Below are 72,089 nucleotides of genomic sequence, written 5' to 3' on the forward strand. Positions count from 1 at the left end.
TTAGTACTGTTTGGTAGAAAAATATTTCTAGCTAGCTAATATTAACTGCAGTACACCTTGTGAAGTTAGTGGTCAAAACATGTTCCAGCATGATGATGCCTCTGTGCACAAAGTGAGCGCCATGAAGACATGATTTGCCAAAGAAGTGGAAGAAACTGAGTTATCTGACCTCAATTGCACTGAACATTTTCGAATGAACTGGCTGAAAGAGCAGAAGGGGTAAGTCAAGTCATATTAAGTCAAACTTGTACTGTCATTTCAACCATATAAAGCTGACGCAGTACAGAGTGAGATAAAACATCATTTCTCCTGGACCCTAGTGCTACATAAAACAACATAGAGCTACATAAAAAGACACAGAGCTAAGGACTTAAAGTAAGTTGCCTTAGCCATATTAAGCGCATCATGTGCAGCCTAGTGCAAACAGTGCAAGGGCACACTCCAATGATCTTCTCAGTTGTAATGGTGCTATTCCCAAGCCAGGCTGTGATGCAGCTGCTCAGGATGCTCTCGATGGTCCCTCTGTAGAACACAGTCAGGATGGGGGGAGGGAGATGGGCTCTGCTCAGCCTTTGTCGGAAGTAGAGACGCTGCTAGACTTTTTTGCTGATTGAGCCGGTGTTGAGTGACCAGGTGAAGTTTTCTGCCAGATTAACACCAAGGAATTTAGAGCTCTTGACAATCTCCATGGAGGATCTGTCAGTGTTCAGTGGAGAATGGTGGCTCTGAGGGGCTTTAGTGCTCAGTGTGGTGGCGTTGGAGATGCTGTTTTCAATCCGGACTGACTGATGTTTCCCAGGCAGGAAGTCTAGAACACAGTTGCAGAGGGAGGTGTTTAGGCCCAGCAGGCTCAGATTCTCAGTCAGGTGCTAAACTGAGGTCTATGAACAGCATTTATACTTATTCGTCTTTATTGTCTAAGTGGGTGAGGGCCAGATGGAGGGTCATGGCAATTGTATTGTCCATGAAGTGGTTTGGACAATACACAAACTGCAGGGGCTCCAGTGAGGGTGGTAGCACTTCATCACGATGGGTGTGAGTGTGATGGGACGATAGTCATTGAGGAAGGACACTGTAGGCTTCTTTGGCACAGGGAAAACAGTGGTGGGCTTGAGGCACTTTAGAACAATGGTGCTACTCAAGGAAATGTTGAAGATGTCAGTGATGACATTTGCTAGCTGTTCTGCACATTCCCTGAGCACTCTGCCAGGAATGTTGTCTGGTCCAGCAGACTTCTGTAGGTTAACTCTGCATGGAGTTCTCTTCACATCAGCTGTGGTTAGAGCACCTGGTCGTTGGGAGGAGGGATGGACTTCCTTGCTGCTACATTGTTCTGCACCTCAAACCGAGTGTAGGATTTTTTCAGCGCATCTGGGAAGGAGTCATCTTTGTCACAGGCAGGTGAAGTTGTCATGTAATTTGTGATCAGCTGGATCTCCTGCCACATGGGCTGAGTGTCTCCGCTGTCCTGGAAGTGGCTGTGGATTCTCTGGGCGTGTGTGCGCTTTGCCTCTCTGATGGCTCGGGACAGTTTGGCCCTTGCTGTACTTAAGTCTTGTCCCCTGCTCTGAAGGCAGAGTCTCTATACTTCAGCAGTGCACGCACTGTTGCAGTCACCTTTGCGGTCTTGGAGACAGTCACATCATCGATGCACTTGCCAGTACCTGGTCACTGAAGCACTGATGTACTCCTCCAAGTTTAAGGAATCGCCGTTGGTTGCAGCTTACCTGAACATCTGCCAGTCAGCACATTCAAAACCAGGGCCGGTTCACCCAAATGTCTGTCTTGCCCACCCAATCAAAATTTGGAAAAGACAGCGGTATACAAATATGCTTTTATTTTCTTTTGTACGATTTGTGATTTGATAAAAGCAGTCTGAGGTGGGCTTTGTGTTGAGAAGTTTGAAGAAGGAGTGTAGAAAGCCCCGATCAATCACAACACAAAACCAAACAGTTTCCCGTTTTTGATTGGCTGTAGGTAACGGCGCGGTCTATACTCGCATGGTGAGGCGGCTTGCCGATCTTCACGCAATTCACAAAGTGTGGAAATATTTGCTTCCAAATGCAATGCGTCGATTTTTGGTGCCTTTAAAAAAGCCTGTTAGTGGCTCCAGCAACAGTGACCGTAATGTAGCCGCTGTTGCTTCAAAAAATCCATCATCCCCAGCTCTCGTGTCAGAAACAATTCAGACTCCCTCCACCTGAGTCCACCAAAATCATGCTGCTGGTGGAAGCGAAACAATGGACCTTAACTTGCACACACCATCCCAGCCATTATTAAGCAGCTACCCTAAACAAGCATTTGGGTCCATATCGCGGTCATTTAATGCTGGATGGTACCTCTCGCGACCATGGCTGGAATACAGTGTATTGTGGGACGCATGCTTTTGTTTCCCCTGTCGCAAATTCGGTGTCGCTAATGAAAGAGATGTGGTTTTTACCTCGCGTGGTTACACAAATTGGAAAGCAGCACTGGAACATGACAGGGGTTTGCAAAAGCATGCATCCAGTCAATGTCATGTACAGTCATGAATGTAAGTCATGTATGGCAACATGGTCAGAATTTAAATGTAGGGAGGCATCTGGGGAAACTATAGACTGCATGCTAGTGGGCAAAACACAGCTGGAAAAGAACAGGTATTACGTCAAAAGCACTGGAGATGTGGTTGAATTTCTCTGAGTTAATGAGCAAGCACTGCATGGAACAACAGAAACCACTTCAAACAATGATATATCTTTTTCTTAATTTGTTTGAATACACTTACAGAACACACATACTACAGAAAAGGATGCATTTCTGGCTGATATAGTGAAGGGTATACCAAAACATGCAAAATATACTTCTAAGGACATTCAGAATGAAATCATTGAAACACTGGTGGAAATGGTTCTTTTAGAGATTAAGCGAGGATACACTGATGCTAACTCAGCAGGGTTTTGCCTCAAAGGTGATGGGACAGGTGACAAATGTAACATGGAAAATTTGTCAGTAATGATAAGGTTTGTGTGCAATTCCTTGCCTGAGGAGCATTTGATTGGGTTGCTTGACTTGCACCAACTAGATGCTGAATACATTTCCACACAGTTACTGAGCCACCTTTCAGCTGCTGGTTACTGTGCTGACAGCATAGTTAGTCAGTGCTATGATCGTGCCTCAGTGATGAGTGGGGTATGAGGCGGTGTGCAAACCCTGCTGCAGAACAAGCTTGCTCGGTATATTCCTTACAATCATTGTTATTACCGCCAGCTATATTTAGCAGTTGTGCATTCCATCCAGTGTGATCCATGTGGGAAAAAGTTTTTTGACTTCACCAATTCCCTATTTAACTTTTCCATTACCACTATGTGGCTGAGAGGTATGATGCTCCTTGTCTTAAACGATTGCTTGAAATTCGATGAAAAAGCCATTGTGAGGTCACAACAAGTGCATTACTGAAAATGAAGATTCTCAGTATTCTATCAAACATTGCAGAGGATGATTTTGCCACCACTGACCTGAGCACTGAACCAGCAGGCCTTTTAATCCAAATCAAAAGACACCATTTTTTTTAAATTGGTAAATTTGTAGTCCGGGTGCTTGGAGTCCTGAAAGATGCTAATGCTATTCTCCAGTCTCAAACAGTGGATTTGTGTAAAGCTGGTGAGGTTGTCAGTGCGTCCTTGGAGCCCCTAAACGCCATTCGTAGAGATGAGTTTCAGACTTTTTTTATGACGATGATGTACACCCTATTAAGAGAAGAAGAACACTGAATAAAAAACTAGATGACAGTGTTGTGTTGTCCACAGTGGGTCATACTGATTGTAAAAATTCTGCAATACTGCTGAGTCAGTCTCTGAAGAGTGCCTTGCTTTCCATTCTCGACAGGGCCATCACTGAAATGGAAAACAGATTTTCCACAAAAAATGTTGACTTAATGAAAGCAGCATCTTGTCTTCTGCCTATATCTAGTGCATTTCTAGATGCCACATTGTTGAGCCCTCTGTATTTGCTTGCTGGTACTGCAGATAGTGTAAGTCTGGAAAATGAAATCCTTGTTGCCAAGCCTATGCTTGCCAAAACATTTCCTTGTGAAACAGACCTGTCAACTTTAGATATGGATGAATTTGTTAAGGCATTTGCTAGAAAAAACAGGAGACTGATGCTGTAGATGAGTAGATGATGTATGTATACTGTATGCTGAATCAGTATTCCTTCAAAATGAACAAAACACTTTAAACACATACACTAAGTAGTAATAGTTATATATGTACAATAGTTTGTGGTGCTAACATACCACTGAAAAAAAAACAACAACAAAAAAAGAAAAACTAAAAAACTAAAACTAAAAAAATATCTATCTATCTATCTATCTATCTATCTATCTATCTATCTATCTATCTATCTATCTATCTATCTATCTATCTATCTATCTATCTATCTATCTATCTTTATAATATTGCCTGAATTTGTGCCCGTTAGTCCAGTCATTAGCCATTCTGAACGATGAAAATAGTTTAACATTTTAAAAACATATTGGTGCTTATATTGACTTAATATAATATGTCTTCTTAACCAAGCCCAAGCAAAAATATTAGTGCAACAATATTTTTGCTATTCCATCATTTAATTAGTTGAATTTTACAGATGGGATATGCGAAGAAAGAATTTCACTGTGCTGTAATGTATATGTGACAAATAAAGGCTGTTTCATTTCATTTCATTTCATTTTCAGAGTATCTCCTCAACCCCACCCCCAAAAATCGCCCACCTGGGATATCTGTCTGCCCACACTTCTGTGGTTAGCAAGAGCCGGGCCTGCTCAAAACAGTCCTGAAGAGCAGAGGTGGCCCTTCTGGCTTTACCTGCTTCAGAACCGGTTTAGAGCGTCTGACAAGCAGTGTGCTAGAATTAGCTTAACAGGTAGGGCTAAATCTATCTAGAAGCACATATGGGCATAATGGCAAGGTTCCCACAAACATTTGCCCATATAGACTATGTTAGATGTTAACCTACCAGATGTGTTTTGAATGTCTCTCAACACAAAGTCTGGAGGTGCAGCATCTCATGTGAGTTTATTTATAATACACCGTATTATTATGATGTCACTGTTTAAACATCCCTCCACACAGTAGGTAAAACTTCCAAAACTACTGGATTTTGGTGGCCTTATAGCTAGTTTGTGTATTTTGGCATACACAGAATAAGCTCTAGTGAACCACAGTGCTGTTTGTTTTGAGCTGAGTTGTTGACGATATGGAGAAATGTTTAGAGAATATTTTAAGTGGGTGGGTGAGGTGAGGAAGACGTGTCTTTATATCCTGATAGGGACCAAATGTCCCCAGAGGGATAGGAATACAGTTTTGGTCTTGTGTGGGCCTTTGATTCATCCCTAAATAAAAACTGTTTTTTTTTTTAAATCTGTTTTTCCTTTATTAATCATCGTAAACTGTTTCCCTTGTTCACCTAGGTTAAAGTTAGTGTTAGGTTTAGGGGTAGACATTGTATTTGTTAACTGTATTAATAATTATATCAATGACGGATCCTCAAAAGGCGAGTAGTGCTGTCCTCGCGCTTTACAAGCAGCGCGCGCTTGGCTTGTCGCCTAGCAACCGGTTCGCTTTACCCTGGCTGCCAGCAGCAGGTGTATGAGAGAAGTAATGGCGGACCGAGGACTGGAGAAAGCTGACATCGGGGCATTAAGCCCTGAACAGCAGGAAAAATTGCGCCAGTTTAAGGTACTCTAGATTCTGTAATCGGGAAATGATAAAAGGAGGGTAAGCTGCCCGGTATTTTCGGCGTTTTAGAAAACAATGCGTTACTTCTGAAAGTGATGGAAGTGTGTGTTTTTCCAGTGCTATAGTTTAAATAGCTGATTCAGGGTGAGTAAGTTACTTTTGTGGGTTTATGAGCAATGTCTAGATACTTACATGTATAAAAGTGAACGAGTCTAACACACTGAGTCTTTCAATCAGTAATATCCAGCCAGCAGAGGTCATTTGGTCAGAGACGGACACAATAAAGAGCTAGAGCTAAATAAGCTGTAGCTCTGTAGCTACATGTGTAATAAAATATCTATTCACTGTAAACAGTTTCTGTGTTACAGATGAGCTGTTTTTAAGAAGATAATAAGACTATTAGAAAATCTTAAATATTAGATCAATTTAAGCAAGTAAAATGATGGTTTAAGACAGTAATAACAATTTCAATTTCATACCTCTCACATCCCATGCTCACAATGGTCCACCAGGCCATCAGTGGTGGTCCTCTTAGCAACATACTGGTATCAGTCTATAAATCTATATAAATGTTTGTTGTACCTGAAAAACAGACGTAAATGTACACTGTGAGCTTGTTTGACAGTCTTCATTCAAAGCTTTCTACAGAGTGTGTCAGCTGGAAAGTGCCCTTTGTGTAAAAAGTGAGGTCAAGCACTGATGACACATGAAAACGTCTGGCTCACAATCAACGTTCCATGTCATCCCAAGGTGTACAGTGGGGCTGATCTCAGGGCTTCTCACAGCCCACTGGAGTTTCTTTTCACCAAACTCATTAAACCATGTCCTTATATACCTTGCTTTATGCAGAGGGACATAGTGTCTTCTTTAAACTGTTTGGAAGCATGCAGTTGTCTAAAATATCTGTGCATGTTGCAGCATCAATTTTGCTGTTCACTGGAACTAGGGAACCACTTCAGACCATTAAAGTTCTTGCACCATACATTACTGTACTCCATACAATACACTTGGTACTACGCTTTCTGGTAGGTAGTGCTCTCCTGGTATCCACCAAAACCAAGATTCATCCATCAGACTGCCAGATGGAGATGTTTGATTCATCACTACTCAGATACAGGGTGAATTGCATCACTCCAGCTGCTTGGCCATAAAAAAACATTTCATGAAGTTCCAAACAAATTCTTTGGAATTCGTTGTTTCCAGAGAAAAGGGTGGAACTCTGTAGCGAGTGTCACTATTGATTTTTACCAAATTCAGTTTCTAACACTGGGTCGCTGAGCTGTTGCTGCTCCTAGATCCTTCTAATTCCCAATAATAGCACTTACATTTGATGAGTGCAGATTGCACAGGACTCGTGGCTAATATGCTGTTTTATGATCATTTAACGTCACTGAGCTCTTCACTATGACCCATTCTATTGCCAGTGTTTGTCTTTGGAGATTACATGACTTTGATTTTATGTCCCTGTTAGTAGTGGCAGAAGCATCTGTGTTCCAAAATTTTGACTTCAATACGAAAAATAAAATAAAATGAATATATAAATAAAAAATAAAGGATTGGCACCTAATAGCTCTATTCAATCTTTTCACATCTTTTGAGTCTTTATCATATTTCCAGTGTACTTTTAACACAGTGGGAAAGGAAGGCTGCCTTATCTGCCTGGTTGCTGATTCTGCTGGCATTTGTTTGCCTATGGGGGAGGGGGAAATTGATAAAAATATATGTATATTTACATATATATGTTTCATAAATTATATATAAAAAAATTATAAAATATATTAATATATATATGATTGTTTTCAAATTTAATCTACCTGAAAAACAGACCTTGAGCACACACCTTTACTAGTACGAAGATGTAGTGAGTCAAGCTGCGGGCTAATAATTATGTATTTGAGATCATTCCCTTAAAGTTTAAGTTTTACAGTTAATATCATTTATGTTTATTATTCATCCTTAATAAAACTGTAGTAAATTACTGTTAAGTTTTTTATTGTTTGTTTTTCATTCATACAGCATGTGTATTTGACAAGTATGTAGTTAGCACATTATGAACTGGATTATTGTAAATAATTAGATCAAAGTTTTTGATTGAAGTCTTTTTAATTAATGTAACTATATTTGAAACCACATATCACTTATTAAGCAGTCTTAGACTCAATACACATCTTTGCAGTTTATCTCACTCATTTAAATTACATTTGATAGCATAAGCAGAATACTGGTATCATATTCACTAACCTGTCACTCTTTAAAGTCTGTGAACAAGTCAGGATGTCTGTAGGCAGGATGCTTTGCCAAGTTGGACATGTTGGCTCCCTTCACTTGCATTATTTTGTAACATATCTTACAGACAGATTTTGTGATGTCCGTGGGCTTGCCCTGACTGTCAGCAACATAAGCAAAATAATGCCATATTTCACTTCACGTGTCTACTTTGCTCAAACTGCTCAAGATCACCTGTATTTGCAGCCATGCCTCCAGGTTCATCACCATGAAACCGTGAGGGGAAAAAAAAATTTGTAAAAGCAGCGTGCTGCCCACACACTGCCCCCTATTATCGAACACTCTGAACTACAGCTGTCACTCTTAAAGTACCGGTACTATTTGTATCGGTTTTAAAAGCAGGGTATTACAATACTTTTCTAATACCGGTATATCATGCAACACTAATCTGAACTCAATCATAAAGAGGGGTGTCTACATACTTTTGGCCATATAGTGTACACCGATCAGATATAACATTATGACCACCTTATTGTGTTGGTCCCCCTTTTGCTGCCAAAACAGCCCTGATCTATCATGCACTGTGTATTCTGACATCTTTCTATCAGAACCAGCATTAACTTCTTATAGTAGCTAATCTGTTATAATAGTATATTAAGTGTGTATGAGTAATAGTAGCTAATCTGTTAGATCGGATCACACGGACCAGCCTTTGCTCCCCACGTGCTTCAGTGAGCCTTGACCGTCCATGACCCTGTCACTGGTTCTCCACTGTTCCTTCCATGGACCACTTTTGATAAATACTGACCACTGCAGACCAGGAACACCCCACAAGAGCTGCAGTTTTGGAGATGCTCTGATCCAGTGGTCTAGCCATCACAATTTGGCCCTTGTCAAACTCGCTCAAATCCTTACGCTTGTCCATTTTTCCTGCTTCTAACACATCAACCACTTGCTGCCTAATATATCCCACCCACTAACAGGTGCCATGATGAAGAGATAATCAGTGTTATTCACTTCACCTCTCACTGCTCATAATGTTATGCCTGATCAGTGTAGATGTCTTCACATTTTTACCCAGAGTGAATTTGCTAATAAATGTCATTTTTATATTTTCAGTGAACAATGAACTCTTTCCACCAGTAATGATTCAGTGTTCTCTTAAGGATGGAATTGCATATAACAGCCTTTAGAAACACATGATGCGCTGACCATTTGGTTAGGCTTACTCACCACAAGATCTTGTGGCACAAATTAAGTATTGCTGGGAAAGCAAAACTGAAATTTGTCAAATGTTTTTGACTGCAGAGTGTTGATTCCGCTTTGACTTTTTCCCTTAGATCAAGACAAGAATAGCGAATGAAATGTATCTGAGAGCTCATCCAGAAGTAGAAATGCTGCTGAGTGATTTTCTGAGGTAAACACCCCTATAATTAGGTTTATGGTAAGATTAGGCACAAGAAACATCCACTTGATGTGAGTTTAATCCTGGAATGGTTGTTAATGTCAGATGAGCTGGTTTGGGTATTTCCCAAACAGTCTCAGTTTGGGGATTTCGGAAACATTTTATAAAGAATGGTAAGAGAAAAACATTGAGAGAGCGGTAGTTCTGCCTTCTTGGCCAGATTGGTTCAAGCTGCCAGGAAGAATCTTATACCACATATGATCATATAATCTTTACAACCTTGATGAGCAGAAAAGCATCTCACCATGCACAAAACCTTGTGGTATAAGAGCTACAACAGCAGAAAACCACAACAGGTTCCATTCTTGTCAGTCAAAAATAGGAATCTGAGGCTATAGTGTGCACACACTCCTAGAAACTGAACAGTTGAAAATGATAGCCTCCTCAAGGTCTGATCTTTTATGTTCTGAGATGCTTTTCAGTCTATCACAGTTGCAAAGATTAATTATTTGAGTATAGACTTCCTGTCAGCTTAGACCAGTCTGGTCATTCTCCTGTCATCTCTGTTTCATCCTGCAGACCCTCTGCTTACAGGATGTTTATGTCTCGTTCTGTGTAAACTCTAGAGAGTGTAGTATGTGAAAATCTCTGGAAATCAGCAGTTTCTGAAACACTTAAACCAGTCCATCTGATACCAACAACTACGCCATGGTTAACGTTTAAGGGATCAGACTTTTTCTTCATACTGATGTTTGATGTGAACATAAACTGAATCTTTTGACATGTATCTGCATGATTTTATGCATTGTGCTGCTGCTGCATTCATGAGTCTTTCAATTTAAGGACTGCAAATTAAATGTTGCAAATTAATTAATCCTTATTCCCCCAAAATGAATCAATTCCTACATCTAAATCAAATTCAGTAATTATTAAAAACATGAGATATGTATTTCTACTGAAATATATTTACCATTTTCTTTCTCTCTCCTTCTTTTACTCCTCAGAGATGTGTTTGTTAAAAGACCTACAGACATCTGTGAATTTGCTGTAGGTAATATGTTTGCTTTAATATTTCAAATAAATTATTTGAATGTACTGCATATAGATTTAGATGATGATTACTAATGTGAAAACAGTCGTAAATGGAACAGAACGATGGATTTTTTCCTCATGAGGTCTCATTATCTGTTCGGTAAAAGTCAGATAGTTAATTAAATTAAATTGGTTGATTTTTCTTTCTTGAAAAATAGATTTCTGTGGAAAGTTTAGAGAAAGAATGCTACTCATTCTAAAAATATATTTAAGAATATAAATCTTTATTGTCATCGTATAAGTACTTCCCAGCAGAGTCCTGAGATACAAAACACTAGGAAAACAATATAGGGCTGTATAGACCTTATTCATATAGGTTTGTAGAGATAATGGTACAGCTGCTTATTAGACGTATTCATGGACAGTGAAAAGTGCTGTAGTGCCATGCATTTAAGTAAATAACGGCAGCACAGTAATATTTGAGTTTAAGGTCGAGTTTCATCCTCCATATACTACCTGGTTGTATGTTGTATACAGCAAGATCAATGATATACATAATATGTATTACCAGGGGAATATGAAATTATATATAAGGATATGGGTGTGATTTCTGAGTTATTACTGTAATAATGGATATAGGAAAATTAGATGGAGCGCATGGACCTTTCATATTGTCTTCATGATGTGGTATTAAATTCAGAGTATCCACAAATGCTTCATAGCATTTTGAGGAAAGAATCAACAACAAAATGGACGTGCTTTTTAAAAGGAAAAATAGGGGCACAGCAATGGCAGTGGCAACAAGCTTTTATTGTCATTTCAAGCATATAAAGCTGATGCAGTACACAGTGAAATGAAACAACATTATTCTAGGTCCCTGGTGCTACATAAAACAACATAGAGCTACGTAACAAAACACAGAGCTAAAGATGTAAAGTAAGTTGTCCTAGCCACATAAAGTGCATTGTATGCAACCTAGTGCAAAGAGTGTAAGACAAAAGACAGGACAGATACACGAAATAGTGCCAACAAGTGTACAGTTCTGTTCTATTCAGTTCTGTATATATTATTAAAAATATTGAAAACACTAAAACATTGTAGTCTTTTCCATCCCATTTGCATCGCATCCGACATGTCACAACTTGTAGTCAGATTAACATTGCCTCCTCCTCCTCCTCCTGAATATATTTACACTTAGTCTACGGGATTCCCACACCCTCCTATGAATAATTTTCAACGGTTAAAAGTATCACAAATTCCCCTTCACAATCTTGCTGTAAATTTCCAACTGACTCATTAGTCTGGTTTCAGTTAATCCCGTGTGTATCTAGGGGGGTTATGTCTGTGTTCCTTTGATTTTGGCTCTGTCCTGCCCACTGGCCTAGTCCTATTCCTCCCTCCTATGCCTTCTCCAAGTGTGCCATGAGTCTCCTTCATGTGCATTTGTGTCATTTAGTCCAAGCCTTGTCTTCTTATTGTTTGTGGTTCATGGTTTTGACCTTACCCATTTTTCTCATTTCTTGATAATGGGTGTTCTGTGAAATCCTGTTCTAAAAGAACAAAAGAACAGGATTGCGAAAGTAAGATGTCCATCTTGTACTGGTATGATGTCATGGTGCAGTAATTTATGGAAAATACACCACATGAGAGCTATGAAGCACTAAAGCAGACACATAAGCAAGTTCATTATTAGAATCAGCTTTATTTCCAAGTACTGTGGGTTTTACATGTACAAGGAATTTCCCTGGTGTATTGGTGTGCAACAATAAAAATATAAACATTTTATTGTTTTGTTGCATGAAGTTATCACTATGGAAACAAGATCCTTGAAGTGACTTGCCACAACAAATGGCTGTGGTTTCAACAGTAAGACACAAATACACTACTTAATAGGTATCTCAATATCTTTAACATTTGTGCTCTGGATTTTGTTGGAAATATACTTTCTTGCTCCATTAACTACGTTGAACAAACTACGTCATATTTTCCATATTAAAGGGCTTAGCTAATCATACTTGCATTGACAAGCAGTAGGAAAAAGTCAATTGGCTGTTCTTTGCGAGTTACGACAATCATCATTCTGACATCACTGTCTGATGGTTTTGGTGATTCATTCAGGAACAGGTGGTTTGAACTCTGAATGCCTGCTTTGTAAGAGCTTTGTTAATGCTGTAATTCTAAACGTTTTTAGGTTCTCATTTAGTTAAGCCACCATGCATTGACTGAAGGACCTACAACAATATTAGCAAACACTAATTCTAGAAGGCATTTGGTCCACCTCTTCTTTCAGCATATGATATAGACAGAGTAATGCTTGACAAGCCTTCTTATTCTTAGTGTACTGCACTGCAAACAAATAATATCCATCTATACCATTGGCAATATTCATGTATGTCCCAAAGCATTCTTGATCACTCATGCATATACTGTATATTGTCTTAAGTTGAAGGCAAAATGATTTATGTAGTAAATCCATGTGTGCTATTGAACATACAAAAACCTCTTTCCTCTCCTGGATTCTGTCCCATCCTACAAAAGAGTTTTTTAAACAAAGCACATGTAATGGCAGATTATCTGTCTGTCTGTCTGTTCGCTATCTATCTATCTATCTATCTATCTATCTATCTATCTATCTATCTATCTATCTATCTATCTATCCATCTATCCATCTATCTATCTATCTATCTATCTATCTATCTATCTATCTATCTATCTATCTATCTATCATGTATGTTTGATTCAGTTGTTACACCATGAATGTATAGGATGATATGTGATCTCAGCATGTATTTGTGCCATCTCAACTACTGTACATTCATTTGATCATGAACACTTGAGAGCTAACAATGATTTTTCTTTACACTTTTTTCAGGTCACTTCAGTGATCCAGGCCTACCAAGGAAAATTCAAATAAAAATGGACGAGAAGGCTTCAGTGAACATATGAAGAGGTTTTAAACTATATATGTACCATAAAGCAATGACAAACACAATAAGTTTCTTCAGCATGCTAGCACTTGCTACTCAGAGCTATTTTGTAATTGGGTTTTCTCAGGGGAGAAGACGCTGGCTCGTTTGTTAAATGAGACTACAGGGATGTAAAAACCTATGGAGATGAACTCCACTGAAGTGAACAAAATACCACAATCAAATGTTACTATAGTCACATCCACTGCATAGGAGAGGACACATCTAAAAGCATTTGTCTTCCTATCAAACATTGTCTACTTTTTATCCACCATTTTGTACACAAGATGCTATTGTCTAAACAAGAAAATGCACATTTTCCTCAGAAATGTTAATGGGAAACATTACCTTCTGGATTTGTCACATTCTATATGGTATTAAAATTATCCTTCCAGATTTACTGACTCCCCAATATTGATTAAAAAAAGCTAAAAATACCTGCAAGTGATGTTTTGAGCTACATCGAAATATAGTTTTATTTTTACAAAACACAGGTCTTAAAAGTGTTATTAATGTTATGATTCCTACCTTGGAGTGAACTACAATGCAGAATCTGTTTCTCTAAAGTTTGTGGACTTGAAATGCCTTAACAGAATTCATGTAATCTCAAATTCAAAACAAATCGCAAACCCAATATCTCTGGAAGACGCCATATGTAATGTTCACTCATCTCTCTGTATAAGCACAGTTTAATAAAGATGGTATGTAAATAAATTAAATATATCACCATAATTGTGTCATCTTCTGTCTTTCTCTTTTGGGCATTTGTTTGGAAGAATTTGTTCTTTGCTCAGTGCACTCCAAGATCATTAAGGAGATGTTTTAAATATGCCTTAATAAGCCCCAGAGGGACCTAGGTGGACACTTCATATTCATTCAAACATTAACTGGTTTTAATTGTTATTGTACTTGTGTAATTGAGCCTGAATACAAATCATTTGGAACACATACTTGCAATCAACCCTAACAATTAACCCTAAACAACCCTTAACCCTTTCGTCTCTGCTGATGAAAATTAATTCCCCACATGAATCCTACCGTCACCATGCTTCACTGTGGTGCTGATCTCTGAAAAACAGTGTTGAGTTTTCAAGTGCTTTGTCCCAAGGCAAAATAATTTAGTTTTATATATAGTCTTATAAGACTATACAACTATTATCTATATGTTTGCTGACTTTCCATATAAAAATACAAGTACCTTTACTTTAATTATACAAGCGCAATGAGATTCACTGTGCAGTTCTTCATCAAGCTACACTATACAGCCGAAAGTTTATGGACACCTGACCAATTACCCTCACGCGCTGTTTGAACATCTCACTACAGATTCAATCCCTGCTGCTTTTATTACAGTCTCTTCACTTCTAGGTAGGCTTCCCAGTAGATTTTTAAATGTGGCTTTGGGGATTTGTGCTTGAACTCAATTGAGCTTCACTGAGTTAATGAATGTGTGTAACCATTTTGATCTGTGTGTGTGTCTGGACAGGTCCATGTTCTGCTGTGTGAGTTGATGCAATTTTATATCACTATATGTACAATGTTGTTCTATAAACATCAGAGCTGTGATCTCTCTATTTACTACAGAGTTACCTTTGGCCTCTTTTGCTTTTCTAAAGCTGTCCTTACATGGTGATGCTTTTACCAAACCTTGCCCCAGACCTGTTTTTGATAACTCCTTAGGCTTTTTGATTCATTTTGTTTAGGTATGTTCTCTAGATTCATATCAATATTCTGTATTTAATTTGAGATCATGAGACAACTTTATTCAGCTTATCATGTGACTTTTTCTTGTGCCAGAACTTTTTGTAGGTTTCACAGCAGTCTGGTATAATTATTCACAGCCCTTATTCATCTAACCAAGGGTATTAAATTTGCCATCTTTAAAATATTATGGGATGTCTTGTGTCAATTCAATGCATATAATCCCAGGCACTGTGAATAATTTCTTTATTCATTATTCATTAGTTACTGACATTGGTCCTTCTTGTTTTGTTAATTTGATAATGGTGCTAAAATTGACACCCACAGAAGTTGTTAACCCAGCATCTCATGCCAGTGAATAGTGGGAGGGGAAAGGAGATTGTTTGACACACATTACCTGTTGCTAGTGTACAGTGGATGTGTATTTCTACAGCAAACTCCATCATCCTGTTTGTGTCCTGCAAGAAGAGAACACTACACTCAGTAAGTCTGCCTTTTTGTTTATAATTGACATAAAATTGAATCAAAATCAGATTTAAAATGGAAATACACTTGTAGTTACTGAAATTACACTAGTATCCTTTCTTTTCAAACACTGCACAATCAAAATCATGGCTAAAATTAATACTGACATTTGATAGATCATAAATTTGACTATATTTATTTAAATGTATTTGTTGTTAGTATGGCATCTTGTATTGTCCATGAGGTCATAGCATTGACAGAATAAGAGATGAGGATATATAATATTATATATATATTAAATTAAATACATAGAAAGATATAAAGAAATAAACAACTGAACAAGTCTGATTCACATTTCTTTGTGTGATGCTGTGTTTTCAGAGGACAGTCTTCTTATCCTCATCTCTTATTCTGTCAATGCTATGACCTCATGGACAATACAAGATGCCATACTAACAACATATATATATATAAATTATAAAATGGAAATGAATTGAATGTCTGAAGACTTGCTAAAATTTGAAATATTCAAAATATTCAAATTTTGTTCCACCTTGCCAAGTGGAGGTGGTGTGTGTGTGTGTGTGTGGTGGAAAATAGGAAGTCATTGTTTTTCTGTACATGAATCCTGATGGGATTTTGCTCACACAGAGCAGTAACCAGGCAGCCCTCCCAAATCCTCAGAGGTGGAAGATAATATAAGGAACGATTCATCGGTCACATCTGTGACTCTGTGTTCATGACTACAGAAACAATGACAACAACAGAAAATAAAACACGAGTTCACAAATTGAGAAGGGATGTCTCAAACACAGAAGAGAGTGTATTAAAATGTAGCCTATAGATAGCCGGTTGTCGCAAGCACTTTACTTCTGTGACATGCTTAATGGATTGATATTTGCATGCAAATGCAAATATAAAAATGCAAATGTGCATTTGATGCTGTATTTTGAATACAGGGCCAATGTGACTGAGACACATTTTCACACCTGTGATTTTGTTATTAATGAGCAGCTCACTGCCATAAAATGCAGCTTAAGAGGTGCTAGGAGCAGCTTTCCCCCCTCACAGCTCCAAGGTTTGTTGTTTTATCCAGAGCATGAGTTACTGTGTGTCAGTTTTCTCCCTGTGTAAACATGAGTTTCACCCACGTCCTCTGTTTTTCTCCCAACTCTCAAAAACACACCAGTAGGTGAATTAATAAATCTAAATGTGTACATGGTGCACTGAGATCCCATCCTGCTTCATGTGTCAAGAATAGGCTCCAGATCCACCATAAGTGTTTACTTTTCCCTGCATTAATAAATGAATAAATCTATTATACAATATAGAACTTTTTTAATCTAAGTATAATCATTTTAAGAAGCGCTCGCAAATAGAAGTGCAATGCTTAAAGCAAAATTACACCTTTAAACTAACATTTAATCCAATGATTGGTATAAACATAATTATATCTATCAACACCTGGAACTGGAATAACCGACATTTAAGCAAGTATGTCAAACACAGCTGCTGTTTCATCATTACTGGTAAGAACTGCTAACAATTGGGGTATGTGGTGAAATACACTTAGATACACGTAGAGAACAAATGTGGTGTGCAACAAGATCATTCAGCCCATAATTCAACCGAAAGTCTCTGGAATGCAGCATCTTTTGTGTGATGTAGAGAAACACTGAGGTGTAGGGTTTATATATAATTTTCTAGGGGGAAAATGGAACGTTGTAACTGTGTATGGCCAACCCTTAACACAGACAATTAGAGAGACTTAAAGGCAGTGTAATTTGATTTATCTGGTACACACCGTTTTAAAGAAATCTGTCTTTATAGCACGCGAAACAGACGTCAGAGAGAAAAGCTCATTGGTCCTTCTGGGAAACAGAAACTGAATTGAGGTAAGGAAAGTAGCTAACTTTTTATAGACTAGATTTTGCATTGTAACATGAACGTTTCTTAAATATAACCTGCTCAGCTTACTGAGGCCAAGAGAAAATGTTTTTTTGTTGTTGATTATGATTATGCAGGGGTTTTTGTTTTCTTTTTTTTTACTATTCTACATTTTCTTTCAGGTAGCAAAATGATCAAAATTATTCCTATCTAGCTTCTGCCTAATTATCAATCATTTTTAACAGATTTTTAACAGATAAGACAACAAGATAACAAAATCCAGTTGTATTTCAGCTACACACGAGAGAAAAAAACTGACCATATAAGTATTTAGTTGCTTTCTCTAACCAGAAGCAGGGTATACACGTTTTGCATTAACAGACATTTCTAGCAAATTCACTTATCCATAATGTGGGAAGCAAACATCAGGTCATGTTAACTGCACGGAAAAAGGAGGGGAGCCGAAACATTGGTGGGCTTTAAGTTATATTTATTGAACCAGAGAGAACAAATACAATCTCCCGTAATTGTCACCTTCATATGAGACAAATCCATCGGCACTGTTAGAGGCGAGTATCAGCTTTTCCCATTTGACTGGAATGTTTCTACATGTAAAAACTATAATCCACATGTTTAAAATGTTTTGGCTCTGATTAGGTCCGTGGCACTTTACTTCTATGACATGGGTACATATTCAGTTATTCTGGGCTACAATTTAAGTAAATATTGAACCTAACTGTAAGTCAATATTGTATTTATTTTGGTCAGTTGGTATTAGATTGTCCAATCACTTCTCCTAAAGAGAAGGTGTGTTTTTTATTTCCAATTCATATCTGTGCCTCACCGCAAACATTTTAATGTACAATTTCTGCATGCTCTGCATGTGACAGATAAAATATCTTTGACGTCATGGGGCATTTCGATTTGCATGCAAATTCAAATACATATATGCAAATGTGCATTTGGTGCTGATTTTGAATATGGTACATGCATGTGAGTGCAACACATTTATCACACCTGTTCATTTATTTACTGACCTCCTCACAGCTCTAGGGGCTTTTTATGTTGGGTTGAGTGTCGCTTGACACTGTTATGTAAAAATTGTTCATAGCAATCTAGGTTGCTTTCTAATACAAATATGATAAATAAGATTGTAGTATTTAAAAAAATGTTTAATATTGACTTAAAAATAATAATTGATGTATGATTTGTTAGCCAGTGAGAGACATCAGGAGGAATCTGCGATGTCTCTGGCTCGGGGAACTTTGATGTTTCTTCTTGTAGCTCATTGGGCTACGGGTAAGCTGAATTCACAATACACAATTATACTGTATAATTAAGCAGGTTATAGCAGTATGAGTTGCATCATGCTTTTTCTTTTACACCAGTGTGTCTGAGAACTAAAGGCAGATAGATAAAACGTTCTTTCAATTTCTTTTCCAGCAATGTCACAAGTCATGTTACCCCCAGGCTTTCCTCCTCCGCCTCAAGACTTTAAGGAAGTGGCCAAGAAGATGGTATTTGTTTATTACATACATCCACTTCAGTTAGCTGTTACATTAGAACTGTTCAGACAACTGGACAGAGGTATGCATTGTCTTAGACTGGTCGTGTAAACCTTGGTCTGAATTAAGCCTCTCCATTAGCTCTCTGTTATCTGTAATAACATTTCATTCATTACCAGTTAAGCGTTCTCATTAAAACAGCAAATCTAATACAAGCTTCAATATGGCATGTGCCACAAGAGAAGAAGAATACACAGTCGAGTTTTCCTTTGATGTGACAGAAAATCTGTCACTCGGTGTAATTAAACTCACTCTGCTTTTTTCCTCCTACAGATGATCATTTGCACCAAGAAAGGTGAGAGCTAGTATAACTGCTGTCCATTCTTTTTGTTGTTGATTTTTTTTTTGTATATTTTATATATTGCACAATAAATAAAATAATAAAATAATTCATTATTATCATTAATTCATCATTATTTTGGGTGGCATGGGGGTCTTAATGTTTAGCACATTTGCCCCACACCTCTAGGAGTGGGGGTTCGATTCCTGCCTCTGCTCTGTGTGTGGAGTTTATATGTTCTTCTCATGCATCAGGGGTTTCCTCCAGGTATACCAGTTTCCCAGTCCCAGTCCAAAGACAGGCTGATTAGCTTCCCTACATTGTCCATAGTGTGTGAATGGGTGTATACAGAATGTGTGTGCTTTTGCCCTGTGATGGGTTGGCAACCAGTCTGGTGTATCCCTTGCCTTGTGCCCTGAATGCCCTGGGAGAGATTCCCGGCACTCCATTACCATGATAAGGGTCAGATAAGTGATACACAAAATGGATGGATAAATGGCTTGATGGATAGAATACATTACAATACAAAATTTATCTATTTATTTATTATCAGAACACTCACTTTACAAAAAGCAGAAACAGTATCACAGCAAGAAGTAGAGGGGTGCAAAAAAGAAAAGGAAAGGCATCAGACAGAAACATCAATCAATAAATATGCAAGGAAGTATTAGTCTAGATTCTCGGAACAGCAGAGAGTGGAACAGTGTTAAGTGGCGTGGTATAGTTTTAATGGCCGAGAAAAAAGATCTCAAGTTGCCGTTCACAAGAGTGTATAATGGATGCATAAGGAGGTTTTATCAGTAGTCTAGAGCTCAGAGAACATCTGTTTGAACTTGGAGGTGTACCAGGCTGCAGTGTGAATGAAAGGTTCTATTCAGGGCTAGAGTGTTAAACACAGACAATAGGAAGTCATTGTAATGCTCAACCAGGATAGCAGGAAAGACTTGGCAGACAGAGCTTTGTAAGCATATATGATGAGCACCTTTAACAGTAAACAGCTCAGTGGCAGCATTTTATTTCTGTAATATATAGTATGTGCAATTAGTCATGTGTATCCTTTGTGTTTAATGACCTGTGGTTTTTAGCGCTTTCCATTTAGGCAATCTGTAAAGTGCACCTGTCTGTCTATGTATATTAGACACGGGGGGTCTTTAGGAGCTTGCTGATAATTGTATATTTGGCAAGTGAAGACCATAATATCTCGAATATTAATAAATCCTGTCTGGGGTTTGCAAAAAAGAAGAGGATTAAAAATAGACTATATTTTTTTATGTTATGTTATTGTTTATGTTTTATGTTACTGGCATAATTCAGTTAGCTTCCTGACAGTATAAAATTATGTCTTCTGTATAGCTGTGGGTTGTTCCATCTCTTCCAAGTCTGCATTTTTAAATTCAGTCAATATGTCTGTAGAGCTTTGTATTTTGCAGTGTGTACTGACAATATGAAATGTCTGCATTGCTACAGGTTACCCTCCACCGATTGTAAAGGACTCCATGTTGAACAGGTAAAGTATTCAGCCGCCCTTATGGAAAGATTTATTATAGCACATTTCATGTTATATCATTCGGTTGTAATTGAATATTTTCAAGGGTAAATAAGTGAATAGGTTTTGTCATTTGAGCAATAATGTGACATGTGGAACCCTCTCCACTACAGCTCTTTCTCCAAAATAGATGAGATGATAATGGGAAACCTCACCTTTCTTTTTGCTTCCGTTCTTTCTTCACTCCCTCCTCCCTCGTCCTCCATCATGAAGCCCAATGAAACAGAGATGGCCTTGGTACTACACAAACTCATAACACCACTCATATAGTTATATATTTTTAAATATGAGTTCATTTAATGTGCTTGAAATAGGCTTCTTTTTTCTCATTTAAATCACCTCGTTCATCTTCTGTTTAATGTGCTGCTTTCAGAACGTCACAGAGAAAATGTGCAACGCTTCGAATATGCCCCAAATGATCGAGCACATATGGAACACCACAGTCAGTGCTTTGTGTATATAATCTCAAAACAAATGTCTTGTCTATAATTTTTTCAGTTGAGCTTGTGAAATTCTCTTTGTCCTTATTAACCCCTTCTATTCTCTGTCTCCTGATTTCCCTTTCTTAGGAGAAGTCGAACTGCTTCATGCGAGCCTTTTTGGCTCCTCTCTCCTGGGTGGCTATAGTACAGAATGCTACACAGTTTAACCCAGAGCAGCTCAGAAAACTTCTGTGGGCAGCTAAACCTTTCCTAGAGACATCACCACCTTCTTTAATGCTTCCACCTACACTGCAGGGTTCTCAGCTTCCTGAAATGTGAGTGAGAGAGTTACAGCGGTAGCTAGAGATAGATAACACAGACTCACAAGTTCCCTGATACAGAATGTAAAATGTAAATGTAAAGTGAAATGTAAAGTGTTCTTGAGCTGTGGAAATGCACTCTATAAATAAAATTTTTAATATTTGTTGTTATTATTATAAAGGGAAGTCTTTCATTTAATCCTATATTTTGTTTCTGCTTTTTTCAGGATGCAGACATTCAATGAGGTGTTTGTCTCCCTTTCTGAAGAGCAAAGGAATTATATCAGGCGATGGATGAAAGACAGAGTCACAGAAAACGATACCAGTTGTGCAACAAATCAAATCCCTTCTGGTGTTCCCAGTCCATCACCGCCATTACAAACTCCCATGCGTAAGTCCTCTCAAGCCTAGCTGTTGCTATTAGGGTCAAGAAAATACATGTTGGCCGAAGGCTTATGGATCCCTGATCATCAAACCTATATGTGTTCATTCCCCAAACTGTTGCTACAAAGTTCGAAGCACACACTGACACTGAACCAGAGAAAACATGTGGAAGAGATGGTAAAAAGTGAGGGAGGGAGATGCATAGCTGCGCCCTACCAGATGTGTAATGACTGTGCTAATAAAATGAAAAGAGTACAAGTGTGTATGTGTGCATACCATTACATTCCCCAACCTCCCCAAATCGCCAAACCCCCCTCTTCAACCACTAATCCCCAACTTTTTAAAACTACAGCAAAGAAACACAAAGGGACACAACATTTCTCTGTATCTCTCCAGTTAACTCTTCACTTCCTGGCTGTCAACCCAAAATGCCTTGGCTGAAGGCTGATGTGCTGAGGATGATGGGAAGGTTCATTTCAAGACTGCCTGAGGCGGAAGTGAAGGGCATACCTCGCGATGAGGTCAGATTTTTGGACCCTTCTTCTTTATTTTCTCTCTTGGGAGGATACTCTAAAGTAGACACAGACTTAGCTGGGCTGGATTGAGCAATTGGGGGAAAAATATTTCTGATATGATGCAGAAAAAATTTCTTTATCAATATAAAATTTCCTTATCAGGGGCTTTTTATCCACCAAAGGCAAAAATAGTTAAAATGGCTAATGCACTAATATATTGAGGAATGACCAAATGTAGCATTGTGTTATTTGGTCAATTTAACATCTGTAATATGTACAGTGTCAAAACAATGACATCAGTGATGTGTGAATGGAGTATTCTCATATATTTCAGTTTCATACATGGATTAAAATATTGTTTTATGTAACATGTGCTTAAATAGGTGTCAATATTTTTTAAATGTCTCTTTCTTTTAGTTGTGCAAGTTCTTCCAGTCTCCTGAGTTCCCAAATTCATTCAATGTCAGCGGGATGCAAACTGTGATTGCCCAGGCACTAATGCAACGAATCAAGCAAGAGTGTTTCAATGACAAACAGAACTTCCCCAACCAAATGGACAGGTGTGTCACATCTGGAGGTTTCACAGTATAAAAGGTTTTATATGATTTTATCATAGGTCTGTATAAGTTAATAGAAAATGGTGATTATACCGTGATCAGAAATAAAAGACATCTCATCTCATCTATGCTTCCTTGTCCAGGCTTGGATATCTCGTCTGCTTCTACGATGATCCCCAGTCACTGAATGCTACACTGATTAAGAAGCTGCTCCACCAGCTTGGTGGTTGTGAACCCAGCGGCACAGATGAGGTCAGTAAAATATCTGAAAAAAGCTTTTTATTTATCCCTGCTTCTTTCTTTATAGACACAAGATTAAAGATATACCTAATAATGTATATTTAGAAACACTTTCTATGTGTACACACACAGTATGCTCACAGTATATGCTTCATATTACTCACACACCATACACTTATTAACTTGCTAGAACACTTCTATCTGCAATTCGTATACTGTATATATCAAATAAAAGTTATTTCAAAAGTAACCAAAAGCACATGCCTTTTAAAAGGCTATCCCATTTAATTCAACCCCTTTTGTATTTCCTTATCTTTCATATCCTGTTCCATACCTGCTGTTGCTCACTCTTCCTCTGTCTCTCAGATGAGGAAGCAGTTGGTGAAGAAGCTGATGTCAGATGGCGAACCTCCCACTTCTGAGATGCTGCATTCTTTGGGCTCCGGGATGTCAGTTCTCTCCCCTTCCATGCTGTCCAGTTTCAGCAGAGATGCTCTAAATAGCACTATGTCCAGCCTGATTCAAACAGAATGGAAGCCAGCTCAGGCCAAAATCTTGGCCCAGAAATTATTGGAGAAGACTAAGGTTAGGTTCAGGCCACATGTTAGACTGTAGTTACTGGATCCTGCTCTCAGCTTGACTTGTCCTTATTTTAAGTTTTTGCTGCCAGCTTAACAAAATTCTCCCTTGTTCCTCTCTCTTTGGTAGGACATCAGTGGTGAGAAATTGTTATCCCTGGGCTCCATGGTGAGAGGTGTAGACAGTGACCTGCTCAAGAATGTCAAGGCACAAGGCCTGCTGGGAAGTGAGGGACTGAAAAATATAAGTGAGAAGTTGTCTACTTTACAGAAAAAGGCTCTGCTTGTGGGGGTAAGAATACAAAAAGTTATATATAAGATATATGGAAAAATATCAAAATAAATCATGGAGAAGGAGGAGCAGGAGAGTTAGATTCTACACTGTTATTTTAACTCTCTGTTTAACTCTGTTTTACAGATGCGTGTCGACGTAAATGCAAGTTATTTGGTGAAGGAAATCCCAGATGCTCTTATTTCCTCTCTGTCTCTTTCCGTCCTTGACAAAGCCAACCTTAATTCTCTGGATCAGCTGGAGGGCCGCAGCTGGTCCAGCACACAGGTAAACATACAAACACACAAAAAATGTTTTCATACTATTTTATCAGAAACATCGTTTTTATGAGGAACAATGCAAAATTGTTATATATAACACTTTTTATTTAGTCCCCCCCAAAAATAAGTCATGAGCTCCTTTAATGTTTATTCATCCTTCTTTAAGATCTTTATAATACATACACTTTATTGCCAAAAGTTTTGGGACACACCACCAAATAATTGAATTCAGGTGTTGTTTTTCAGGGGTTTGGCTTGGCTCCTTAGTTCCAGTGAAAGGAACTCTTAATGCTTCAGCATACCAAGACATTTTGGACAATTTCATGCTCCCAACTTTGTGGGAACAGTTTGAGGAAGACTCCTTCCTGTTCCAACATGACTGCACACCAGTGCACAAAACAAGCTCCATAAAGACATGGATGAGTGAGTTTGGTGTGGAGGAACTTGACTGTCCTGCACAGAGTCCTGATCTCAACCTGATAGAAAACCTTTGGGATGAATTAGAGCGGAGACTGCAAGCCTGGTCAAAATTGGGACATCTGCCTTTACATGCACATGAAGATAATATGAAGTTGATCCGCCCTTTGCAGCTATAACAGCTTCAACTCTTCTGGGAAGGCTTTCTACAAGGTTTAGGAGTGTGTTTATGGGAATTTTTGACCATTCCTTTAAAAGTACATTTGTGAGGTCAGGGACTGACGTTGGACGAGAAGGTCTGGCTCACAGTCTCCGCTCTAATTCATCCTAATGGTGTTCTATCGGGTTGAGGTCAGGACTCTGTGCAGGCCAGTCAAGTTCCTCCACACCAAACTCGCTCATCCATGTGTTTATGGAGCTTGCTTTGTGCACTGGTGTGCAGTCATGTTGGAACAGGAAGGGGTCATCCCCAAACTATTCCCACAAAGTTGGGAGCATGAAATTGTGCAAAATGTCCTAGTATGATGAAGAAAAAACAACACCTGAATGCAATGTAGGGGTGTCCCAAAACCTTTGGCAATATAGTGTAACTGAACACATCTGCACTTTAATCTTCATAGTCATATCATACAAGTCATACTGTATCTGCATTCCCAGGTCTATTTGTATTCTATTTGAATCTATTTTTATGACACTGACAGTCAAAAAACTTTTAACTGCATGTGGGATTGTGTATGACTGTGTATGATTGTGTATGACTGTGTATGATTGTGTATGATTGTGTATGACTGTGTATGATTGTGTATGACTGTGTATGACTGTGTATGATTGTGTATGACTGTGTATGATTGTGTATGATTGTGTATGACTGTGTATGATTGTGTATGACTGTGTATGATTGTGTATGATTGTGTATGACTGTGTATGATTGTGTATGACTGTGTATGATTGTGTATGACTGTGTATGATTGTGTATGATTGTGTATGACTGTGTATGATTGTGTATGACTGTGTATGATTGTGTATGACTGTGTATGATTGTGTATGACTGTGTATGATTGTGTATGATTATATATAACTATATATAATTATATATAATTATATATAACTATATATAATTATATATAATTATATATAATTATATATAATTATATATAACTATATATAATTATATATAATTATATATAACTATATATAATTATATATAATTATATATAATTGTATATAATTATATATAATTATATATAATTATATATAATTATATATAACTATATATAACTATATATAATTATATATAACTATATATAATTATATATATAACTATATATAATTATATATAATTATATATAACTATATATAATTATATAATTATATATAATTATATATAATTATATATAATTATATATAACTATATATAATTATATATAACTATATATAACTATATATAATTGTATATAATTATATATAATTATATATAATTATATATAACTATATATAATTATATATAACTATATATAATTATATATAACTATATATAATTATATATAATTATATATAACTATATATAATTATATATAATTATATATAATTATATAATTATATATAATTATATATAACTATATATAATTATATATAACTATATATAACTATATATAATTATATATAACTATATATAATTATATATAATTATATATAACTATATATAATTATATATAACTATATATAATTATATATAACTATATATAATTATATATAACTATATATAACTATATATAATTATATATAACTATATATAACTATATATAATTATATATAACTATATATAATTATATATAATTATATATAATTATATATAATTATATATAACTATATATAATTATATATAACTATATATAATTATATATAATTATATATAACTATATATAATTATATATAATTATATATAATTATATAATTATATATAATTATATATAACTATATATAATTATATATAACTATATATAACTATATATAATTATATATAACTATATATAATTATATATAATTATATATAACTATATATAATTATATATAATTATATATAATTATATATAACTATATATAATTATATATAACTATATATAACTATATATAATTATATATAACTATATATATAATGTATATAACTATATATAATTATATATAACTATATATAACTATATATAATTATATATAACTATATATAATTATATATAACTATATATATATAACTATATATAATTATATATAACTATATATAATTATATATAACTATATATAATTATATATAACTATATATAATTATATATAACTATATATAACTATATATAATTATATATAACTATATATAATTATATATAACTATATATAATTATATATAACTATATATAATTATATATAACTATATATAATTATATATAACTATATATAACTATATATAATTATATATAACTATATATAACTATATATAATTATATATAACTATATATAATTATATATAACTATATATAATTATATATAACTATATATAATTATATATAATTATATATAACTATATATAATTATATATAACTATATATAATTATATATAACTATATATAACTATATATAATTATATATAATTATGTATAACTATATATAATTATATATAACTATATATAACTATATATAATTATATATAACTATATATAATTATATATAATTATATATAACTATATATAATTAATATATAATTATATATAACTATATATAATTATATATAATTATATATAATTATATAATTATATATAATTATATATAACTATATATAATTATATATAACTATATATAACTAATATATAATTATATATAACTATATATAATTATATATAACTATATATAATTATATATAATTATATATATAATTATATATAACTATATATAATTATATATAATTATATATAATTATATATAATTATATATAACTATATATAATTATATATAACTATATATAACTATATATAATTATATATAATTATATATAACTATATATAATTATATATAATTATATATAACTATATATAATTATATATAACTATATATAATTATATATAACTATATATAATTATATATAACTATATATAATTATATATAATTATATATAATTATATAATATATATATAATTATATATAATTATATATAATTATATATAACTATATATAACTATATATAATTATATATAACTATATATAATTATATATAATTATATATAACTATATATAATTATATATAACTATATATATAATTATATATAACTATATATAACTAATATATAATTATATATAACTATATATAATTATATATAATTATATATAATTATATATAACTATATATAATTATATATAATTATATATAATTATATAATTATATATAATTATATATAACTATATATAATTATATATAACTATATATAACTATATATAATTATATATAACTATATATAATTATATATAATTATATATAACTATATATAATTATATATAACTATATATAATTATATATAACTATATATAACTATATATAATTATATATAACTATATATAATTATATATAACTATATATAATTATATATAATTATATATAACTATATATAATTATATATAACTATATATAACTATATATAATTATATATAACTATATATAATTATATATAATTATATATAACTATATATAATTATATATAACTATATATAATTATATATAACTATATATAATTAATATATAATTATATATAACTATATATAATTATATATAATTATATATAATTATATAATTATATATAATTATATATAACTATATATAATTATATATAACTATATATAACTATATATAATTATATATAACTATATATAATTATGTATAACTATATATAATTATATATAATTATATATAATTATATATAACTATATATAATTATATATAATTATATATAATTATATATAACTATATGTATAATTATATATAATTATATATAACTATATATAACTATGTATAATTATATATAACTATATATAATTAATATATAATATATAACTATATATAATTATATATAACTATATATAATTATATATAATTATATATAACTATATATAATTATATATAATTATATATAACTATATATAATTATATATAATTAATATATAACTATATATAATTATATATAATTATATATAACTATATATAATTATATATAACTATATATAATTATATATAATTATATATAACTATATATAATTATATATAACTATATATAACTATATATAATTATATATAACTATATATAACTATATATAATTATATATAACTATATATAATTATATATAATTATATATAACTATATATAATAATTATATATAACTATATATAATTATATATAATTATATATAATTATATATATAATTATATATATATAATTATATATATAACTATATATAATTATATATAACTATATATAATTATATATAACTATATATAATTATGTATATATAACTATATATAACTATATATAACTATGTATAACTATATATATAATTAATATATAACTATGTATGACTAATATATAACTGTATATAATTATGACTGTGTATATAATTGTGTATAATTGTGTATATAACTAATTGTGTATGATTGTGTATGATTGTGTATGTGCATGATTGTGTATAATTGTGTATGACTGTGTATGATTGTGTATGACTGTGTATGACTGTGTATGATTGTGTATGACTGTGTATGACTGTGTATGACTGTGTATGATTGTGTATGACTGTGTATTATTGTGTATGACTGTGTATGATTGTGTATGACTGTGTATGACTGTGTATTATTGTGTATGACTGTGTATGACTGTGTATGATTGTGTATGATTGTGTATGACTGTGTATTATTGTGTATGACTGTGTATTATTGTGTATGACTGTGTATGATTGTGTATGACTGTGTATGACTGTGTATGATTGTGTATGATTGTGTATGACTGTGTATTATTGTGTATGACTGTGTATGATTGTGTATGAATGTGTATTATTGTGTATGACTGTGTATGATTGTGTATGACTGTGTATGATTGTGTATGATTGTGTATGATTGTGTATGACTGTGTATTATTGTGTATGACTGTGTATGATTGTGTATGAATGTGTATTATTGTGTATGACTGTGTATGATTGTGTATGACTGTGTATGACTGTGTATTATTGTGTATGACTGTGTATGATTGTGTATGACTGTCATACACTGACTGTGACTGTATACATATGACTGTGTATGACTCTGTATGATTGTGTATGATTGTGTATGACTGTGTATGATTGTGTATGACTGTGTATGACTGTGTATGACTGTGTATGATTGTGTATGACTGTGTATGATTGTATATGACTGTGTCATACACTGACTGTGACTGTATACATATGACTGTGTATGACTGTGTATGATTGTGTATGATTGTGTATGACTGTGTATGATTGTGTATGACTGTGTATGATTGTGTATGATTGTGTATGACTGTGTATGATTGTGTATGACTGTGTATGATTGTGTATGATTGTGTATGATTGTGTATGATTGTGTATGATTATATATAACTATATATAATTGTGTATGATTGTGTATAACTATATATAATTGTGTATGATTATATATAATTGTGTATAACTGTGTATAATTATGTATAATTATATATAACTGTATATAATTATATATAACTATATATAACTGTATATAATTATATATAACTATATATAATTGTGTATAATTGTATATAACTATATATAATTATATATAACTGTGTATAATTGTGTATATATACATAATTATATATAATTATATATAATTATATATAACTATATATAATTGTGTATAACTGTACATAATTATATATAATTATATATAATTATATATAATTATATATAATTATATATAACTATATATAATTATATATAATTATATATAACTGTATATAATTATATATAATTATATATAACTATATAATTATATATAACTATATATAATTATATATAATTATATATAACTATATATAATTATATATAATTATATATAACTATATATAATTATATATAACTATATATAATTATATATAATTATATATAATTATATATAATTATATATAACTATATATAATTGTATATAATTATATATAACTATATATAATTATATATAACTATATATAATTATATATAACTATATATAACTGTATATAATTATATATAACTATATATAATTAATATATAATTATATATAATTATATATAATTATATATAACTATATATAATTAATTATATATACATAATTATATATAATTATATATAATTATATATAACTATATATAATTGTATATAACTATATATAATTATATATAATTATATATAACTATATATAACTATATATAACTATATATAATTATATATAACTATATAATTATATATAACTATATATAACTGTGTATAATTGTGTATAATTGTGTATAACTGTGTATAATTGTGTATAATTATATATAATTATATATAACTATATATAACTATATATAATTATATATAACTGTGTATGATTATATATAACTATATATGACTATACATAATTGTGTATAACTGTGTATAATTATGTATAACTATATATAACTATGTATAATTATATATGACTATATAATTATGTGTATGACTGTGTATGATTGTGTATGATTGTGTATGACTGTATGATTGTGTATGACTGTGTATGATTGTGTATGACTGTGTATTATTGTGTATGATTGTGTATGATTGTGTATGACTGTGTATGACTGTATGATTGTGTATGACTGTGTATGATTGTGTATGACTGTGTATGATTGTGTATGACTGTGCATGATTGTGTATGACTGTGTATGATTGTGTATGACTGTGTATGACTGTGTATGATTGTGTATGACTGTGTATGATTGTGTATGACTGTGTATGATTGTGTATGATTGTGTATGATTGTGTATGACTGTGTATGATTGTGTATGACTGTGTATGACTGTGTATGATTGTGTATGATTGTGTATGACTGTGTATGATTGTGTATGACTGTGTATGACTGTGTATGATTGTGTATGATTGTGTATGATTGTGTATGACTGTGTATGATTGTGTATGATTGTGTATGACTGTGTATGATTGTGTATGATTGTGTATGACTGTGTATGATTGTGTATGATTGTGTATGACTGTGTATGATTGTGTATGACTGTGTATGACTGTGTATGATTGTGTATGACTGTATGATTGTGTATGACTGTGTATGATTGTGTATGATTGTGTATGATTGTGTATGACTGTGTATGATTGTGTATGACTGTGTATGACTGTGCATGATTGTGTATGACTGTATGATTGTGTATGACTGTGTATGATTGTGTATGACTGTGTATGACTGTGCATGATTGTGTATGACTGTATGATTGTGTATGATTGTGTATGACTGTGTATGACTGTGTATGATTGTGTATGACTGTGTATGATTGTGTATGATTGTGTATGACTGTGTATAATTGTGTATGACTGTGTATGACTGTGTATGACTGTGTATGATTGTATGACTGTGTATGACTTTGTATGACTGTGTATGATTGTGTATGACTGTATGATTGTGTATGATTGTGTATGACTGTGTATGATTGTGTATGACTGTGTATGACTGTGTATGATTGTGTATGACTGTGTATGATTGTGTATGATTGTGTATGACTGTATGATTGTGTATGATTGTGTATGACTGTGTATGATTGTGTATGATTGTGTATGATTGTGTATGACTGTGTATGATTGTGTATGACTGTGTATGACTGTGCATGATTGTGTATGACTGTATGATTGTGTATGACTGTGTATGATTGTGTATGACTGTGTATGATTGTGTATGACTGTGTATGATTGTGTATGACTGTGTATGACTGTGCATGATTGTGTATGACTGTATGATTGTGTATGACTGTGTATGATTGTGTATGACTGTGTATGACTGTGCATGATTGTGTATGACTGTATGATTGTGTATGATTGTGTATGACTGTGTATGACTGTGTATGATTGTGTATGACTGTGTATGATTGTGTATGATTGTGTATGACTGTGTATAATTGTGTATGACTGTGTATGACTGTGTATGACTGTGTATGATTGTATGATTGTGTATGACTGTGTATGACTGTGTATGATTGTGTATGACTGTGTATGATTGTGTATGACTGTGTATGATTGTGTATGACTGTGTATGATTGTGTATGATTGTGTATGACTGTGTATGATTGTGTATGATTGTGTATGATTGTATGATTGTGTATGATTGTGTATGACTGTGTATGATTGTGTATGACTGTGTATGACTGTGTATGATTGTGTATGACTGTGTATGATTGTGTATGATTGTGTATGACTGTGTATGATTGTGTATGATTGTGTATGACTGTATGATTGTGTATGATTGTGTATGACTGTGTATGACTGTGTATGATTGTGTATGACTGTTTATGATTGTGTATGACTGTGTATGATTGTGTATGACTCTGTATGATTGTGTATGATTGTGACCAAAAAAAGTTGAATTTAAACATTTCTTTCCCCACAGTCTGTTTACCTTTTAAAGAAGATTGTAGGCAATGGACTCAAACCTGAACAAATAAGGTGAGCCAGGGTGATTAAATTCAAAATGAAGAGAAGAATATAACTGTGCCTGTGAGCAAAATGTATGCTTTAATCTGTTAGAAAATCTAATGCCACTGTTTTTTAACAGAAAGCTGGGCCAGGCTGTTCAGGGTGTGACCTGTGACATGATTAATGGCATTACTCAGACTGATACATTGGAAGCAACTCAAGCTCTTGCTATGTCTTTTAAATTGCTCTCTAAGACACAGGTAAGGCGCCCATTTATATATATATATATTTATTTAATTTTTTTTCAATTACAAAGCTCTTGTTTTTATCCCCTACATCGATCCGATCCTCCCCATTACTCCCCTCAGGTGCGCTGCATGGCTAACAAACTGTTCCAGAGTCTGGAAAAGCAAAGGCCTGGATATTTCACAAACATCAGCAAATCAGAGCTCCAGGCCATTCCAGCTCTGCTGTTTATTCACCTACCGTACTATTTCTACACAAATACTATAATAATACTAATTCTATGCTATAATATTACACATTTAACCCTTAATATGTTAAACACTGTACAGGGTTCAGGTGATTCAGGGTCTTCCAGCCTCCTTGTGTCCTTATTTCCTGGAGAAGATCAGTCAAGCCAACCTCTCATCCCTACCCAACAGTGCAGCACCACGCCAGGAACTTAAGAAAAAAGCCCTCAGCTGCCTGGTAACACACACACACACACACACACACAGTAAATTATTTGTATATTTTAATATCTTGGTGGGAGCCAAATGTCCCACCTATCTGACCAAATATCTGACAGTGTTAACTTTCTGGGAATAAAAGCTGTGATGAAAAATATTAAGAACCTCTTTAAAAAGAAAAATGTTCATTTCAGTACCATAATTTTCTTGAATTTCAAAACAAACACTGACCTTATCTCCACTGTTCATATCTCCCCAGGGAAAGAACGCATCTGCAGTGTCTGCAGCAGATATCTTATCTCTGGGTCCACTTGTGTGTGAAATGGACCCAAGCTGGATCTCCTCTCTGAAACCTGATGTCCTGAACGTCACTGTGCAGGCCCTGGCTTCATGCAGATACATTCCCCGTCCTTCCAGAGGACCTCTGTTCACTCTGCTCACGAATCTCTATGGGTAAAATTAACTTGAAATGGCTATCATACTTGTATTATGCAATAGGTGACTATTTAGTGAATTTTTGACCCTATACCAGACAACAGTGATGCTTACTTACTTAACTTAATTGTCCTTTAAAGGCAATTCTTTATGTAGACAGCAGTACACGTGCATACAGCAGCAACGCAGCACACATTTATAGACATTATAGACATTAGACAAAAGGGAAGAAGGAATCAGTTGAAATTCGGTACGCAGTGGATGGGTGGCATCAGAAAGGACTAACTGGCCCTTCTTAGCCACCTTATGTTTGGAAATTAATCAAGCACACAGCCTAGTAGCTCATCCTGAGCTTTCTATCAGTGTGAGAGACTAAATTAGAAGAGGAAATATTATTAAACAGGTTTACTGTGTTTCAGCAAAATATCAAAATAACAGTAAAATACCTTAAAAGACTTAAGACACTAATCTTGCCCAAAAAAATCAGTAGCTGGAAAACAAACACACATTTTTCTTCAGTGTTTGGTAAACAGTCAGCATGGTGCACACATATTTCTTGTGTGCTGACGCTATCAATTTACTCCCTAGTATAATTCTCATAATCCCCCTTTCCCTCTGCCAATCTTTGGAATATAACTGGATCTTACAGTAGAAACAGTGTAGTACATCATAGACACACTTCACTGGAGTTTTTTTCAGACACCCTTATCCATAGTGACTTACATTTTATGTAAAAATGTATCTCTATTAAGTTAGTTCCTATTATTTGCTCTAAAACAGGGTCTAGATAACCAAATCTGACAACCCCATTAGTGGACACTGAAAAAGGGTCATTAGTCGTTAGTACTCAAACAGAATGTATGTAGTTGTGGATGAAGATGTTATAAAAGTTTATTTGTTGAACAACTGAATTAAATGGAGGGGATCTGCCTCATCTGTGAGTAAGAGGTAGTTTGAGGTCTTGGCAGCTTGTAAGAATTCCATCATCTGTGTGAGTGGAACATTTAGGTAAATAAAGTGTAGCTTTCCTTTAGGATTGTTTTTGCAGTTCAGCCTCAGATCATCTGCAGGCAGAAATCATGCCTCAGCAGAGCTGTACAGACGTTCTGAGCCTTACGCGCTCAAGCTGTTTGCACCAAAGTGCACATGTATTACAGGAAAAAAATGTATTACAACACATGCTTTGTTTTTTTAACACTGTTCACATAGCTACATGCAAAGTGTGCTACTTTCTCTCATACCTGTGTGTTTGCCAGTATAAACAAAATTGGGAAAATTAGAAATGTGGCTGATTATAGGAAATTATAGGAATATTATCAGTGACTAAAATAAATAGCGTTTAATATTTGGTTACATATAGTTTATGTAGTATGTAGTGTGAGTGGGCTTCTTAGGTAGCCTGTGTCATACTGAGGCATGTGATATTATTACTTGCTTTTGGCTGAATTAAATATTTCAGATTTATTGCATCATCTCTCTGTCATTTCAATTAGGGCCCCATCTAATTGGTCAGAGGATGTCACAAAGTCCCTGGGACCCCTCCTCTTACTGAATAACACCGCTCTTGAGGCATTATCTGGCAAGGTGAGTACTAGTCTCATTACACCATCTCATCCCACCGTGTTTGTAGGCTATGATTACTCAACTAGAGCCCTTCATGAGTCAGGTCTACAGCGGTGCAGGAAACTCGTTTTTTCAGGACTGAAAAAAAAAATAAATAAAAGAAGCCAAATTTGAAGGATTTATGCCCTTAGATAAAAGGTTCTCAATATGACACTAGTTCTATTGTTTAACAGTTTCATTTGATTTTTCTTGTCATTTGATCATTCATATGTTCATATTCTATTCTCAGTGTTGAGTGATCATTTAATCTCTTTACTCACCTCTCCTCTGTAGAGCTGGCTGAAGAAAACTTTAACAGATCTACAACTCAGCATGCAGACACAGGGTGGAGCTTCAGTCCCAGAGGAGTTCCAAGCATGGCCAGATTTTTCAGCCCTCCAGCGCAAACTCTTCCAGCTGAAAACTACAGTCACCCTGCAGCGGCGCAGGAGAGAGAGTGGGTCCATACAATATAGTATACAAAATTATGCAAAAAAAAGAAAAAAAATTATCTTAGTGAATATTTGAATAACCGCGATTATAAGCAAAATGCACCAAAAACTGCACACACTTTGCACTTTACACCAATCATGTATAACATTATGACCACATGCCAGTAGCTCATCTGTTGGATCGGATCACATGGGCCAGTTTTAGCTCCCCACATGCATCAATGAGCCTTGACCGTCCATGACCCTGTTGTCGGTTCACCACTGTTCCTTCCTTTGGACCACTTTACTGACCACTGCAGACCGGGAACACCCCACAAGAGCTGCAGTTTTGGAGATGCTCTGATCCAGTCGTCTAGCCATCACAATTTGGTCCTTGTCAAACTCGCTCAAATCCTTACTCTTGTCCATTTTTCCTGCTTCTAACACATCAACTTTGAGGACAAAATGTTCACTTGCTGCCAAATATATCCCACCCACTAACAGGTGCCATGATGAGGAGATAATCAGTGTTATTCACTTCACCTCTCAGTGGTCATAATGTTATGGCTCATCAGTGTACATCAATACTATATTCATATTCATTACATATTAATTATAGACACATGCAATATTGTGCCATATTTTATCTGCTTATTTTACCTTGTACAGCTTCCCACTGTACAGCAAACTGCATTTTATTTCCTTATAATTCTATTATTTCTTATTTTATTTTATGTTTAAATCCTATTTTGGATTTTTTTTTTTTTCATTTTGACAAATAAAAAAGCTCAATTTTTAACAAGGACAGTCATAAAAAGCATTTCACCTCTCCATACTGTGTATGATTGCGTATGTGACCAATAGAATTTGAATTTAATATGTTATGAAAGCATAAGAATAAGAAATGCATGCTGTATTTTTAGATAGAAGTTTTTTTTCTTTGAAAGTTTATTAAAAATTATGAGTGCTTCAATAATTCCTTCATTATCTTCCTTTGTAATTACTTTAGCACTTGTACCTACTCTGGGAATGATTGAGGATTTAAGCGAGGGAAATGTGCTCTGGAGCCCTGCTCAACTGTCCAGCATGACGGTCCAAACCTTCAGAGACACCATGTCTGTTCTGGGAGAGATACGGAACTATACTACAGAACAACTGGCAGCGCTGAGAGATAAAGCTTTAGAGGTATGTACACACACACATACACACACACACATACACACCAGATGCTGTGGAAGATCAGTCAGTATTCATACAAAATGTCATGTTGTATATCCCATTCAAAAATTAAGTACTTTGAAAGCATGCTTTATGTCTTTGTATGTAATGTATGATAGCTTGATCACTGAAACCTTCCAATGAAGCATATTCTGCAACAAATAAGTTAATGCTGACCAATCATTGTGTTAAGGACTATACAAGTCTATACTTTTAGAAATAAATGTTACTACAGGATGTTCCTTTGCAGGCATGGGGTGACGTAACGATGCTTAACGAATCTAAGGTCATGGAGATGGGTTGCATCTGTCAGGGTTTTAATGCTAAACAACTCCAAAACCTTAGCATCACCTCAATGGATACTCTGGAGCTTCTGTCCGTCTGCCAGTGGAACCAAACACAGGTAACATATACCACACTATTATTAACTCAAGCTAGGTGTAGACACACCACAACTACCACAGCAGTTTTATACTGTAGGTTTGTACGTAGCATACCCATATGTGTAGATTAAAACACACATTACAAAATTAGAATAGCCACTGTTAAAACTAACATGGACGTCGATGTTGTGGTTCTTGCAGAAGGAAGCGGTCTTTCGGGGTTTCGTAACAAGAACTGGAATGAAAGTGGCTAAACTCAGTGCCCTCGAGATGTCAGGCCTGGGCCAGTTTATCTGTGGACTACAGCCTAACGAAACAGAGCAGCTCAATACTACAGAATTCAAGTGAGATTTCAGCATCAATTAAACTCTCAATGCTAATCAACACAACAGCGATCACTAGTGATCTGTTAGTGCTCTGGGTGCTGATGTAAGTCTGTTTGGCTGTGGATCAGGGATGCTGTAGGAGATATCGGCCATGCTTCCTGTCATTTGGGTGTCATGGATTGTTTGAAGAAAAAAGCTGTTGCTGCGTTTGGTGACCCGAAAGCCTGGAGTGAAGCTGACGTCAGCATCATGGGCAACATAATTGGTCTGTTCCAAACAGTAAATAGCTCGAGTAATAATTGCACAAACTTACTTAATGATGTTTCATGGGACAAGAAAACTCCATAGAGACTCTGAGGTTGTCACGTTAAGTGTAAATAAGTTGGTTGGAACAAATTACATACTGTAGGTACAGTTACCATTTAACCCACCTTAGGAAAGTTAGTTGTGATTATAAATGTCGTATTAAGTGCATGCTTGCATGAGTTTTTAATGATCATAATTTTGTTTATGCAGCTGGCCTGAATGCCACTGAGCTGGGACGCCTAAACTCCTCAGTCCTGCCATATATCCATCAGTCTGCCGTCTCTCTCATCCCTCCTGAGTGTCTGGCGGTGAGTTGCCCTGCATTTATGCTGTCCAGGGTGTCCAGGGTCTTTTTATAGCATAGTTATAGTATACAGTCATACTCTTAAAAATCTATCACAATCAATCCACTTTGATCATATGTTGAATGAAATGTCTTATGTCTTATTATTATAAATGGAATGTCTTATTATCATTATTATTATTTGTTCTGAGCAGGCGCTGTCAGTGAGCCAGCTGAAAGCTTTGGGTCCTGATAACGCAGCAGCAATAACCCCAACTCAGCGTGCCGCACTGAGAGCAGAACAGAGAGCAGCAGTAGATGAAACAGTGGGCCTGGTGCCACAAAACTCTGAAACCACAGCCACACTGCCACAGAAAGGAGGTATGTAAACTACACAAGCAATTAGGGGAAGCTGTGAGTAAACAAATAAAAAACACACAGGAAGTAAAGATTTACATACACTGGTGCACACACTGCCTGATGAACACAATAAACACCATGAAGAAACTGGGGCAAGCTATAAAGAGTTAAGGAAATACTGTATAGCACTGACTCTTAACTTTCCTCTCAGTGATTAGTCAAACAACTACTGTGAAGGCTTTAAATAAGCTTTATATGCAATAATGAACTGCAAGGCACTACACACACTCTACACCATCACATCACAGATCCCTGAAAAGCTTGCTTGCTGAAATGTATGGTATGTGCCCTTACGATATACAGTACATGCCAGTTTCCTTTATAAAATCCACCACTAGAGCAGAAATGCACCATTATAGACAATTTCTCTCAGAATCACAGGCAGTGAGAGGACGTTTTTCTGTATCTATAAAAATCTCATGAACATGAACATTTCATTTCATGTTCAGTTCTTGAACATATTATCTGTGAATTCTTTTTCCTCATTCATGGACTTTAACAGGAATTTTTACAGGAGTGTTGCTGTTGGATTCATGTTAGATTTTATACTGATAATAGCATTTTTAATGAACAGTTCATGGTATTTCCTTCTCCTTTAGAGTAATGATAAAAGAGGTGAATAAATGCATTTCATTTTAACATCAAATGTATCACATGCATGCATCTTTAACTAGATGAAGCCTCATTTACTCATATATTAATGATCTACAATAACATTTAGACATTTACCAGACACCATTATACAAAGCAACTTACATTTATCTCATTTATACAACTGAGGGTTAAAGGGCCTTGTTCAAGGGCCCTGCAGCGGCAGATTGGCGGTCCTGGTATTGGAACTCACTACCTTTCAGTCAGTAGTCCAACACTGTAACCACTGAGCTACTATTTCCCTTGGGTTAGCAATAAACCCACAAAGATTGATTGATATCTACTGTTTTAAAAAAACTCCCTTCCAAAATAAATAAACCCACAGAAGCACCTACACATTTAACCACATCACTCTAGATAGTTTGACAATGCAAACTGGCCCTGGGTTTGTACATTCACACCCCATCCCTAGCTACATGACCTCAGTTTCTTGCTACAATTAATCTGCGACCATGTTCACTTCCATAATATGAGATCTCTCTCTCTCTCTCTCTCTCTCTCTCTCATATCCAGGAGCACCAAAGCAAAGCCTGCTGGGACTTGCAGTCCTTCTGCAACCTCTTGCACTACTGTTGTTGGGATATATCCACTGAGAAGCACATCACTGGGAATATTTATAGCTCAATCACCCAGATAGATGCCATAGCTAATGCATTAACCTGCCCAATAATGCATTAACCTTCTAAACTTTAGTAGTCTGGCCTAGTTAAATCAAGCTGTCTTAAAACACTATAGGAGCAATGAATCCATAAACATGCAGCTTTACAGTTAGTTGTTATACAGTCACTTAATGCTCAGTCTGGAGGAGTGCATCATAGTGATCATGTGACAGTTTGATAACCACTGGGCCTGATTTTCTCTAGAAAAAAAAAATCAATGCTTGTTTATTGTTCTATTCCAAATAGAATGTTTCAGATCTAGTGTATGGGTATACATTCATTTTATTTACCGTCTTCTGAACGTAACGAGATTATGTTTTATATACACAAAGAAATCGCTGGCATTAGTAAAGAGAGAAAGGGCTTTAATTATTTCTCATGAACATTTCAGGGACTCACGTGAACTTTAGGATCCTTACTGTTGCTGCTACATTATATACACATCTAAATATATTTAATAGACCTTTCTAAAAAATATATATATATATCAGATAAGCAATAAGAATATAATAGTATATTTTTGGTACCAGATTTAAAAGAGATTCGCTTAAATGTTGTTCAATTTTACAAATGAATATTCTCCTCTCATATCCTGGATATTCTTCATCCTTAATAGAGTCTGAGCTTAAATAAAACAAATACAATACAAATATATTGTGACTAATGATTTTTTATTTACAATTTCCAACAAATTAACGAATGATGGTTATACGATTACTCCATTAAATCCTCAAACAGGGTTGTTGGGGAGTATTAAATGTAGTTATATGTAAATATATTTCATCAGTCAAGAAATAAGGACTGTAATAAACAAGACTGAGATCTACATGGGCAGCAAAAACAAGCTGAAAACAAACACGGACATTATTTTAACCCACTCTTCAACCTTCTGGAAAAGGAAAGAAAAAAAAAAACAGTTTTTAAACATCTGATCACATTAGCATGACTTTAACCTTCAGTCAGCTGCCTCACTTGATTGTGGCTTACGGCTCTGCGCAGACAGACCGTGACCCGTCCTCCATTCATACAGCGCAATATCTTTTGCTATGACTAAATGATATTAGTTTTATTAGTCCTGATTAATACATTTGTCTTGACTCACTTTCTTAATTTTTCATATTCTCTAATGAATGCAAATTATACAAATGGATTTCAAAAAGTTTTCTCGATTGTATATTATTAATCCTGGACCTACTGCCCGGTCACAAGGATGTGTTTCAAGACTCTAAAGCACATCTATAAATCATTCAGTAGTCTATTAAAATTATGACATCAATCAAGGCAAGGTTTACTTTACTTATTCTTCTTATGTGTAAATTGAAACAATTTTCATGAAGACCAATTGCCCATTGTATAACATTTCCTGTCTGTAGCACTTCAAGGAGCCCAAAAAGCCCATTAATAAATGGTGTTAACATAATGACAGTAGCATCACAGAGGGAATATTTGGTCTAGGCCACGTCCTAATAACACAAACATTTACTTACATTAGTCTTTATCTCCCCTTTTCCTATATTTCTTCCTCTCTCTCACACACACACACACACACACACACACACACACACACACACACACAGGCACATGCACATGCACTCACAAACGCGCACACACAACTGCATTTTAAAGCTTTTTCTTGGTTCACACAGAACAGAATCCCAGAGTAATTCTTCTATGGCTTCAACATATAAAATTAGTAAATGCACATTAGTAAAGTCTTTTAGAATTGACTTGACAAAAAGGCAACCATTTTAAATGCTCATAGTAAAGTCTACTAGGATGAATATATATCTTAATATTAAACCTTCTAGACTGACATAATGACAACTAAACACAAACTCAGCAATAAACGGTGTAACTCATTAGGATTAGATAAATTGTGACATAAGCTCATGTTATACAGGGGTTTGTCATTGTATTAACATTAAAATACACAATGCTTATTAACAGGGAACAAGGCATGTGTAAATATGAACAGCTAAGGCTCAGGTGAGTGCAAGGGCTTAACTAAAAGAACTGAAGGTCAAGTTTAATTCAGTCTAAAACCTGCACAGAAAATGAGCCTGAAGCCGGCCCTGTAAAATTTGAGGTAAGCCTCCGATTTGCCATGTAGCCCGAATCCCTCAAATCGAACATTCAGAAAGAACTACTCCAACAAACCCATCAAGTGCTGAATAACAAATTCTCTCAGAGTACTGTTGGAAACCTACAGCCAGTGCCTTGCATAGGTATTCAGCCTTGTTAAACTTTTCTACATTTTGTAGTGTTACAACCAGGACCTGAAATGGACTTCCTGAGGAATATATGTAAGGGATTTACACATAAAAGCCCATGATAATGAAGTACTGTTTAAAAAATAGTCTTTAGATTGTACCACACTTGATGTATCACATAGTTAGATGAATGAAGTCCACCTGTGTGCAGGGAAACATGATTTTAATATATTTCCATTGTTCCTGGAAGACCCCAGATTCCTGAAAGAGTTTGTTAGAGAACACACCTCAAACAAATCGCATCATGAAAACCACTGAGCAATCAAGCCAAAGCCAGGACAAAGTAAATACACCGATCAGGCATAACATTATAACCACTGACAGATGACGTGAATATATCATCTCAACATGGCACCTGTTAGTGGGTGGGATATATTAGGCAGCAAGTGAACATTTTGTCCTCAAAGTTTATCTGTTAGAAGCAGGAAAAATGGACAAGCGTAAGGATTTGAGCGAGATTGACAAGGGCCAAATTGTGATGGCTAGACCACTGGATCAGAGCATCTCCAAAACTGCAGCTCTTGTGGGGTGTTCCCAGTCTGCAGTGGTCAGTATCCATCAAAAGTATCCTTTAAGTCCTGTAAGTTGGCCCATGGAGGCCCCACCTCGCAACTTACAGGACTTAAAGGATCTGCTGCTAACATCTTGCCAGATGTGCCAGATACCACAGCACACCTTCATGGATCTAGTGGAGTCCAATGCCTCGATGGGTCAGGACTGTTTTGGCAGCAAAATGGGGACCAACACAATATTAGGCAGGTGGTTATAATGTTATGCCTTATCTGTGTATATTAAACATGAACACAGTCCACTCTGAAAGTATTGGAATTGCATGCCATCTCTTTTTGTTTTTGCTATACACTGTATTGGCTGTGTGCAATGCATGTGCAATGCATGTGCAGTGGCTCTGAGAGACTCTTTTCTTATTTTCATAATGACTTGATCTTCTCCCATAGACAGCCCTCTGTTCTTCATGCTGGTTTATCATTTTAAACAAAAAGCAGTGTTTACCTGCTCAGTGAAAGTGAAACCTCAGGGTTCAGAAAGTAAAATAAGATTAAACATTAAGGGCTATTAACTGTTTAAACAGTTTATCTAACAGGACACACTTGGGCAAAAAAGAAACACTTCATGGTCCAATTATTTGCTCCGCTAAACAAGGGGTGGGTTCAGACAAAAGGTGCCATGTTGTTTAACACATCTAGGCAAAAACAAAAGAACTGGCCTTGTTGTTGCAATACTTTCAGAGGGAACTATATACATACATACATACATATAGTAGTCTAAAAATCTTACATTTTAAAATATTTTAAATTGCATATTTACAAATACTGTATTTGATGATGGCCTTTATCAGTGATCCATGGTCCATTCAATGTTTTGGGAATGTTTTACACTCCTCTCATGATTGTACTGATTTCAACAAGTGAGACAGCATGATTTATAAGCTCTTTGGGGACCATGTTTTTCGATTTTTCCTATTTTTCTCTTAAAATATTTCTGATTGTATTTCACTTAATTTTTATATTATGTAACGTCAAATTGAGGGTGGTTTGGTTTCCTTATAAAACACCACAAAAACCTGCCATTTTAACAGAGGTGTTTAACTGATTTAACATTATATCCCTCTCTTTATTTGTGTGTGTGCATATGTATGTATGTATGTATGTATGTATGTATGTATGTATGTATATGTATATACATATACACACACATACATACATACTAACGTTTATAACTCCAATCAAAACCAATTCAGGTTCAGGTTGTAACACTACAAACTCTGGAAATGTTCAAGGAGGGTTAATACATACGCAACTCACATTGTTATTGTGAATGCAGAGTAATTAAGGCACATAAGATGAGTGTATAGTTTACACACAGCAGGACTTCACATTTTCAGCATTATCGGCTTTATGCACTTCCTCTTTCTCAGGCCGGCTTCTCGGCTTTGTAGGCGTTGATAAAAGCCATGCCATGAGTGCGGAAATGTGTGTTAAGGTCAGCAGCTTTGGTGAAGTGACGTCCGCAGACTTTGCAGCTTAGCTTGCCGTCCCCATCCTCTGCCAGAGTCGGTGACCCCGGAGACTCCACCCCATCCAAAGCATCGTGGCTTGTATTCTCACGCTGCTCATCTCCATCTCCATCTCGCACTCGATGACTGATAAAGCGATGGCGAGCAAGGGAGGGACCCGATGCAAAGCATGCCCCACACTGCTGACACTGCACACCCTTTCCGCCTTCTTCACGGTGACACTGAATATGGCGTAGAAACTCCTCCTTGTCTTCACAAACGAAGCCGCATGGCATGCAACGGAAAGCCTCGGGGTCCTGCTCCAAAGCAGATCCTCCTCTGCTGTTTCGAGCCAAACTGTAATGATCAGTGTTATTGTTTTCTTCCGCAGTCGCAGTAGTGAGGGTGCCATCTTGTTCAGAGGAGCTGTCAGCAGCGTCAGTGAAGCGAGAAGTCACCTGTGTTTTATGTGAAAACACAATGTGTTGTATTCCATTCTTCTCAACTTGTATTGCTCTGTTTCTGATATGTGCATAGACATGATGAAGAAAAAAATATATATACACATTATAATGTTACTAAACTGGTGGAGCAGAAATCACTCTATGCTGGCAATTTGATGAATATTTGGCTATCACTATCGAGTACTTTGATATATGATTAATTGACTATTTCCTTCAATTAATAATTGAGTAGTCGATATCATAAAGTGCTTTAAAACCTATTTATACAGACAATCATTCACATTTTCTCCCTAGATAAATGCCATACAAGGGCTCTAAAAATCTATTTAAGTTTGTCCTTAAATTCAGACTTTTAAATGAAAAATAAATTCTTAACAATGACTTCATTTTTTAATAGTTTATTTGTTTCATATTATTTTCATTTTTGTAATAAATGGCTTTCCTTTACAAGAGAACTACAGTATCTGTAGCTTTAATGTTTCTTGTTGTGAAGTTTTAAATAACTATCATCTTTGTTAATAATATGACTGATCTGCTAAACTAAAATCATGCATTAATAAAACTATAATATAGGATTTATTGTTGCTATATCATAAAAACATTATTTCTATTATTATTATTTTTTAAACGATATCTTCATTAGTTAAACTAATTTAAATTTAAATTAACTTGATCTCCTCAGGGGTGGTAAGGAGTATCAAAAATCGTAATTTAACTAAAAAAAATAAGGAAATAATACACTTTCATCCAAATATTTCCTGGAGTAAGAGTATAAAAGTGTCTAGATATGAAAACTGTTGAAGTAGCCATTACTTGTTCTACTTGTACTACTACATCAGAGGAGTGAATGCATCTGATTTAATCTCATGTATTAGTCACATAATAAAAGAAATCTTTTTCAGCTTGCTCTGACATGCCTATAGCGTGCAGCGTTGTCACGAAGCAGAGTGTCACAAACTTTAGTTACTTAAATGAAGTTTAAAGCAGGTTAATTGAATATAAATATATATTTGCCCAGTCGAAGCACTTAGTAATGTGTCCACTTTGTCGTATTCACCCTCTGTTATCTTCCCTCTTCTACACGCGTGCATGCAGGAGTATTTATAATGTGCATTTCTCTTTAGTAATTTACTGTGCCTTTTTTTTTTGCTTGGAGTCTAGCATGTTCTATTCTTCATGAAGCTGAATGTTCTTGCTTGGTCTGTTGTAGAAGATATTTTGTTGCACAGTATCGCCACCTTCTGTTTGATCATCTTTTTTGTACTGGAGCAATAAGAGACCATCTTATTTTTTAGGCTGGTTTTTCATTGCGGTGCATCTAGTAGTGTGATATGCAAAAAAATATATCCCATATTTTATCACTTATGTTCATATGTAAAATTATCAGGTTGTCTGTATGTGTGTGTCTAACCTGTGACTTTTGACTGTTTGCTGCTTGTTGTCCTCCATGATGAATCTGAATGTGTTTCTCTAGGACCAGCTTACTGCTGAAACTCTTTTTGCTCCCGGTGCATAACCTAAAGCCACAAGCAGACACGGTAAAGCTTAAAGATCATAAACACCAGATCATCAAGCAAACTAAATGAATTTGAATTCCATGACCGACTTTAAAAAGCTGCTGTAGCCTGATTACACACAGAGTCTTGGTGTCTTGTACTCACTGGCAATAGAAAGACCTCTTGATGCCTTTGTGTTTGACCCGGATGTGGCGTCTCAAACTTGAGGAGGAAGAGAAGGAGCCTTCACACAGTGTGCAAGGGAACCGCTTCAGCTCCTTGATAAATCCACAACAATTAGGTATGCAAACATGCTCATGCAAGTATTGACAAGCATGTGCATTCTCTCTTAATATTTACAAGATCACACACACAAATTGATCTGCCTCACATTTGTCTTGAACCTGAATTTCTAGATCCCACTGACCTTTCTGTGCTGTTTAGCCATGTGGGTGATGTAGGTCTCTTTGTCTGTGTAGCTTATCTGACACTCTGAACAGCTCCACTTCTGAGCATTGGGAGCAGCAGAGCTCTCTTTCTCTCCAGGATATCCCTCTCCATCCTCATCTTCCTCTTTCCTCCATTCCTCCCCATCTGAGCTCTCCATCTTCCGTGAGCTCTTCTGAGTCAGATGAGCTGCTGACTTCCTGTGTGAAGCCTGAACACAAGTTCCCTCAGGTTATATTTATTATTTAACAGTATATTACTTTTGCAAATCATATGTTTCATTTTAAAAATTCATGTAATGCTAAATAATGTAATGCATTGATGAGGTATGATATATCATAAATATAATTTTATTTTAAAAGGTTAGGTTTGAAAATATAAATTAAAGTTAGCGTTTTATTGCCTACTTGTCATTAATGATTTAATAAGAGTAGGACCCTAAACTATATTCAGTGTCTACCTTAGTATTTTCCATCCAGGGATATCTGTATATATCTGTATATCAAAGTGTGTGTAGAACAAGTTTCAATTTTACACACATTTAGGTTAAAAAAACGCTCAAAAATCACCACATATTGTAAACAATATATAAATGGCTTCAGACATTTGTAAAACATGCAACACTGTGGAAATCCCTCATTACTCTGGTCTTTTGCTGTCATGTATTGCAGCATGTGCTATATGAATTATTCAGTCATAGCTGATGTGAAATGCCAGACCTCCCTCCACATTCTGACTCAAATGTGCCTGTGGCTAAAAGCCCTATCCCAGAAAGGACTTGAGTGTATAGAGGGATACTAATCCTGCCTTTTGTTGGCCTCTCCAAAAGTAGGGCGAGATGCTGGCAGAGATCAGCTAAAACTGCACTCAAGCGAGATCGATAAATATGCCACTCAACATTCTCAGAAAAGGTTCCTGTGCTGCTTAAGAACACACAAGATACATAATCTGCCCCAATCCTTATTTGTTCTTTCCTATGATTTTACTTTAGGCTTTATGTCTCGCTTGACCACATATTGTTGTGAGCACCACAGTCAGAAATTACTGTCAGTTATGCTGACACTAATAAGTTGGATTGGAGCTACACATTTACCCGTGATTACACTTTTGTACATAAGCATGGTCACCAGTAGGTCTAAACACAGACACAACCTGTTAAATCATGTTCTGTGTATAAAAACGTGCATATAAATATAGACGGTTTACACACAAACTGCATAAGCAGAGTTGATAAACAAATCCCCTAGTCTTCAGTCGCACATTTTAGCCTTTTACCAGCTTGCTACATGTCTGAAACTTCAGCTCAGTAGTAGCCTATTCCCAAATGCCCAGTGGGTCTGCTAGAACAGGCAAAAGGAAACATTTGCACCACAGAGCATTCAAAGATACTGGCAGGGTTAATCCTTAACTCAGGGGCAAAGAAAAATAGAAATTCTTCCTGAATTATGGTGCCCATGTTCGGCCTTATGTCACACTCCACAGTGGTGGTTAATGTGCCTCATATGAAAGTAGACACTCAGGGCTTTAAGAATTGTATTTACAATTCTATAACATAACATTTCTATTACATCTACAGTTACATAACATTATGACTGCCTGCCTAATATTGTGTTGGTCCTCCTTTTGTTGCCAAAACAGCTCTGACCCATCATGTACTGTGTATTCTGACACCTTTCTATCAGAACCTGCATTAACTTCTTCAGCAATTTCTGTTTGTTGGATCGGATCACACGGGCCAGCTCCCCACGTGCATCAATGAGCCTTGGCCGCCCATGCCCCTGTCGCCAGTTCACCACTGTTCCTTCCTCGGACCACTTTTGATAGATACTGACCACTGCAGACCGCTGCAAACACCCCACAAGAGCTGCAGTTTTGGAGATGCTCTGATCCAGTCATCTAGCCATCACAATTTGGTCCTTGTCAAACTCGCTCAAATCCTTACACTTGCCCATTTTTCCTGCTTCTAACATCAACTTTGAGTACAAAATGTTCACTTGCTGCCTAATATATCCCACCCACTAACAGGTGCCATGATGAGGAGATCATCAGTGTTACTCACTTCACCTCTCAATTGTCATAATGTTCGGTGTATTTGTAGAAATATCTGGTTAATTTTTCCCCACACAAAGGTTCATATCTTTAAAGCAACTTATAAAGTAACCATCTAATATTTGAAGCTGTTATCATCAACCACTAAAATTCTGTGTAAGCTAATCTGAACAGAGGTAAAAACAAACAAAAAACCCTGAAAATCTCACATTGAAAGTCACTAATTTATTCACTGCGCTTTACATTTAACACAGACCTAATAGTTACAGGATAAGAAACAAAATCCAAACCTTCACATGCTCCAGGAGGGACGTCCTCTGTGTAAACAGCTTGTGGCAATCTGGACATTTAAACACATTAACCTTCTGCGTCACTAGATGGGTGTCAAAATGGACGGTGAGCAAGGCTTTCTGAGTAAAAACCGTCCGGCACATCACACATTTATATATCTCCCTGTTGAAAAAAATTCAAAAGCAAGCATTAGACAAGAGCTAGACCACAAATGTACAGCAGACACAGCTTTAGGAAAAACTCACTTGGATTGCTTGGTTTTCTCTGAGAGCTGAGGGTGCTGGGTGCTACAGTGAGTGTCGGCACTGGAAGCAGATTTGAAGGCCATTGGGCAGGAGGGGCATTTATGGAAGACTTCAGAATGAGCTGTGTGCATGTGATTTTTGACTGCGTTCAGACTATTCACACCTCCGAACACCAGCTGACAACAGGGACACCTGGATGGAGAGACAGAGGAGGATGAAGACAGCAGAGAACAGAGGAGGATGTCATCATGTAAGACATGAAGTGTGGATGCCAATGTGCATAAAGAGAAATACTTGAATATTAATAAAACTTGCCTCACTGGAAGGAATGAACTCGGTCTAATTTGGAAAAAAAAAAATTCTAAGGCAAGTTTAGCTAATCTCCTCATTTTAACTGACTATACCTTTTTTTTTAAACTAATGATGGGTTAGACCTGCACCGAATCTAGAAGCTAACATTAACTCGCTAGGCAGCAAGTCAAATTCTAGCTAATAGCAAACCCTGATTATTTACAGGATGTTTTCATTCTGATTAAGTCATTAGTAAATTATGTAGCATTAGCCATGCCAGCAAACTGCAGAGGTTGATTGTTGGTTTCAATCAAAACAGTCGAGTTGCTTTAAAACATCTAACAGCTTATTTAACAATAAAAGTAACTTATCAAATCAACTTTTCACATGGCATTTAAAGAATTAAAACATTTACTATTTTATACTTAAGTAGCCTTAAAGGTGGCAATTTGAGTAAAGTAGATATTTGACAACTTTTAGTTTTCACTAAAAACTGGACAGCACTTTTTCCACCAGTTTTTTTTTTTTTTTTTAATGTACCATTCACTGTGAGTTTCATTGTACAGAGGAGTTCAACTCCATGACCAAGACCATTTGCTTCCTTTTCATTCATTATCTATCTATAGTAGTTCAGTTCTGACTCACGTCTGAGTCATAACTCTTTGCTCCTAATAATACTTTAATAAGGATTTGATTTTTCCCTTGTGTGTTCCGAGTGACTGCTTGAAAGTGATAAAAAAAAAAAAAAAAAAGGAAACTGGTGAGTTTTAACAGGACCAACAACAGGAAAAGTACTTCTCAGTTTCATGCTTCCAACTTTGTGGAACAGTTTGGGGATGACCCCTTCCTGTTCCAGCATGACTGTACACCAGTGAACAAAGCAAGGTCCATAAAGACATGGATGAGAGAGTTTGGTGTGGAGGAACTTGACTGGCCTGCACAGAATCCTGACCTCAACCTGATAGAACACCTTTGGGATGAATTAGAGCGGAGACTGTGAGCCAGGCCAAAACTGTGACGTCTACCTTTACAAGCACATAATTGTAATAGGGAGTTGGACCGCACTTTGCAGCTATAACAACTTCAACTCTTCTGGGAAGGCTTTCCACAAGGTTTGTGTTTATGGGAATTTCTAACCACACTGATGTTGGATGAGAAGGCCTGGCTCACAGTCTCCGCTCTGATTCATCATAAAAATGTTCTATCAGGTTGAGGTCAGGACTCTTTGAAATTCCTCAATACCAAACTCACTCATCCATGTCTTTATGGACCTTGCTTTGTGCACTGGTGTGCAGTCATGTTGGAACAGGAAGGAGTCATCCCCAAACTGTTCCACAAAGTTGGAAGCATGAAACTGAGAAGTACTTTTCCTGTTGTTGGTCCTGTTAAAACTCACCAGTTTCCTTTTTTTTTTTTTTTTTTTATCACTTTCAAGCAGTCACTCGGAACACACAAGGGAAAAATCAAATCCTTATTAAAGTATTATTAGGAGCAAAGAGTTATGACTCAGACGTGAGTCAGAACTGAACTACTATAGATAGATAATGAATGAAAAGGAAGCAAATGGTCTCAGTTCAAGTTAGGAGCATGAAATTGTCCAAAATGTCTTGGTATGCTGAAGCATTAAGAGTTCCTTTCACTGGAACTAAGGGGCCAAGCCAAACTCCTGAATTCAATGATTTAGAGGGGTGTCCCAAAACCTTTGGGAATATAGTGTAACTCACATGTGGAATTTAAAACAGTTTGAAAAAGGTTTGTGAAAATCGTAAATAGTGAAAGGTGCATCAATTTTTTTTTTTTTTTAACAAACACACTGCTTCTTAAGTGTAACCATGAGTGTGAGATGTGTATGTGTACCTGTGTCCCAGCTGACGTGTGTAATGTAGGCAGGCTCGGCGCACATGCGTGTTAAGACCATTTTGCTTGCAGATGAGTCCACACTCTGGGCATACAAGAGGGTGGAGCTTCTGGTGGAGTCTCTGGTGGGCAGCAGCACTGCAGGGATTCCACAGAGGCATCGGAGGAGAGCACTGCATGCAGCACTAAAAACACACACACACATCATAGAAAAATGTTCACAAACACCCACTCATAAGGATACAGGGGGGCGTGCCATGCATGGATTCATTAAAGCAAATAACTCGTCTGCTTTTATCACTAATGGCATGAGCAATATGCTCACAGTAACGCAATTACTCACTGTGTCTATGCCCCCCGGATCTGATTCCTGGAAGTGTGTGGCTAGTTTGTCTTTTGAGCCAAATGAATTCTTACACTCTGGGCACCTGCAAACACAAGCAGATGCTACTGGGCCAAAATATATACTGGGAAAAGAAACTCAAAGAACAGGCACAGAAAGTGGTGCTCTTTAAGCAATTCCTGACTGCTGAAAAGTATATAATGTGTTAATAATATGTAAATATAAATAATTTTTAATTTTATTCTAGGTTCAAATGCACAATCATTAAAGAAATAACAAAATATAATTAAGCTTTTACTCAGTAATGGAATAATGAATACAATTATTCAGCCAATTTAGAAAAAAACAATTTTATTTCACTTTTAAATCAATAGAAATACAGCCTTTTCTTTTACAATATACATTATAAGCCTGTGTGTCTTTACATGAATAAATGTTTGATTCCAAAATAAAGTCATAATAAATATATAGATCTTTATATTCTAGATATAAATAATTTTTTTAAATATAATAAGCCATCATACTATGCAGGGAACTTTTGAAATCATTCATCAGTGAAGACAATAATAATAATAATAATAATAATAATAATAATAATTCCAGGTCATTGTGCTGTGTTATTACCAATTATCAAAGGACCCAGTCAAGGAAGGCGAGGGCAGCAGAGATGGAGAAAGCATACCTGTAAATAAGTTTCATGAAAAAGCAGAAAAATTAATAAAGGTGAATAATTAGTGTGTGTGCGTGTTTCACAGAGAAATATCATCTCTCCTGACATGCGCCCCTTCTGACTACCTGCCATTTCCCACCCACTAGCTAACTGTCCCCAGGCTAACAAGTGAGACACTCTGAGACAAGTGAAACCAGCCAATGGCTTCTTTTCAAACTGTTGCTCATGCTGCATCACAGGGCTGTGTAACATACACTGAGGAAAGCACTATCTGCCCTCTTTTGCATACATGAGCTCACAGGTTGTCACAATTGGCTTCACTGCATTCTCTTAACAATCTCCTTTAGAAACTTCTGAGTTATATAAGGAGGTTAAACGGTTAATCAAAAGTTCATAACAATTTGCATGTCGAATAAACCATTATCAATTAAAAACACATACAATTATATATAGCATCAGTTAGACTCAAGTCCCTGCTTAGCCTACACCTCCCCATGTGCACTTGGATGAAGCATTAAAATAAGATTTTTACTTCTACATGGTACGTGACAAACTATTCAAGTAAATTACCTATGGGTACAGTATCCTGTTGGCCAATCATCTGTTCCACACTGACAGGTCTCATGACAAGGTGTGAGCACTGCATGACCAATCCTTTCTCCTTGTGCTCACGAGCATGCAACAGCAGGCTGCACTTGTTAAAGAAGGCCAACCGTTTCGCGCAGAGGTTACAGGTCACCTCGATGCGCAAGGAGCGCCGGTCATAGTGGCGTGCCAGGCTGCGCTCCAAAGCAAACGCATCACCACATTCCAGGCAACGGTATCCAGAAGCAGGCACTCCAAGGCCCCATTCGGGACGAGGCAGAACGGAGAGGTCTGGCTGGTAGCTGGGCAACGGATTCTTACTGTTGAGAATCTTGTTAAAGGCCTCTACCAGACTCGACTGGCTACGGGAGATCACAGCTCCCGGATTGTTTACAATGGATGCCGGCTTGTTGGAAGGCACAGCAACTGTTTTCTGACCGATCGAGCAAATATTGATGGCAGAGGAGGATGGGGATGAAGAGGAAACAGATGGTGAAGTTGATGTCTTTGTGATGCCAGAGGCCACTTTCTGTGCCTTGCTGGCTGCAAAGAGCATGGCTGAGCTGGCATCCTGTAGGGTTGACACTGGAAGCATTGTAGCCTTTGAATCCTGAGACTGGCTGGACATGGCTGCTGCAGGTCTCTTAGGCCGACTGACCCCTTTCCGACCTCCTATTGGAATTTTAGTGCCCTCAGGGCCCTTGGAGAGGCCTCCTGCAGCCCCTTTAGCAGCTACTCTGGTAACAGTGCGTGTGATGTTGCCGGTGGGGGTTTTAACTGTCTTGATTCGAACTTTAAGAGGTCTGGAAGGTATTGCAGAAGAGTCTGGTCTATTTTTGACAGACGGTATGGACACTACGACTGAGGGTTGCTCTTCTTCTGGTTCTAGCATATGTTCTTTCTCAGCTTTTTCACTGATGCTTGTACTCTGCTCCTGTCCATTCCTTGAATTCTCTATAGGCTCCTCCTTTTCAGGATCCTCCAAGGTTTTGTCCTGCACAGGTTCTTTCTCTTTTAGCTCCTGTGCAGGGGTTGATGATGAACTTTTCCACTGTGGATGTAGTGGCATTTCTGGCTCAGGGCTCTCGGGAGAGTCTCTTTCTTCAATAATGTGTTCTGGGTATACCTCTGGTATGGATGGGTACATCTTTTCGGTAGAGTCATTGCTCTGTGGGGGCGTCTGATGGGACACCAAGGGAGTTGCGTGTGGAGAAACAGAAGTGGTGTCTCTGGATTGAGTGTTACTTGTAGGCAAAGATGGTGAGGAAGGCGGAGGAGGCTGAAGCTCTCCAGATGACCCATGTCTGCCTGGAAACCTGAGAGGTGAAGACATCTGTACATCTGGACTTTCTTGAATCATTAGTGGAGGGCTTCCAAGGTCTGGTTCTGACTCTTCATCTTCAGATAACATTTGATTAACCTCTGTCCTTGGGCTGCTGTTCACAGGCTGAGTTTGAGGAGTGAAGGCAGGTGGAGGATGTTCTACTTCATCTTTTTCAACCTTGGGAGGTGGCAGGCCAATAAAATTTGTGCAAGAAATGGAAGAAGCAGGTAAAGGCATATGAGGTGAAAAGTTGGCAGATGGGTTGGCAGGACCATCGCCATGATTGCTCTCATCACCTTCTCTGGCTATTTTAGGAGAACAAGGGGACCACAAATGGCCTTTCGGTTGCATTTGCGATTGACTGGAGAGCAGGGAGTGTTCAACAACCCCTCCTGAAACAGCCTTGAATCCATTGTGAATGAGAGGGTCCATTGGCATTAAGCTGTGTGCAACCTGGGGAGAGAGCTGACCCCCAGCTCTACTTCTGTCAGCTTCATCCAGAACATCAGTTACTTGCCTCTCTGTGTTTTCTTCATCATCTCTCCTGTTTTCATATACATCAGCACATATGCTGTTCTTTACTATAACACTAACTACAGATGGGTCATGAGAAGTTTCCCGGATTTCTAACGGCCTTTGTGATGAACCACCACTTCTCTCTTTGGTACCACTGCTACCGGATTCACTGTGATTCGCATCAGGATCCCCTGAATCAGACTGAATTGCTTCTTTAGCATCAATATCTGGAATATCAAATGCTGCCAAAAGGTCATCAAAATCTGGCGTCTTCATGTCACCCATTCCTGTCTGAACAACAAGTGCCTATAGATGGAAAACAAACAACACAGTTTAGCTACCACACTAAACTAAAAAGATAACATAGGTGAAATGTTTTTGAATGACGTTTGCCACGTTAATAAGCCTTGGCTAGCTTTATCTACACGCAGAGTTTAACCATTAACTGAAACTGAACTGAAAAGTTTCGCCCCAGGAAGTGTCCACAGAATGCTAACTTGCTAGCTAGTTCCTTTAACGTCAGTTAAGTACGCTCTAACGTCAAGTTTTTACAGCAAAACTGTTTAAACAGTCTCTCTACATGTCATAAATAAACGTACAAGTAACTTACCTGATTTAAACGCTAAGTCGGATGCACTAGCTTGTATGGAGTTTATAACTTTGACAGGTTTGTTTTTAACAGATGCTTTGCTGCTAAACCACTACTACTACTAGCTCGAGAGCTGACGTTGGCTAAATCGCAAACGGCTTCCTATTCAACATGTAGTGCACTATACGTAGGGCGTAAAATACGCTTCCTCGCACCCTATTCAGTGCACCTATAGAGTGAACACGGGACTGTTTAGGATTCAACCTTACATTGCTAAGTAGACATAGTTCCTGTAGGGTAAACACTTCAAATTGCGCTCAACATTGAAAACAAAACCAAGTTGCGGGATTATTAAATAATCAGACTGTCTACTTTTGAAGATTCAAACATTTCTGTTGCAAATGGATCGTGCAAAACATAAAAGCACAGGTTACGCTTACTAGGGCTAACCTACTCGCCTAGCTAATGTTAGCTTAATCAGCTAAGCTAGCTTTCCCGATGGGTATGGTGGAGTTGAAACCAATCTAGTTAGATACCCTGCGCTATTTGTTTACAGAGGTAGGATTTACACGGCAATCTTTATGTGTGAAATGTCAGTGCTGTGCAGCAGTGCGTGCACTAAATGCCTTGTGTGAGCTGCGGGTTAAAAAGAGAGAAAAGTTTGGTTTGAACTTTACCTGCTCGAGCTGGTCCTGTCTGTTCCTGGCTTCGGGCAGCCAGGGCGGCGCATCACACACACGTCATCTGTGACCAGCAGCGGGCTTTCATCCAAACTTGTCCACAAAAATATCCACACTAATAACAACCAAGAAATAATCACCTGAAAATACTCCACAACGGATTGGTTTTCTATAACAGCTACACCTTATCAATTTGTCATTGATTGCAATACGTTTTAGAGTACTTTTATCTATTTATAGCTGCAAATATGTGTTACTCCATATTGTCACTTATGACCTAGATAGATAGATAGATAGATAGATAGATAGATAATAAGTTTTGAGACACCCTTCCAAATTATTGAATTCATATGTTGTTTTTCAGAGGTTGGGCTTGACCCCTTAGTTCCAGTGAAAGGAACTCTTAATGCTTCAGCATACCAAGACATTTTGGACAATTTCATGCTCCCAACTTTGGGGGAACAGTTTGGGGATGACCCCTTCCTGTTCCAACATGACTGCACACCAGTGCACAAAGCAAGGTCTATAAAGACATGTGTGAGTGAGTTTGGTGTGGAAGAACTTCATAGAGTCCTGACCTCAACCTGATAGAACACCCATCTTTGGGATGAATTAGAGCAGAGACTGCGAGCCAGGCCTTCTTGTCCAACATCAGTGCCTGACCTTTGTGTAAGGACACATGTGCAACAGTACAGTATGCATGTGAGTCTAGAAAAAAGTGTTAATAGTTGTAATAGTGCAGTGTGAGAGTACAGGTGAACTATTGTACAAAGTTATTGTGAATGGTATGAATGATCTCCTGTAACGTTCTCTGTGACAAGGAATTAGAATGTGTCTTTTGAGAATAAGCTCTGCTGACTCTGAGCAGGTGAGATGGATTGTCCATGATGGAGAGCAGTTTGTTCAGTGACCTCCTGTTCCTTACTGACTCAAACATCTCCAGTTTGGACACAGTTTGGGTTAGATGCTCAGATGTCCACAAAAAGGTTGCTATATAGTGTGTGGAATTCAAAGACACAAAAAAGTTGGGTCTAAGAGTTATTCACAGTCAACATCAAATATGCACATTTACGGTGGTTACACAACAACAAAATTGGCTGATTGTGTCTGTCTTGTGTGTGGTTACACACAACCAGCACATGTACCAAGTGGAAAATAGGAAATCTTACAATACAATACAGCATTTTTATATAGACTATAAAGTCTGCTTTCTTTAAAAATGTCACAAGATGCCACAAGATTCCTCTTCCTGACCTGACACAGCTACCCACAAAAGTCCTGACCCTTTGCCCTTACCCTAAGACAACAGAGAACAAGTCAAACAAATTCAAGTAGGCTTTTATTGTTATTCATCAGTATAGCTTGTATGCATTGGAACAAAATGTAATTTCTCCAGGAATATAGTGCAAGGACACAGGACTACATAAAGTGCAAATAGATATTAGTTTGAGACAAATCCAGGACAATAAATACACAGAGCATGAACTTTAATCTGTACTATATGTAGTGAAGTACTAATATGTTCTTCCATAAAGATACAGGTTAGGGTAGAATCTGTTGCCAGGTCCACTGGTGGTGGCACGGATGCTCTTCTATCTTCTGGCAGATGGCAGAATAGTAAAGAGTCCATAGGGCACGTAAGAGGGATAGTCTGTAATACTATTGGCTTTTCAGAGGTAGAGGATGTTGAAAGAGGTGTCAGTAGTGGGTAAAGACCCCAAATGATTTTTTCAGCTGTTCTCCTGATCTTCTGAAGGGTCTTGTAGTAGGAGACCCATACTACATAGTGAGACAGCTGGTCAGGAAGCTTTCTATTGTCCTTCTATTGAAGGATGCAAGGCTAGGAGGGGGGACTTTGGCTCTTGTCAGCCTCTTGCAGGAAGTATGGACTTCTCGGCTAGACAGATGGTATTGAGAGTCCTGGAGAGGTCCTCTGTTATATGCACACCAAGAAACTTGTTTCAGTGATGTGCACTGGTAATTGGTCTACCTGAGACCTCCTAAAGTCAACAATCACCTCTTTAGTCTCATCAGTTTTAAGACAACATCAAGCCATAGATTGTTGTTTCTGCACTATCCTTAGCTGGTTCACCTCCTCTCTGTATGGAGAGTAAAGGGGATGTGGTAGCTTAGTGGTCAAGTTGTTAGACTACTGATTGGAAGGTTGTGAGTTTGAACCCCAGGTCTACCAAGCTGCAACAGTGAGGCCCTTAAGCTTTAACTGTTCAGCTGTATAAAAATGAAGTAAATTGTAATTTGCTCTGGATAAGGGTGTTGAAGCAAACAGGGACAACTTGCTTGGAAATGTTAAAGACTTTTGTCATGCTGATTAGCACATTTCCTGAGAACTCAGCCAGTTATGTTGTCAGAATCTGGAGCTTTCCATGGGAAAGTGTTTTCCTGATGTCTTCTGCAGACACAAAGAGTCAGAGTGTTTTTTTTCCTCCTGGCATATTGTTCTGTGCATAGAAATCATTCAGTGCATCTGGTGTTGCTATAGCTTTGCAGTCAGTCATGGCCTGAATGCCTGGTTACACAGCTTGTATCCTTGGTGTTTAGGAAGCGACCATGGACTTTTTCGGAATAGTTGTGCTTCACCTCTCTAATAGCCTGGGACAGATTGGCTCATGCTGTGTTGAGGGTTGCCTTGTCATCAGATCTGCATGCAGTGTCTCGAGTTTTCAGCAGCGAGCGCACTTCAGCAGTAATCCACGGTTTCTGGGGAGTATCTCAGTGTGTGTGTGTGTGTCTGTAACCAGCCTGAAATTCAGTAAGTTGTCTCCACCCCCTTGTACTCTTTGTTTGACTTCGCTCAGGTAGAAGGGGCTGGATCATGTCTAACTTCACCCCCTGTTTTTTCGGTTTCACAGAAAGCATCTTGTGGTTACCATAGAAGCCAGTATACTGTATATACACACTCCAGTTCCTACCAAAGCTGTCTTGACTGTGGTGCAGATTATTTGTTTTAGTATTTGTACACTGTTACTTTTTATTGTATGTATAGTCAGTATGTGCAGTTTTTGGTGGAAATTGAAAATATCCAACCGTGAAATGTCTGCATGCCTGATCCATCAGTCAGTCAGGCCCACATTGAACTCGTCATGTACGATTTATTCATAATAAAGCTCTGATTGGTCAGTATGAACGTCCTTCAGGTAGGCGTAACCCATCGATTGTCGAATCGATGCAGCGTGCGTTGTCGTTTTCCTACCCGTATTTCTGACTTATATGTTTCTGATTGGCCGGAAATTTCTTTGTGCGCGTTTATGATTGGATGATATTCTATCGTAGGGAGGCGGGATTTGTTAGAATACGGGTAGGGGAAAAACAACCACGACAGAGTTGACCGGTTGAATGATACATAATTAAACCTAGCTAGAAAAAGTCCTTTTTGGTGCAAATGGCTTTTTATGTAGCCATAGATACATTCAAGGCACTGCTAAATAAACATTTTGATGTTTTTTCGTGCATGATTTAAGTAGCTGAGAACTGGAGCGATTCAGTAAAGGACCCTTGTTGGAGGCCGGACTTTGTTGGTAAGCTATGATACGTTAGCTTCCTAGCCACCATGGCTAGCATCATCATAGATCTGAAACTGTTTCTAAGGAAACAAAAGTTTGTTGTAAACGATTTCTTAAAGATCTGTGCACGATTGTAGGTAATGTCAGGTGCGTTAGAGCATGTTCACTGATGGGATAGATATGACACATGCACCGCCTTTGTGTGTGTGTGTGTGTGTGTGTGTGTACACATGTGTGTGTATATCACTAACCTTAACATGAACCAGTAAGTCTTTTAGTGTGTGATGATAGTCTCTTTGTGAATAATGCACACTATTTGTACAGGTTTAATGACCTTAACACTTCCTTAATTTGCATTTTAGCCTAATAAACACTATTAAGCACAATAGGTATTAATTAAGTCAGGATGTTGTCTTTTCCGAAATAAACCAAATTAAAACTAATAAGGAGTGAGCGATATGTCACAATATTATATACACTGATCAGGCATAACATTATGACCACCTGCCTAATATTGTGTTGGTTCTCGTTTTGCTGCCAAAACAGCCCTGACCCATCATGCACTGTGTATTCTGACACCTTTCTGTCAGAACCAGCATTAACTTCTTCAGCAATTTGAGCAACAGTAGCTTGTGTGTTGGATCAGATCACACGGGCCAGCCTTTGCTCCCCGTCAGTGAGCCTTGGCCGTCCATGACCCTGTCGTTGGTTCACCACTGTTCCTTCCTTAGACCACTTTTGATAGATACTGACCACTGCAGACCGGGAACATCCCACACGCAGTTTTGGAGATGCTCTGATCCAGTCGTCTAGCCATCACAATTTGGCCCTTGTCAAACTCGCTCAAATCCTTACACTTAACACATCAACATTGAGGACAAAATATTCACTTGCTGCCTAATGTATCCCACTCACTAACAGGTGCCATGATGAGGAGATAATCAGTGTTACTCACGTAACCTCTCAGTGTTCATAATGTTATGCCTGATCGGTGTTTTTCTAAGATTTAGCTACAAAATATAATCTTTTAGTTTTTGGTGCAAACATTTCTTATGTTTTTTCAGTAACTATGTCATCTGATGTTTAGGGTTGCAAAATTCCGGGAATTTTCATGGCTAGAAACTTTCCATGGGAATTAACGGGAATATATGGTAATAAACTGGGAATTTGCAAAATTGCAGGTTAGCCTATAACAGGGAACTTAAATGTAGTTGAAAAAAATATCTTGCAGCATAATCTTAGTTAAAACAACCGGATAAAACATCCCTGAATATTCCTCAATCACATGCACACAGCACTGCAGGGCTACTGAGGCCACACCTCCACATGCACTGTGCATTCCTCCATAACATGCACTGATCATTTCTTGAATCCTGCACACAAAATAATTTAAAAAAAATGTCCATCTTGGTGAGTAGTCATGTAAATTTTACTATTGTAAAAACTGACTGAGCAAACATTTAGGTGGGATAATTTAAAAAAAAAAAAACTGTCTAAAAAAGACCATCCTACACACACACACACACACACACACACACACACACACCCACACCCTCAGTCACTTAAGGGGGAAATTCCTCCCTATTTTCCAGGCTCTGACCATCACAAGAATATCGAAGCCACAGTTCTGCATTTGAACCCGAGGATTACAATTTTTAATTGGGCTCTTTTTGGAAGGGAAAGGGTGAGGAAGCTTTCATTTACAGAAAACATAAGGAAATATGTTTTTTTACATTCAACATTTATGATTTTGTGTTGTTCAATGAAAGAATTAAAGTTCTACTCATAATTAAGTCAAAGGCAAAAGTCTCATTTATGCATTAGTCTGCTTGCATGTCAGCTTAGGACCAAACTGAATGTTTATATTTATGTTTGTATATAAAGTTTATATAAATTTCCCGAAATTTCTAAATAATTTAAATAAATTCCCATTAATTACCGTAAATTCCCGAAGATTCCCATAAATTCCTGTTAAATTCCCGAGATTTCCTGGAAATTTACCGGAAATTTTCCACCCCTTTGCAACCCTACTGATGTTACATGTGTCTTCATGTTATTCAAAAACATTATTTTGACATCATCATATCACTCAGCCTTAAACCCAATCTCACTGAAGATTGAAAGCCAGTTTCAGACTCTAAAATTATTACAACCGTTTAGGATGAATACTTTTCACGCTGTATGAGATCCCTGTAAATCTCAGTTGAATAACAGTGTGAGTGATTACAGGTGTCGGCCATGTTTGTTACTACAGTGAAGAGCCTTAAATTATCTAATGATAGACCTGAGGTTAAAAAACATGACTGCATTCTGCTGATGATACATGCCAGAAAACGATGGCGCAGAAACCAAAACATTCACGTTTTGTTTACATTTTGTCATCAACACTACTGGGTTTTAGAGCTGTCCATTTTGGCCTTTCCATCACTTTAGTATGGTTCAAGAACTTTTGTGGCTGATAATTTTGGCCTTCCCTACTGTCCATGAGTGACCTTATGGGATGGCCTCTACATTTTTTTTTCAAGTGGGTAGGTCTTCAAGGTGAGACCGCCTTCATTCCTGCCCTGTGGAGGTTGTTGATGATGTCACTGACTGTTGTTTTAGGGTTTTTCTCACAATTTTTCTGTCATCAATTCAGTTTTTTTTCTTTGACCTTTTGATGTGTGTTTGTTAGTATATCAGTGGTTTCTTTCTTCAGGACATTCCAAATTGTTGTAATGGCTATCCCAATTGCTGGTGCAATGGATCTGATAGATTTTCTCTTATTTTCTCAGAATTAAAATGGCTTGCTGGTCTCCCATGGACAGCTCTCTGGTCTTCATGTTGGTTTATCCTTTTAACAACAAATGTAGTCTGCACAGACGAAGCCATGGGCTAAAACCAACCACATTTAGAGCTATTCATTTAAAAAAACAAAACAAAAACACAACCCTGCCGTGACACACCTGAGCAACAGGAAACAACTGTCAGGCACATGCTCCAATATTTTTGATCCCTTTAAAAAAAAAAAAAAAATGGGGGTGTTCAAACTTAAGTTATCGTCTTTTGGTCTCAAACCCTAATATCTTCTGTTGCAATACTTTTGGAAGTGTCTGCAAATATACTTTTAAAGTTCTGTGTGCAAAAAAAAAAAAAAAAACTTAAAAAAAAAGTGTGTGGCAGTATCATAAATGTAACCCAGTTTCCTAGTAACACGTCTTATGCAAACGAGGTGGATGAAGACTTTTGCTCGGCTCTGGAGCTGACTCATGCTCTCTCTCTCACACACACACTTGTGCTCTTAATTAGTGTGAAAGTAAAGTCTTTGTGTCACTCTGTCTTTCAGTGGTAGGTATGGAGGTGGACGCATGTTTGAGCTCGGCTCTGGACACCGAGCTGGGGGCAGAGCTGGAGGAGGAACTTGGCGTTTCTCTGGATGAGCTGCGCAGGTGGATCGAGGAGCAGGTGGACAGCAGTGAGGTTGTGGCACACAGAAAAGCCCAGTTAGCCGAAATGGAGAACTGGGTCGAGCAGAAAGAAAAAGACATGGCCAGTATGGACACACTCTGCTCCAATGCTTCAGAGTAAGTTCTGTGTGGGTGAGAAAAAATTATTTCAAATCAGTGCAAAAAAAGAAAATCAACTCATTTATGCAGTTATCCAATCATGTAGCAGCAGCACAACGCATAAAATCATAGATACAGGGCAAGAGCTGTATCTGGTGTAAAGCATCAGAATTCATTTTAACCATAGCATGGCCAGATGGGCTGGTTTGAGTCTTGGTGAGATTTTCACACACAACCGTTTCCAAAGTTTACACAGACTTATTCGGAAACCAAAGAACATTTAAGTGTGCAATAGTTACTACCATAGTTAATACCAGTTTGTTGATAAGATAGAACAGGGTGGATATAGTAACTCAAATAATCACTCTTTGTTACCGTGGTGAGCAGAAAAGCATCTCGGTAAACACAATATGTCAAGTTACAACAGTAGCAGACCATATCAGGTTTCCAAACTGAAGATTAGAAGAAAAAAAAATAATAATTTGGTCCAGTCTTTATCTTTCCACTTTTGGTGACTCTGCACTCATGATGATCTCAGATTCCAGTTCTTGGCTGACAGGAATCCAGTGTTGTCTGTATTCTTGTATTCTTCTCACCACTTTTGTGAAGACTGCTTATTTGTGTTACTAAAGCCTTCCTTACATGGCAGGTTGATAAGATCTGGCCATTTTCCTCTGTCCTCTCTTATCAACAAAGCATTTCCACCCATAGACCTGATGAGTGTGTGAGTGCATGTGTGAGTAAGTGTGAAAATCTCAGGAGATCAGCAGTTTCTGAAATACTCAAAACCAGAAAATTGGTTACCAACAACCAAACGATGGTTAAAGTTTCTGAGATCACACTTTTTCCCCATTCTAATGTTTGATGTGAACATTAACTCAAACTTTTGACCTCTGTCTGAGTCCTTTTCTGCATTATGCTGCTGCTGCCACATGATTGCATAATTGGATAACTGGTGAACAGGAGTTCCTAATAAAATGGACAGTGGGTGTAAGGTTGCACATTTATAAATATAGATTTTCTCAGAATGTAATGTAAATATAGTGTGTCTGATGTGTTAGCAATCTAACAGGAAGTTCTGTTCACAGGTCTGTAATACAGTGTGAGGTTCTAGTGAAAGAGCTCTACAGTAACATAGGTCTGGAGTATCGGGAGAGCAGCTCTGAAGACGAAGGGGTTGGTGGTGGCCATGCTTCTGAGGTCATCGAAATTGATGACGATGAGGAGGAAGATGATGACGACGACGATGTGGATGATGATGACGATGATGTCATTGCTGTGGGCTGTGGTAGGTGTTTTGATTAAATGGGAGTACATACACCTGAGTACATACATGGAGTGTATCTACGGCCTTATAGCTGCAGGATTTATTAATGCATTGGAAGACAGAGAACATTGTTGTGTCCCAAATAATGTAGTACACACTCTACTGTCTAGTGTATGAATTTTAGAAGGGTATAGTTGCAAATGGAACCGTGGTGGGGGTTTTTTTTTTTACTGAATCTAAATAAAAGCTTTCCCAGTAGATGGAAAATGTCAAATATATAACATAACATGACAACACTAGCTTTAGAAGAATGGGGTGAATATTGAAAACGTTGACTAATTTAAAAGATATTTGTTAAAAGACAAATTTATTTTATCATTAAAATTTATCATTTATTTATCTTATTATTTATTAATTTATTTCATCATTATTTATTTATACTTAAAATTTATTTTATCATTTTAAAATATTTCATCATCCAGCATCAGTGCCTGGTAGCTCCACCCGCTTCTTTTACATAAGCCAAGCTGTGTTTGTTGAGTATATAAAGTGTCCAACATTTCCACACTTCATATTTTTAGTTGGACAAGTGCGTCAACCGGTGCTTAAAGTGCACTTCTTCTTGTCGGAAATTATAAAACACACACAATATTTATAATCCACAACAGTATAGAATATGGCATAAGTATGCGATTTGGGACGTACCTGTTGTGATCGATCCTCTACTCCGCATTGTATTTCTTGCAGTTATTAGTATTGATTGGGTTTAAAACAAACCTCAGAAACAAGTAGGGATTGTATCCTGTAGCAATAAGAATTCACCTTCACTAAAACAAATAAGGCCCAAAACCTGTTTCAGCAAGACTGATGTTGTTCTTGCCCAACATCAGTGCCTGGTCACAATAATGTAGCTGTGGCTGAATGAGCAAATCCACAAAACCACACTCCAAAATCCAAGTTTATTACCGAAAAAAAAGGAGTAAATCTTACACGGCATGTTCAAAGTGATGATCAGGTGTGCATATACATTTAGTCATGTAGTGTATTCTGAGTAGGGATTTAATATAATATAGTGTTAATATGATTTCTTTTTGCTTTTTTGTCAATTAGATTGTGTGTAAATGTTATTACTGAGAGGTGATGCTTTTTGATGCGACTATTCTTTACAAAATGCACTCCTTTCCCCCCCCACAGTGGTTCCACCAAAGAAGACACCAGTCAAAGACTCGGTAAGAGAGTGGCTACGACTTTATATCGCCTAAATAATCCTCCTCCTCCATGCATTACTCTATGTAATTATATGTAATAACAACCCTTCAAATATTTTCCTCAGTTATTACATATGCATTGAGACCTCCTATGTTTAATACCATTGTACATTAGCTTATGGAAGCATCAGCTGCACTTCAGAGGTCCGCACAGCAAGTGCAGAGCCTGATGCAGACAGTTGGTAAGTCAACACCATCCACAGCAATCACGCCCACAAAAGGACTGGCCCCTCCCTCTCCATCCCGGGGCTCCATGCTAAACATTCCAGCGGTGTTCATGTCCTCAGGCCCTGCGCATGCACCCACTCAACCAAATCCAGCTCTAAAGCAGGACGTCATGAGGCTCAACATGAGCATTCTGGGTAAAAAACGCACCAAGACCTGGCACCGTGGAACTCTTATAGCCATTAACTCAGTGGGTAAGTTATAAATGAAGATATAAACAACGTTATAAATTGATTTATGCGGTCAGTGTTATGTGAGGATTGTATTGTTTGTTTTTTTGTTTGTTTGTTTTTGTTTTTTTTTAATTTATAATGGTTTTTTCCACTACATAAAATAAAGCCCTAAAGCACCTTGCAGAGTTTTTTCGTCAGTTTGTGCAATTTAATCCTAGAGATAGAGGTGTGACTTCTGTGTAAGCAGCTTAGAAACATGCTCATGACAAAAGTGTTTATAAATCCCACTTTAATTTATATGCCATGCCTGAGGCTTTTCTTTGACATGTGCGGCTCATGTTTTCGACTTTTACATGCTTTAAGTTTGCTTCACAGCTGTCACTGAGAAACACTGCATATATTCAGCAGTTATTCTACTCTGATGTTAATCAAAACTCACTGTACTTATGTTTATTCATGTATTTTTTTGGCTAACATTTAAAAACATTTCTGTTGTTTCATGACACAGGCAACGGCTTTAAGTACAAGGTGAAGTTTGAGAATAAAGGGAAAAGCCTGCTGTCTGGGAACCATGTGGCGTTCGATTATCACCCAACATTGGAGAGGCTGTACGTTGGCGCTCGTGTTGTTGCCAAATATAAAGATGGCAACCAGGTGTGGCTGTACGCTGGCATCGTCGCTGAAATGCCCAACAGCAAGAATCGCATGAGGTGAGGATGATGAAATATTGCTGAAATTTTGTAGAAAAAATAAAAGATTCTTGGGTGTTTTCTTGGGAAAAGAGAACTGCTAGAAATAATGCAGCTAATCTCTTTCAGGTTCCTGATCTTTTTTGATGATGGCTATGCTTCTTACGTAGCCCTGCCAGATCTCTACCCTGTTTGCAGACCATGTAAGTGGTGTTCCAGCGAGTCATTTCTTTCTCTGCTCCACATGCCTAGTGGCTGAATCGATTGAACTGAACTCAAATCATTATAAGGTTATGGGGATAAGCATTCAACACGTTGACATTTTTAAAAAATTTTTATTAAGTTCCAATGCAGCAGTTAATATGAACATTTGACCAGACATTGGTAGTAACCCAAGAAATCATATTACAATACATATAAATGTTGTATTTCACAAAGTGATTTTTCAATATTCATGGTCACCTGACAAGTTTTCCCAGAACGTCACACATTTGCGATGAATTTTAATTATATGCACAAACCTAATGAGTGTGTTTGTGTTAATGCACAGTGCAGAAGACATGGGAGGACATTGAGGATGAGTCATGCAGGGATTTCATCGAGGAGTACATCACAGCGTACCCGAACAGACCCATGGTGCTGCTGAAGCCGGGGCAGATCATCAAAACCGAGTGGGAAGGGACGTGGTGGAGGAGCCGCGTGGAGGAAGTGGACGGCAGCCTCGTCAAAATGCTCTTCCTGGTCTGAGACACATCACTTCCTGTTCTTGGTCTTGTTTTTATTTACGTCGCTTAATATTGTCACTGATTTAACAAGGAAATGTAGATGCACAAACATATGGGCAAATTTTATTTATTTTTTTTGTAGTACAGTATTTCATCAGATCACTGGATATTTGCTTCATTTAAATATTTGGATAATTTGATTGTTGTTTATTGTATGCAGGATGATAAGCGCAGTGAGTGGATCTATCGTGGCTCGACTCGCCTGGAGCCCATGTTCAACCTAAAAATGAGCACGGCCAACAACCAGGAGAAAAAGCTGGCTGGCCAGCAGCGTGCTCGGCCCAACATGGGTAACACTCTGTTCTGTTTAGTATGTATGTGTATGGGTGTAATGTGTGGGATTTTTATGTATGTTTTTTTTTTTTAATGTGTTTTAAAATAGCTCTGTATATGAAGTTCTATCCATCTCTGTATTTGTCTAATCTCTCCTCTGTCTACCTATGTGCAGGAGCTATGAGGGTTAAAGGCCCTGTGGTGCAGTACACTAATGAAAACAATTTACTAGCCAACCGCGCTGCAGTCACACAGCCTACACCACCTCGCCCACAGCTTCCTCCGCAGCTTACTCCGCAGCTTACTCCGCAGCTTACTCCGCAGCTTACTCCGCAGCTTCCTCCGCAGCTTCCTCCACAGCTTCCTCCACAGCTTACTTCACAACTTACTCCACAACTTACACCTCAGCCCATCCGTGCTGAGTGAGTACTGCCCCTACATCAAGCAGAAGTGACACTACCCATGACACTTCTCTGTATGAACTCTTCAACATTACACCCCAGGTTTTGATTTACTCACCCCTACATATGGCTTTGCTCTGTAGGATGCAGATGGCTAAAAAGAGCACCTCCCCGTACGTCCCTGCCGCTCGTCAGATTGTTACCACTGACCTCCAGCTCAAAACTGTCGGCATCCTTCCCCAGACCGCCAGCTCCAGGTTAGCAAGCTCATCACCGCTCCTAACACATAATTTTCTGATTGTCGAGATCTTCATTAAATAAGAATAGCTATTTCAGCAGAATTTGCGACTTGATTATCCTTTAGAGCCAAATCAGGTTTCTTTTTAAGATAATAATGCGAAATAATGATAACCGAATATCCACAGTATTTTTGTCTAATCCTTCCCTCTATTTTAGGCTCTTCTTCTTGCAGTCAGGGCCAGTGCAGAACCTGACACCCATCGCTCCGGCTCCCCAAACCTTGCCGCCTACCATAACTCCCATGTCTGCCATAACTACCATATCTCCCTATGTGGGTGAGCGGATTCCTCAGGAGCCGTCCTATCAGGCCCCTAATGACCGCCTCTTTTACATGGCACACACCTGCACACCTGATTGTCTAAAGCGCATCCGGCCCACGCGGCCCAACCTCCACCGGGGCCGAAACCCTCTCCTTACCCCGCTGCTGTACGAGTTCCGCCGTATGACCGCACGCCGCCGTCTCAATCGCAAGGTCAGTGTGTAGCATGCAGTGCTTTGTTTCCTTGTGTTTCAAGACCAATTTCTTTCTTTCTCTTTCTCATTCTTCTTTCTTTGTCTTTTCTTATTCTCCTTCTTGTTTCTTCTATACCTCACATCCTCTCTCCCTCAGATGTCTTTCCATGTGATTTACAAGTCCCCCTGTGGCCTGAGCCTGAGGAACATGGCGGAGATCCAGCGCTACCTCTTCCAAACACACTGTGACTTCATCTTCCTGGAGATGTTCTGTCTGGACCCGTACGTCCTGGTGGACCGCCGCTTCCAGCCACAGAGACCCTTCTACTTCATCCGGGACATCACATGCGGCCGTGAGGACATTCCGCTGTCCTGCGTAAATGAGATTGACAACACTCCCCCACCTAGCGTGGCTTACAGCAAAGAGCGCATCCCCGAGGACGGTGTCTACATCAACACCAGCCTCGACTTCCTGGTGGGCTGTGACTGCACCGACGGCTGTCAGGACAAGTCAGTGTCTCACTCACACACAGGCTCACACTGTCATTGCATCTGAATCAGTGCAGTTCACACTCACTCAGACACAGAGCTCTCTTTACAGTGCTTATTCAGGATTGAGGGTGAATTCTTTAGTAGTAATTTGCATATTCATTTCAGAATTTCCATAAAGAGAGCTTTTTTTTTTTCAATTATTTATAATGAGAATAGAAATTATTCATTCATTCATTACTATTTTAGTAAGCTTTATCTTGGTCATGGTCACAAAGGATCTGGAGCTCATCTCAAGATAACCAGACACAATGCATAGGAATACATACTGAATGGGACACCAGACCATTTCAGGGCAATGATAATATTTAGAATAATGATAATTCATGTCTATTCCCACACTCTCAACGCTGTCAGTTTTGTGTAGAGTCTTCAAGACCTCTTTGCTTTCTTCTCCATGAATTGCACCAGTGTTTCATCATTTTGGAGTATACACATACGAATAGGACACACTTCTGTTTTTTCCCCAAAAAAAGGTTTTCAGGGCATCTGGATGAGACTAGAGGTGTGGTGAATTGGGATACAGGAAAAACTCATGTGAGCAGGAGGTTTTTCCTTTCATGTGGGCGCAAGCTGTCATATGTAAAGCTCATGCAGTTGCGTAATAACTACATGGTTTGGTCACTGTGCTTAAGGCTACTGGTTTGTTTATATTTTAGAATGATCACAGGTATGTACAAATGAATATAATAAGTGTGTGAGCTGCATGCAAAAAAACAACCCTGGTTTGCTGTTTAGATGTGTTTCCAAGGGAATAATGGTAGGGCTCATATTTAATAATTAAAAAAAAATCTCCTACAAGATGTGTAGCAGGAATGTGGTTGTTTGAACGTCTGAGTTTGTTTGCAGGTCAAAGTGTTCCTGCCATCAGCTGACACTACAGGCCACAGGGTGTACTCCTGGTGGACAGATCAATCCCAATGCTGGCTACAATTACAAGAGACTAGATGAGTGCTTACCTACTGGGTTGGTATCTCTTTCTCTCTGACACACACACATGATCTCACACTTCAGTGTTCTACAAATAATAAAAATGATCCATCAAGACAATCCACATGCCTTTGCTTTGTTCCCTTCAGGATATACGAGTGTAACAAGCAGTGCCGCTGTAATCCTCAGATGTGCACTAACCGCTTGGTGCAGCACGGTCTCCAAGTGCGCCTGCAGCTCTTTAAAACCCAGAATAAGGGCTGGGGCATCCGCTGCCTCGATGATGTCGCCAAAGGCTCCTTTGTCTGCATCTATGCAGGTACTGAACAAGCTGCTCTGGATCCCTGTTGTCTTTTTCTTTATTTTGTTGTCAGATATGAGTAATGAGCTCAGAGATTAAGGTTTCGAGTTCAATTCCCAGACAGGAGCTGTGTCTGAGTTGTGTTGTGATTCACTTCTCCATCTACTTTTTACAGTTCTTTATGAAGTCCTGTTGTGTCCTGGAATGCATAAGTGATTGACTGATTTGGAACAAGCACACCTTTGGTTTTAAAAACTCTTATCCATGTCTCTCGTAGGGAAAATCCTTACAGACGACTTTGCGGACAAGGAAGGTTTGGAGATGGGTGACGAGTACTTTGCTAACCTGGACCATATCGAGAGTGTGGAGAACTTTAAGGAGGGCTATGAGAGCGAGGCACACTGCTCAGACAGCG

At 36.9% G+C, this 72,089-nt stretch overlaps 4 protein-coding genes across 8 annotated transcripts in view; 3 read left to right on the forward strand and 1 right to left on the reverse strand.

Moving 5' to 3' along the window:
* The first annotated feature begins 5,587 nt into the window (after positions 1-5,587).
* LOC131345766 (RIIa domain-containing protein 1) lies at positions 5,588-14,047 on the forward strand. Its single transcript, XM_058378854.1, has 4 exons — positions 5,588-5,714; positions 9,281-9,357; positions 10,350-10,396; positions 13,250-14,047. Exons 1-4 carry the CDS (start codon positions 5,625-5,627, stop codon positions 13,321-13,323), a joined length of 288 nt encoding a protein of 95 aa, XP_058234837.1. The 5' UTR covers positions 5,588-5,624; the 3' UTR covers positions 13,324-14,047.
* A 1,360-nt stretch (positions 14,048-15,407) lies between these two features.
* Positions 15,408-41,371, forward strand: otoa (otoancorin). 2 transcript variants are annotated; one of them, XM_058387786.1, is made up of 30 exons: positions 15,408-15,527; positions 17,340-17,404; positions 18,616-18,695; positions 18,840-18,913; positions 19,235-19,256; positions 20,709-20,748; positions 20,901-21,024; positions 21,161-21,229; positions 21,357-21,544; positions 21,757-21,920; positions 22,310-22,434; positions 22,846-22,988; positions 23,129-23,237; positions 23,592-23,810; positions 23,934-24,095; positions 24,222-24,362; positions 33,432-33,487; positions 33,597-33,717; positions 33,826-33,944; positions 34,033-34,168; positions 34,409-34,602; positions 36,078-36,168; positions 36,481-36,643; positions 37,627-37,802; positions 38,086-38,238; positions 38,420-38,562; positions 38,673-38,809; positions 39,061-39,158; positions 39,349-39,514; positions 40,718-41,371. In XM_058387786.1, the coding sequence occupies exons 1-30, from the start codon at positions 15,462-15,464 to the stop codon at positions 40,795-40,797; spliced, it is 3,624 nt and encodes a 1,207-aa protein (XP_058243769.1). In that variant the 5' UTR covers positions 15,408-15,461; the 3' UTR covers positions 40,798-41,371. The 2 variants fall into 2 exon arrangements, with proteins under 2 accessions (XP_058243769.1, XP_058243779.1); XM_058387796.1 differs by having other exon boundaries at positions 15,452-15,527; positions 18,612-18,695.
* A 212-nt stretch (positions 41,372-41,583) lies between these two features.
* znf687a (zinc finger protein 687a) lies at positions 41,584-57,053 on the reverse strand. Of its 3 annotated transcripts, none has more exons than XM_058387762.1 (11): positions 56,336-56,436; positions 53,871-56,031; positions 53,255-53,312; positions 52,631-52,715; positions 52,288-52,472; positions 50,140-50,331; positions 49,894-50,056; positions 47,535-47,765; positions 47,273-47,385; positions 47,023-47,128; positions 41,584-45,605 (listed from the first exon to the last, which is right to left on the reverse strand). In XM_058387762.1, the coding sequence occupies exons 2-11, from the start codon at positions 56,008-56,010 to the stop codon at positions 45,066-45,068; spliced, it is 3,813 nt and encodes a 1,270-aa protein (XP_058243745.1). In that variant the 5' UTR covers positions 56,011-56,031; positions 56,336-56,436; the 3' UTR covers positions 41,584-45,065. The 3 variants fall into 3 exon arrangements, with proteins under 3 accessions (XP_058243745.1, XP_058243753.1, XP_058243760.1); XM_058387770.1 differs by lacking the exon at positions 56,336-56,436 and adding an exon at positions 56,992-57,053 and having other exon boundaries at positions 41,585-45,605; XM_058387777.1 differs by having other exon boundaries at positions 45,463-45,669; positions 56,336-56,437.
* A 3,260-nt stretch (positions 57,054-60,313) lies between these two features.
* setdb1b (SET domain bifurcated histone lysine methyltransferase 1b) overlaps positions 60,314-72,089 on the forward strand; it is an 18,111-nt gene continuing 6,335 nt past the window's right edge. Inside the window, exons 1-17 of one of the 2 annotated variants that reach the window (XM_058398494.1) lie at positions 60,314-60,530; positions 63,841-64,078; positions 65,149-65,348; positions 66,522-66,556; positions 66,711-66,777; positions 66,883-67,014; positions 67,502-67,703; positions 67,812-67,885; positions 68,233-68,423; positions 68,628-68,757; positions 68,916-69,162; positions 69,285-69,398; positions 69,598-69,913; positions 70,052-70,404; positions 71,293-71,409; positions 71,523-71,692; positions 71,952-72,089. The exon at positions 71,952-72,089 is cut by the window's right edge and continues 96 nt beyond it. In XM_058398494.1, the coding sequence (XP_058254477.1) occupies positions 63,849-64,078; positions 65,149-65,348; positions 66,522-66,556; positions 66,711-66,777; positions 66,883-67,014; positions 67,502-67,703; positions 67,812-67,885; positions 68,233-68,423; positions 68,628-68,757; positions 68,916-69,162; positions 69,285-69,398; positions 69,598-69,913; positions 70,052-70,404; positions 71,293-71,409; positions 71,523-71,692; positions 71,952-72,089 (2,716 nt within the window). In that variant the 5' untranslated portion in view covers positions 60,314-60,530; positions 63,841-63,848. Of the gene's footprint in view, positions 60,531-63,840; positions 64,079-65,148; positions 65,349-66,521; positions 66,557-66,710; positions 67,015-67,501; positions 67,704-67,811; positions 67,886-68,232; positions 68,424-68,627; positions 68,758-68,915; positions 69,163-69,284; positions 69,399-69,597; positions 69,914-70,051; positions 70,405-71,292; positions 71,410-71,522; positions 71,693-71,951 lie in introns of both variants that reach the window. The other variant, XM_058398484.1, reaches the window with a different exon arrangement.

Source organism: Hemibagrus wyckioides, linkage group LG01, assembly GCF_019097595.1.
Source record: "Hemibagrus wyckioides isolate EC202008001 linkage group LG01, SWU_Hwy_1.0, whole genome shotgun sequence".
In the NCBI taxonomy this organism is placed as follows: Eukaryota; Metazoa; Chordata; class Actinopteri; order Siluriformes; family Bagridae; genus Hemibagrus; species Hemibagrus wyckioides.

Excerpts from the sequence above, each read along its gene's own strand:
- znf687a (XM_058387762.1), bottom strand. The coding sequence starts at position 56,010 with ATGGGTGACATGAAGACGCCAGATTTTGATGACCTTTTGGCAGCATTT. Across the intron at positions 53,313-53,870 it reads ACAGGATACTGTACCCATAG|GTATGCTTTCTCCATCTCTG; the intron begins GTAATTTACTTG and ends ACTTATTTACAG. Across the intron at positions 50,332-52,287 it reads ACACGTCAGCTGGGACACAG|GTGTCCCTGTTGTCAGCTGG; the intron begins GTACACATACAC and ends CTCTCCATCCAG.
- otoa (XM_058387786.1), top strand. The coding sequence starts at position 15,462 with ATGTGTATTTCTACAGCAAACTCCATCATCCTGTTTGTGTCCTGCAAG. Across the intron at positions 21,025-21,160 it reads ATGAAACAGAGATGGCCTTG|AACGTCACAGAGAAAATGTG; the intron begins GTACTACACAAA and ends TGCTGCTTTCAG. Across the intron at positions 39,515-40,717 it reads CACACTGCCACAGAAAGGAG|GAGCACCAAAGCAAAGCCTG; the intron begins GTATGTAAACTA and ends TCTCATATCCAG.
- LOC131345766 (XM_058378854.1), top strand. The coding sequence starts at position 5,625 with ATGAGAGAAGTAATGGCGGACCGAGGACTGGAGAAAGCTGACATCGGG. Across the intron at positions 5,715-9,280 it reads AAAAATTGCGCCAGTTTAAG|ATCAAGACAAGAATAGCGAA; the intron begins GTACTCTAGATT and ends TTTTTCCCTTAG. Across the intron at positions 10,397-13,249 it reads CATCTGTGAATTTGCTGTAG|GTCACTTCAGTGATCCAGGC; the intron begins GTAATATGTTTG and ends CACTTTTTTCAG.